The sequence below is a fragment of the Rhinatrema bivittatum genome, chromosome 19 (assembly GCF_901001135.1).
Source record: "Rhinatrema bivittatum chromosome 19, aRhiBiv1.1, whole genome shotgun sequence".
In the NCBI taxonomy this organism is placed as follows: Eukaryota; Metazoa; Chordata; class Amphibia; order Gymnophiona; family Rhinatrematidae; genus Rhinatrema; species Rhinatrema bivittatum.
Window position 1 is genome coordinate 28,611,953 of NC_042633.1, and position 50,553 is coordinate 28,662,505.

Here is a 50,553-nt window from a genome sequence, read left to right on the forward strand (position 1 = left end):
TCACGGGAACAACGGCTACTACCTGGTGATAATACCCTTATTCAATAAACATCCACACGGTTAATGCAACTCCAACATTGCTCTAAGCTTCAGCAGCAATGAGGAAATGTGGAAAAAAGTATTTGCATTCATAAAAAACCAGGGAGTAGCTTGCTTGTTACAGCAGTTACTACCCCAAACAAAATAAGCCTGCTACTTCACTTTCAATGCATATCCAGCATAGCTCTCTGCTTCAACGGCAGGGGAATGAAGAAATGTGGATCTATAATCAGGCAACAACCCAACAAGGACTGAATTTCATAGTGTGGCTAAACAGATAAGCATGGGTGTAGCTTGCTTATTGTAGTGGTTAATACCCCTAACTAATTAAGCTATTTCACTTAGATGCAGTTCCAACACTGCTCTCTACATTAATGGTGGGGGTGGAAGGGAAATAGAATAAAAAAGGTTACTAAGGGCCAAGAGTAACAGAAGTATGAGAGGGAAAAAAAAGTGCAAAAGCTTGCTGGGCAGACTGGATGGACCGTTTGGTCTGCTGCCGTCATTTCTATGTTTAGCCTAGAACCTGTTACGAGGCAGGCTGCAGATTTTTGGATAAGTTGGAGAGGGCAGAGAGTTGAGCCTGGAATACCATTACATAGAGACGGAAAAGTCTTGACCTTATTTAACTTTTCGGGGGTTTCTATCCCTGTTGTGGACATAAGGGCTCTACCTTTATTCCCCTGCTCACATAGAGGGGGGAGTTAGGTTAGCTTTTGAATTTGTCTACATCTTGGCTTGGGTACATGTCAATACTGAGGACTGCAGGTGGCATTCTAACTTATGTAGCAGATTCAGAGAAGTTTTTGTTCTCTTCTTCCATCTGCTGGTAGGGAGGCAAAACCCACTTGTCTGAACTGAGCTGTGGTACTAGAGAAAGGGAAATTAGCAGCTAAGAACCAGGGTAGCCTATTTATTGCAATGTGTGAGAGACTATCTAAAGGCCCTTGCATAAATAGCTAGCTTACTACGACTACAGGCCCTCCTCGTAACTGGAAGCTAGTAGGGTAGTGGTTAGGGGCTCCTTTTACATGCAGAGTGAGACGTACGACCCGAACAGTACGCTCTTGTGAAGATTTGATGTCCTTCGGAGTGAGGATGACACACAAAGATGAGATTTGTACACTATTCTCTCAACCTAGCTTGATGGGTAACACTGTACAGAGCCAGTACATAACAAGAACAAATGTTGGCTGGCTGAAGACCTCACTGCCAGCACTGTAGTCTAGTTGAGATTGGGGGAAACTCCTCTCCCTCCTTGCTGCTCATTCACATAAGGGAGCTTCCCCCCACTTTTCAGCCACCCTGACCAGCTCACTTTAAGTCCCTGCCATAAAAACTGTTCACATGTGCCCCTGCAAGAATCCATTCCATTAGTGTGCAGGGACTAATCATTAGCACTGGCCCTGACCAGGAGCACTAATTCCAGCCCTTATTAAATATAGGGGGTGGGAGTGCTGAGCAGGAACAAATACTGTCTTTAAGAAAAGCTTCCACTCGTCTGCTGTAGGGTTATGGAGGTGGTGTTTTAAACTAAAGCTTCTGCTATTTGTGAAAGAATGTGGTGCTTTGTTTGACTGCAAGCAGAAATGTTAAGGCTCCTCTCCTATCGGCTGGAGCTGCACTATCTTTCCTTTCTAGGGAGGGAGGAGCGATCTGACCCCATTCCTGAACGAGACCAAGTAGAAGTCTGCTGCCTATACATCTTTCTGAATAGAAACACTCATTTTGTACTGCTTTCCTATGTTAAGCCACTGTATTTATACAAAAAAACACAAACAACTTTTACTGTTTTGTAATTATGGAATTTTATTTAGGCTGAGGCTCATACAATTTTATAGTAGCCTCAAGAAGTGAACTGGATGAGTTTAAATCACATGTGCTCTAATAGGCCATATTACATGAGTGAAAACCACAGCAACCCATGATCAATTCCTAACTAAGAAAGAGAAGCAGCTTCTTCTCAGACACCAAGGCAGCTTTGGGTCCTTGTTTCTTCTTTCTTCCTCAAATCTATTCAAGCAGAAACAGATGGAGTTAATATTCAGAATCCTGCACTGCTGTGAAAAGTTCTGCTTTTGTCCCAATTCTCCCTCCCCCTTTCTTTCATGGGGTGATGTATTCATGCAGGAGTCAGGGACTATTACTAGAAAGAGGCTGTGTACCAGCAATCATTTTAGTGGATGAAGACTCGGGCAGAAACTTTAAAGGGGATTCTATGCCATAATAAAATCACCTCCTTTCCATCAAGAGCTGTGTTCAGAGAGGAGGAGTCATGGCCTACATTGGGGCAGAGCTTGGTAGGAGACCATCAACACAGCCCCCTACCCTGGTTGCTCTCAAGGAAGTCAGGACTGAATTGGGAAGGGCCCTCTAAAGCAGAGGTTTCCAAACCTGGCCTGGGGCCGCTGCAGCCAGTCAGGTTTTTAGGCTATTCACAATGAATATACATGAGAGAGAAGTTGCAGCTGCCTTTTCAGTGTGGATAGCCTGAAAACCTGACTAGCTGGGGGTCCTCCAGGTATAGGAACCACTACTCTAAAGCATGAAGGCCCACAGATTAGATATGGGGTGGTCAAGTACCACCAACAGGCCAGGTTTTCAGGATCTCCACCCTGAATATGCATAAGGGCTCCAAATCTTTCATGCATATTCATTGTAGAGATCCTGAAACCCTGGCCTACTTGTGGCACGTGAGGTCTGCAGTTGGCCACCCCTGCAACTGGGAAAGAGTGGGTTCTTGAGACTGACAATTCTGTCAAACAGGGCTAGTGGCCAAGCTACTCTGACTACATTGAGAGCTTGTACAAGAACTTTGCCATGTACACCATGTCCTTTTTGGGAGAGTTTCTGGGAGTGCAAGGACTCATCTTCTGTGGAGATTAAAACAAAAGTCTCTAAATAATCAAAGTTCTCAACTTCCAGTTGAGGCAATGTCATGTCCAGAAGAAAAAGGATTCATCATTTCAATGGCTCAAACAGAGCCCCCCTACGATAATGAACTCCTTTTCAAAACCATGAAAACAGCTCTCCAAAAAGGAAAAGGCTTAATCTCTCAACAGGATATAGGATCCCTCCTAACCCTACAACCATGGAGGAATTTGGTTGAGATGTAGGACTCATCTCCTGAGAGACTAAATAGAATTGTCCCCTCCTTCGCCCAAACAGGTTCTCTGTTCCACACCAGGAAATTTTGTCATGACCTTGCAACAATTTCTGGTCATCCCCCCCCCCCCCCCCAAGTCACACTTCTTAGCCACACGCTCACAGTTGATGGAATGTCTCAATCTTAATGGTTTTCCCCACACTATTTTGTAACGGGGGGATGGGCTATAGTCACCTTGTTGCTGCGTCTGATATACTCCCCAGCTCAGGTTAAAGGTGTTGACTGAAAGCTGTGTCTCTATCTGAACTCGAAACTGGCAAAGGTGAGAAAGAAGTCAATGTTAGAGGAAACAGATAGGGGAGTTTCACTGTAGGGCTAGGTATTGCAGCACTATGCATCATTCTGCTATGTACTGAAGAACACTCCATCATCGTACTCTCTCTTCCATCATATATTACAGTGCTATCTATTGCAACACAAGGCATCATTGTACTATTTACCGTATTTAAGAAAATGACCTGCCCCTCCAGAAAACGTTTAGGGCATGGTCTAATAAACAGACACATAAATCAAGTAGAACAAACTAAAACAATAGAATCATACAGGTTGCCAACAGTACATCCATGCCGCTAAGATCAACATTTCATTATATATTTGCTGCGAGTTATCATAAACAAGAAAAGTGACTTAAATCAGAATCTAACTCGCTGAAGCAAAAGCCTCATTAAATAAAAAGGTTTTAAGTTTATGCATCATAGCAATCTGTAGCATTATAGTACTATGCAAGATGGCACACCAGAGATTATCTGAGATTGATGGCACTACAACAGGAAGCAAATTGGGCAGACCTGAAGGGCCCTATAGTTCTAGTCTCTGTTGCTATAGCACTATAGATTGCAGCCCTGTGCACTTCCTGGTAACATTTCATGACCAAGTTTTTGTCTTGCCCCCTTCACAGTTCCCACAGACAGGCCCAGATTTAGGCACCTGCCTAGCTCACCAACTGTTGAAGGCATCAGCTACCTGTTTTTGGGCCAGGTGCCATGTCAAAGGAGCACTGCTTTCCCGTGCTGTCTCTGGGCATCCACTTCTTAAATCTGGCTCTGCCCACAGAATACCTTTCCAGAGGAACGGGGCCTTGTCCATAAGGCACTGGCTTACCTTCCTCAGAATCAGCTCCCGGGTCTCAGGAGTCTCCAACGCATTTCCCTCGGCAGAGGTGAAAACCAGCCGCAGGGCCTGCCTTTGCACTGTCAATAGAGCACAAAGTCATTCTCCTCTGTCTGCACTCAGTTTATAGGCCTCAATCTTTTTTTGTAACCTCCCATGACTTGAAGCAGTCACATTCCAGCATGGAGCTGCTGCTTTCATGTATCTATTTGTCTTAAGAAAACCTACAGATCAGTTTCAGGGCTCTCGCTTCTAGGGCTCCTTTTCTTATGTCCCAACCTGTTCTATTTTATCTGCTTTCCCCCCCAGTCTTTCAAGTGTGAAATTGCTGCTGGCTGTGTCTTTTGTAAAACGGTGCTGCTTTTGATACTGAATCAAAATTCTGTTGCAGGAGTTTTCATATGAAGCTCTCCATTGCTAGAGCTCTTGAGGTAGCTTGAAACAAACAAAAAAAATCTGGCTAATTACTGGCCCCACCCACCCTACATCCGACAAACCGAAGAAACAGTGGGTGCTCTGGGCAGGTTCCACCCAGACCAGAAAAGTTGTGGCCCTCATTGGTCGCTGTATGAATCCCATTCCCCCCCTTGCTGTTGAAGCAGAGCGCAATGATGGAGTTGCATCAACCGTATGAGCAGGGCTGGCACGTCCATTAGGCGGTCGCCTATGGTGCCGACCCATAGGGGGTGCCACGAGTAAAGCCACTCGTGGCAAAGAGGAGTAGAGATCTGTCTGGCCACGAGCAGCGTGCGCTGCTTGCGGGCCTGAGAAGCATACAGTGGGCGGTGTGAATGAGGTAGGAGTCTGGCACGAGACTGGCGGGGGCAGCACAAGGCAGAAGTCACCTAGGGCACCTACCAGCCTTGCACTGGCCCTGCATATGAAGGGTTATTGGTTAAGGGTAGTGACTGCCACTCAGCAAGTTACCCCCATGCACTCTTCTCTTCATTCCCATCCTCTCGCCTTTAGGGATCCAGTGTTAATCCCATGCCCCTTTGAAATCTTTCACTGTTTTCATCTTCACCACCTCCTCCGGAAGGGCATTCCAGGCATCCACCACCCTCTGTGAAGAAATATTTCCTGACGTTGGTCCTGAGTCGCCCTCCCTGGAGTTTCATTTTGTGACCCCTAGTTCTGATTTCTTTCCAGCGGAAGGGATTTCTTTGCCTTTGAGAATTGGTACCCCTGACTTTGTGAGGAAACAGTTTTGAAAGTTGCCCCATACTTTTAAATATTGTTTCAGAAATCGTTACAGAGTCTGATGAATGTGTCAGCTGTGTAGTATATCAAGCAGAGAGAGAGAGAAGGGTGACATGACTTGGGTTGCCCAAGGTCACAAGGTGCAGCAGCGGGATTTGAACCCTGGCTTCCCCGGCTCACAGCCCACGGCCTAGGAAGGTGGTTATTGTGTTGCTCATGCACAAGAAGCAGAAAGACTCACCAGGTAAGTGAAGGGTGAAGACCTGGACTTCACACAGGCTCAGGTACTCGGACCACCCATGAATGATCACAGCCACGTAGCGCCCTTCTGTCCCACCGCAGGGGAAGAACCTGGTTTCTCCGGCACCCAGTGAGGTGATAAGGTCACACCTGCCGGGGAAGAGGGAGGAGGAGGGAAATAACCATCTTTTTCTAGACGTTAAGGGGGGGGGGCCTCAGCTATCGCCATTTGTAAAAGACATTGCCCTGCCACTCATGACGGTCTCTAAATATATCACTTCCCCTCCCCCTTAGAGACATCAGTACAAATCAGAACCCTCTGAAATTCACAGCCCTTCCTTGTTCATAGACTTCTAAGCATCACAAGCCGCCCTCGTAACTTCTTTAACAGTCACATTTACACGGACTCCTATGCTCATTGCCACCAGTGTTGAGTGTTCTCCTTGACCTCAGGCCCCCTTGCCAACGTTGCACCTCACCTGCTGCGAATGCTGAACCAGGTGTCCCAGATTTGGATTTCTGCCCCGTTTATCCGTTCGCTCACATCGGCTCCCCTGTTGGTGATGGCCACGAAGGACACGGGGTACGTGTCCAGCAGGTCCACTGCCCACCAAGGCTGGTAGCTGTAGCTGGTGGAAGAGCAGTGTCCCTGGAGATAGTTGGATTCAAGGTTCCCATCGATTGCTTTGCTGGCCACGCCAATGCTGTCCAATGTGCTGGCCTGACTGGCTATGCCATGAAGAGCCACGTTGAACCCTGTGGAAACAGTCCATGATAGATGTCTCTGGTTAAAAAAACGAACCAACCCTGAATCTACTCTGGAACAGGATGACGGGTTCTACCTTACTTAAGAATGGATGACTATGGTGTGACAATAACTGGACTGTGGGGCTGGCCTGTTGGCTGAATGGAAGTCAGGTGCACTGCCATGTGGAGGACCTGGTTATAACCACCTCCTTTTAGCTCCCAGCTCATTTGTATCTGGGATCTAATGCCATGAGCCTTCATTCACCAAGCGCCAGGAATTTTCCATCGATAAGCAGGGGCTGAATTAGACATTACATGTGGGTGACGTCATCCAGCGGCACCAAACTGACTTGCTTCTCCAAGCTAGTAGAGCTTTGAATTCTACGGAGCATGTGCGGGAGTTGCCTCGTGAGTCTCCTTTGATATTTCTTTGGTCTGAGCACAGCATGGACATGAACTATCTCCTATATTTTTTCTGAAAAAATCCTTAACTTCTCAATTCAATATTTTTACTTCAGTTTTCTTGTTAGTATGTTGCCTTGCTGCCTCTACAGCCCCACAACATAGCAATGACAGCAGCTAAAGACCAAATGGTCCATCTAATCTGCCCAGCAATTTGCTTATGATAGTAACTGCTGCTCCATGCATGTTACCCCCATGCCTTCTGTTAAGGGTAGTAACTGCCATTCTGCAGGTCACCCCATGCCTTCCGTTAAGGGTAGTAACTGCCGCTCCATGCAGATTACCCCCATGCAGAAATGTTATACCATCCCTTTCTTTATGCCTTTAAGGATTTGCAATGTTTGTCCCATGCCCTTTTAGATTCATTAACTGTTCTAGTCTTCCTCTTCTGGGAGGTATTCACCACCCTCTACGTGAAAAAATTTCCTGATACTGGCTCTGAGTCGCCCTCCCTGGAGTTTCACATCATGACTATTGTTTCCTTTCCAGCAGAACAGGTTTGAAGTTTGTGCATTGTTGCTACCTGTCGGGTATCTGAAGGTCTGTATCATATTTCCCCTGTGCTTCTTCTGCAGGCTCTACATATTTAGGTCCTTTAGCCTCTCCTCGTAGGTCTTCTGAAACAGACCCTCCCACCATTTTGATTGCCTTCCTCTGGACTGTTTTCCATCCTGTCTCTAACCTTTTTGAGATACGGTCTCCAGAACTGAACACAGTTCTCCAGGTGAGGCCTCAAGGACCTGTACAAGGGTATCAGCACTTTCCTATTTCCTATGCAGCCCAGCATCTTTCTAGCTTCAGCTAGAACAGTGTCACATTGCTTCAAGGCCTTCAGATAGCCAGACACAATCTCAAGGTCCCTATCCTGCTCTGTGTTACTGGTCTTAGTGCCTACCTTATTTATTTATTTAATTTCTTTTCCTATACCGATGCTCAAGACTAGGTCTTATCGTACCGGTTTACAATGTAACTGAGGGGAAACCAATTATCAAGGTAGAAAGTAAAGTTACATTAACCTTGCTGCATTGTTTCAATACCTTCAGAAAGTTTCAATACCTTCAGAAAGTTTCAATACCTTCAGAAATACCTTCAGAAATAACCTTGCTGCATTGTTTCAATACCTTCAGAAAGTCATACACTATCACCCCATCCTCCCAATCTGTGCACATCAGTCTTTCATCCCCCGTCACATACAGCTCTTTTGGATTTCCGCACTCCAGGTGCATGGCTCTCAGCTCTGTACTTCTTGGCATTGAATCACTGCTGCCAAATCTTCCAGTTTTCTTAAATAGCTTTTCATTCTCTCCACTGTTGCAGATCTTAATATCATCCACAAAAAGGCAAACGTTTCCTTCTAACTCCTCCGCAATATCACTCACGAAGATAGTGAACAGAGCTGGTCCCAACACCGATCCTTGCGGCCCTCCGCTTAGCACCATTCTCTCAGAGCAGTTTCTATTTACCATTACACATTGTTTCCTGTTAGTACATAGGAACATAAGAAATTGCCATGCTGGGTCAGACCAAGGGTCCATCAAGCCCAGCATCCTGTTTCCAACAGAGGCCAAACCAGGCCACAAGAACCTGGCAATTACCCAAAAACACTAAGAAGATCCCATGCTACTGATGCAATTAATAGCAGTGGCTATTCCCTAAGTAAACTTGATTAATAGCCGTTAATGGACTTCTCCTCTAAGAGCTTATCCAAACCTTTTTTGAACCTAGCTACACTAACCACATCCTCTGGCAACAAATTCCAGAGCTTTATTGTGCGTTGAGTGAAAAAGAACTTTCTCCGATTGGTCTTAAAATGTGTTACTTGCTAACTTCATGGAATGCCCCCTAGTCCTTATATTATTCAAAAGTGTAAATAACAGATTCACATCTACTCGTTCAAGACCTCTCATGATCTTAAAGACCTCTATCATATCCCCCCTCAGCCGTCTCTTCTCCAAGCTGAACAGCCCTAACCTCTAGTCTTTCCTCATAGGGGAGCTGTTCCATTCCCCTTATCATTTTGGTTGCCCTTCTCTATACCTTCTCCATCGCAATTATATCTTTTTTGAGATACGACGACCAGAATTGTACACAGTATTCCAGGTGTGGTCTCACCATGGAGCGATTAGAGGCATTATGACATTTTCCTTTTTATTAACCATTCCCTTCCTAATAATTCCTAACATTCTGCTTGCTTTTTTGACTGCTGCAGCACACTGAGCCAACGATTTTAAAGTATTATCCACCATGACACCTAGATCTTTCCTGGGTGGTAGTTCCTAATATGAAACCTAACATTGTGTAACTACAGCAAGGGTTATTTTTCCCACTCCACCTCCTTGGTACCCACTCCCAAGCTTCTCATTTTGTTCATGAGCCGCCTATCAAAAGCTTTGCTGAAATCTAAGTAAATCATATCGAGCACTCTTCTTTATTCCAGTTCTGTCACCCAATCAATAAAGTCAATTGGATTTGTCTGGCAAGACCTTCCCCTGGCGAATCCATGCTGCTTCAGATCAGCAACCCACCAGCCTGTAAAAAAAATTCACTATCCTTTCCTTCAGCAGAGTCTCCATTACTTTTCCCACCACCGAGGTGAGGCTAACCGGCCTGTAGTTTCCTGCCTCATCTCTGCTCCTACTCTTGTGAAGCGGGACCACCACCGCTCTTCTCCAGTCACTTGGCACCACTCCTGTTTCCAGGGATCTATTGAACAGGTAATGCAGCAACCCCTTCAGCACATCTCTGTGCTCCCTCAGTATCCTGGGATGAACCTCAGGATACCTTTCATGTTTCCTAACGCTTCCTATACATTCTGTTCTGTAAACAGGGTTGCATCTACTTCACTCTCATCCACAGTCTTGTCAATAAGCACTGGTCCTGCTCCAGGGTCTTCTTTAGTGAACATTGGAGTGTTTAATACTTCCACCATTTCTTCCCCTCTTCACACAATTTCATGGTACCATTTTGGGCCTCTTCTTTCTCTGATATAATCTGAAAAATGTTTGTCACCTCTCTTTACCTCTTTGGCCATCCTTTTTTCCAACCTGACCTTTTTGCTTTCCTGCTTTCTTTCTTAGTCTCCCTCAATTTCACCAGATAGTCTTCCCTCTGTTCCTCTTTTTGGGATCCTTTAGACATCTTGAATGCTGTGCTATTTGCAGCTATTTTTTCAGCCACCTCCTTTGAGAAAGGAAGCACTTTTCAGTGCTACCAAAAAAAAGAGCATAATGAAGAAGCGTGGTCTTCTCTTCCATGTCCAGTCGGAAGAAGAAAGCAACTACGGTGAGTGGTTTCGAAAGTTGTATCTGTGGGAAGATTATTTCCCTCAACAACGGCCACAAATTGTGCTATTGATGCCTCGGCCCAGAGCACAACCAGAAGAACTGTTCTGCCTGTGGATAGATGTTCCAGGGCGTTTCACATCAAGGAACTGAATGAATCTCCCCAGTGTCGCAGTAGGTCCTCATCCTACAGTCCAAACTCATCTGCCTCACAAAAAAAAAAAAAAAAAAAAAAAAAAAAAAGGAGTTGAGCAGGAGCTCCTCAAAACTCACCTGTCTGCTCAGGCCAAAGCTGCAGGGTCGAGTTCCATTAGTCTCCCTGCATCAAAGATAAAGTGGCATCAATCACTGGAGCCATCCCAGTCTGCATCGAAAAAGCATGAACATTGTTAGCATGGTGCACCAGCAAATTCGACGTGGCCTTCATTGGCGTCTGTGCCAATTGCATTAAAAGATGTACAGTGCATCAACTCGCCCGATGCAACTTCAACTTCCACTGATGCTATTGACACATGGTGCAAAGTGCTTGCATCAGGATGCACTGAAGCACTCAATGCATGGAACTCCACTGCATTCAACTCGCAATGTACCGATGCACTCAATGATTTGGTACACACAATGCTCTGATGCACTGGAAGCCTGCAGTCTCCATACATGACCCTACGATACATGATTTAAGGACCCATGGTGCAGCTCCGATGTAACCAACACATTATCGTCGACCTGTACTGGATTCCTCAATGTGTGTCTCTACCTGTTGAAGCATACCAAACCATGCAAAGTATCCAAACACTCTGCATCCACCTTTAACTTCTATTTATCAAGCTGCTTTACTAACAGCTCTATTCAGCCCATCCTAGATCTGCAGAAGAGGTCAGGTTACCCCTTCTGCTGCCCATAACCAGGGTGCTCATGCCACCTAGACTAGTAGCAGAAAGACTTTGCCTGGAGATTACAGAACCAGTGACCTCTATAGTACCACTCACTTCTAACAGGCCACTTGTCCTCATGTAGAAAACTATCCTGGTCTCAAGAGGATGTCTCACCAGCCATGCCAGCCAGAAGACACATCTGTCACTTGACCACATTGTGAGGAGAAGAAACATTCCAGCCTCTCCTTTCTCTCATTGCTATGGCAATACCTCAAACCAGAGTCTTGATATCACCTGATGGGGTAAACTCATCAGAATCCTTGCTCAGGGGTTCTTAGTTGTCCATTGCAATGGATTCTAGCAGATCAGCGGTGTTAGACCAGACTGCTCCTCTTCCCGATTCACCCTCTTCATCACTGGAATTCTGGGTAAGCAACTCATTACCTTTAGGCTCAGATGGAAACCCTACTGGCATACCCTCTGACCCTCCACTCCTGGATATGGAAGAGGGCATCTGCCATCTACTCCAATCAGTATGTGCATCTTTTTATACCATTTCTCAAACCTCATCCACTTCTACTGGAACTAGATGTATGGCATGGCTTCAGGCAAGTAGCAGTCATGAGAACGTCCATGAAACATGAGCCTTTGTGCCCAACTGAGGAAGAAAGCATTTGAGCTGGTCTGTGATCACTTGGCAGACGATTTCGTTTTTTGCCCTGCTGTGCACCATCAACAAGAAAAATGTGCACAGCTGCACCACCCGGATTGCAGCTGTCAGGACTCAAGAGCCAGCCAAGGAGCCCCCAGTGCTTCCAAACTGCTTTGCATCGAAGGTGTGCAAAAATAACCAGCCGCACCAGGTGCTGCTTTCCATGCTGGCTTTGATTAATTTTGTATCTTATGTTTTGTTTGTTTTTAAAGTCATCGGACAAGCTTTGTGTCTACATCACTGACTGGACCTGGAGCTGGGACCTTCTCAGAAGCTCTGCTTTCTTCCTGGCGCTTAGGGCTTAATCAAAGTATCAAAAGCTTGGGTGTTTTGCTCCGTCCGCATCTTAGACTTCAAGCACACATTAAGGCAGGAGTCCGAGCCGGCTTCTACAAGCTGAGAGTTCTTTCTGGTTTAAAACTGTTACATGCCTCTGAGTTCCACACTGTTGTACAGCCTCTGTTTTTCCCCTTGTTGACTATTGCGCTGGACTTTTAGGTAGCCCTGATTCTTCTATTCAGCCAATTAGATTGCTTTTGAATGCAGCCGCATGCCTTATCTCTGGTCATAAGCGTTCTGAACATGTCACACCGCTCCTTGTACAGTTCGACTGGCTACCTCTGCGACAATGCATCGAATACAAAAATCGAGCTATTTTCAAACTCCATTTGCCATCCTGGTCATGGTGCAGTGCTTTGTTGAAACTGTGTTGACCCTCACGTCCGTCAAGGTCATCTCAACGCGGCCTCCTCGATGTTCCGTCTTTAAGTGCTCGCCTGTCCCTCAAAGGGAAGCTGCAGGTCCAGTTTTGGCATTCCTTCCCTATGGAACTCAGATTGGTTTTAAGCAATCGCACATTCAGAAGCTTGCTAAAAACCTTCCTGTTTAAAAAAAAAAAAAAAGCTTACTTCTGATTGGAGTTAGTTTTGAGCTTCCTTGTCACAGGTTCCTGCAGCACGCTATTTTTATTTTGTTATCATCTAGTGTGTTTTGATTTTATAAATGTTTTTTTTCTGTACGTCGCCTAGGCTTTTCCTGTGTTGCGTGACTAATACATTTTTAATAATGTAAATAGGAGGGGGTCCCAGGCCTTCGAGCAGGAGTGGAGCTGCCGAGCCAGCCGCCAACGGGGGGGGGAACTCGATCAAGATGTTTTCTACCCACCTGGGTCTGAGGTCAGAAAGAGGGGGCGCACTGTAGCCAGGGTATGAGGAGTGCCGTTTGGATGTGGAGAAGGAATCTCTGTGGACTGGAGCCAGCAGAAGCAGAATAGCGACAGGTGGGTCTAAGGCCGGACAGAGTGAAAGCAGAGGGGTCACGGAGCATCGAAGCCAGCAGGGTTGAGAGAGTGGAAAGACTCACCAGGTAAGGGCAGGGTGAAGACTTGGACTTCACACAGGGTCAGGTACTCAGTGCGTCCTGGAATGATCACAGCCACGAATCGCCCTTTTATCCCACCACAGGGAAAGAACCTGGTCTCCCCAGCAGCCATGGTGGTGATATGGGCACACCTGGAGGACAAGAGGGAAGGAAGTGGATGAGGGAGAGCAACAGAGAAGGGAAATAATGGTAGAAAGTACTACTGGGCCAGAACAAAGGTCCATCAAGGTCAGTATCCTTTTTCCAATAATGGCCATGCCAGGTCACAAGAACCTGGCAGGATCTAAGGGGTAGAACGATTCCAAGCTGCTTATCCCAAGACTAATCTGTGGATTTCTGTAAATCCACCTTAATGATTAAAGGACTTTTCCTCCAGGATCTTACCCAAACTATTTCTAAATGCAGCTACACTAGCAGCTTTCACTATATCCTCTGGCAATGAATTCAAGAACTTAATTATGCGTTGAGAAAAAAAAGATTTCTCTTATTAGTTTTAAATGTATCACCCACTAACTTCATTGTGTGTCCCCTGGCATTTGTACTTTTCGAAAGAGTAAACAACTGATTAACATTTACTCGTTCCATTCCACTCATGATTTTATAGACCTCTATCCTATCTCCCCTCAGCCGTCTCTTCTCCAAGCTGCAGAGTCCTAGCCTCTTTAGCCTTTCCTCATAGGGGAATCGTTCCATCCCCTTTATCATTTTGCTTGCCCTTCTTTGTCCCTTTTCTAATTCTGCTGTATCGTTTTTGAGAGGCAGTGACCACAATTACAGAATTGCAAGTAATTGGCCATTATCCTCCTTGGCATGACCATCTCTGAAAAAGTTGCTGCTCCTCCCTCATTTATAGTCTTGTACAAATCAGAACCCACAGCCACAGACTACTGTGAAAGCCCCAACCCCTTCCTAAAACTTCCAGTCCTTCCAGTCACAGAATTCTCTCAACTCCCTGGTAAAAGACCTGTAACAGTCACAGGTGCATTGACTCGTATGCCATAACCAACTCGCCATCGGTGCTAAGTGTTCTCATTGACTTCAGGCCCCCCTGCATCTCACCTGCTCCGAAGGCTAAACCAGGCGCCCCAAACTTCGATTTCTGCCCCGTTTATCCTTTCGCTCACATCGTCTCCCCTGTTGGTGATGGCCACGAAGGACACGGGGTACATGTCCAGTAGGTCCACTGCCCACCAAGGCTCATAGTTGCTGTCAGTGTGCGAGCACTGTCCCAGTAAATAGTTGGATTCAAGGCTCCCATCAATCGCTTTGCTGGCCACACCAGCAGCCTCAAACGTGCTGGACTGGTTGGCTTTGCCACCAAGAGCCAAGTTGGTGCCTGTGGAGACATTCCATAGGATGAGCCTCCCGTTAAAAGAATCAGACTTTTTTGTTAACTATTTTGAGATAGAGTACTTGCTCCCCCAATTGAAGCCTCATTTATTATATCTAGTTTAATGAGGTATGGAAAGTACAACTTATGGTTCCTCGCTTTGTATAATTATACCTCTGGTTATGAGTCGGCTTTGGAACAGGGTAGCTGGTGCTAATTTGGTGAGGAATGGCTGGGTGTGGTCTGACAATACTGAGAATGGTGGTCACCCGTGCCAGTGGAAGGGACAGACAAGATGGGCACTAGGCTGGGAGGCACCAGCATGCCATGCCCTAGCCAATCAGGGGTAGGGGGTCTGATGATGCTGACGGCCAACTGGCTGGCCCCTTAATGATGAGGTGGCGCATAGAAGCTGAGGTGCCTCTTCCCCTCCGCCTGCATCATGGGAGGGTGACCACCCCCTTGCACCTGTTTGGCCCTGTGATCACTCAGCACCATAAGGGAATGGCTGACCATGGTGTCAAAATACCATGGGGCCAAACCTGGGGTTGTCTTCTGCTGCCCGGTCAGCCTGGACTGGGGGTGATGCAGAGGTATAGCATTCACAGCCCCTAGGAGGGGGAAGAGAAAGTCCCAGTTAAGGTGGAGCAGTGACACCTAGGGGGCAGATGTAGACACCATGATTGCATTAGGAGCCATGGCCCATGCCTCCCTCCCAGTGCTATAGAAAGAAAAAAAAAAAACAAACTCTTAATGGTGAGAAAAAAAGTAATGCAATGAAAATATGAATGATTTCTCCCTTAATGGACTATGGAAAACAATTAAGCTTATTATTTCAGCAACCATCATCTAGCACAGGGTCCCAGATATTAACCTGGTACCCCTTAAGAGCTGAAAAGCTTCTTTGTGTGGTGGGTATAATCAGCGGTTGCTTTTTAAATTATATGGACATAGTCTCAAATAAACTGGTAAAGAACTGAATTCAATGTTGGTAGCAATGAAACTTCTCTGCAATGATTGCCGCTGGTTTGCAGGTCCCTTTCAGGTCTTCCTTATGCTTGCTTGTTAAATCACCTGTATTGATGCCATGTTGAAAGGTCCCTTTCAGGTCTTCCTTTTCATATTGGGTAATAAATCGCCTGTGTTCATACAGTATATGAAGGTCCCTTTCAGATACTCCTCCTTATGCACGCTGTAGAATCGCCCGACGCTGTGGTGTTTCAGAGTAATCTCCTTCTTCAGGGGTCCAGCCAGCATGGTTTGTGAGAAGGAATTCATGAGTGTGCCATATCGATGGTTTTGCAGCATTACCACCCTCGGCTTATCCCGGGTTTGCATGTGTGATCACCCCCGTCAGACGCTGTCAAAGCTTCTGCAATGACAGAAAGCAAACCTACAACGGCGCTGATCACACACGCAAACCCAGGATAAGCCGCGGGTGGCATCAATACGGGTGATTTAACTAGCAAGCATAAGGAAGACCTGAAAGGGACCTGCAACCCTGGGCATTCATTGCAGAGAAGTTTCCTTGCTACCAACATTGAGTTAAGGTCTTTACCAGTTTGAGACTTTATGTCCATATAATTTAAAAAGCAACCGATGATTATACCCACAGCACAAAGAAGCTTTTCAGCTCTTAAGTGGTACCAGGTTAATATCTGGGACCCTGTGCTAGATTATGGTTGCTGAAATAAGCTTAATTGTTTTCAATAGTCCATTAAGGGAGAAATCAATTCATATTTTCCCCTCCCACTGCTGTCACAGTGGGAGGGATGGGGATATGAAATAAAATCCCAGGGTGGTTGCAAATATAGGCTCTGAGCTTTAATCCCCCCAAGGAGCAGAAGGAAACTACTAGGTGAAAAAAAAAATATAAATTATATCTAGGGCCAGGGCACCGACCATGGCTGGAAATAGCTAACTGCTCCCCTCAGTGCACGCTCTACACAGATTTGTCCTCACCTTCCACCATGGGAGCAGCATCCGATTCTGGCAGGCCTAGAAAACAAAGAACCCAATTACGAGCTCGGCAAAAGGCCGGGAGGGAGCCCTGCTGCCCAGCCTGTCTCCTCTGCACCGCGCGCACACCTGCGAGAGCCATCACGCACAGCCATTCCAATCCCTCACTCTTCTCTCCCCCATCAAAGCCCACCTAGCCTCCCGCCCCCCGCTCTGCCCAGCCAGCTCTCAGCACACCAGGCCCTACCTCTCCACAGCACCAGCAGCAGGAGTGCGGCGCAGCCACTGCTGGGAAACGGCTTCAGTCGGTAAAATGCTCTCTCCGGAAAGACCTGTGTAAAAAAAAAAACCACCATATAAATAAATGGAGGTCTTGGGAACGGCAGCCTCTCCCTCCATGTGTTTCATGTACTTTGTGACTGCAGAGAAAGATCCGGCTGCGGTCTGCCCCATGCCAAGGGGCCCGCAGAACACAGCCCACACTTTCTGCTTCGCTGCCGCAAAGGTCCGTAGCATTGCTTTCGTCAGCGCTGGCAGGACCCCGCGAGCCGTTCTGACAGCCTAGCAGCTTCTGGCCTGCCCGTCCTCTGTTGAAGCACACACCTCTTCCATTTCGGAGCTGGAGGCCCTCTCCTCTTCCAGGATCCTGGGGGTGCTTGGTCTCCGGAAAGATGTGACCTGTCCCCTGTACAGCTGTCTGCGCTGAGAGATCCCTGGCGGAGTTACCGCTTTGCATGGGCTGAATGTCACCAACTTTGGATAAATAAACATAGTTTGCTTAGATTCCCTTCCTTTACACACCTTTTGTTCTCTCTTTGGACATTTGAGTTTTTGGCCCCAGCTACCTCTGGGGATCCAGCTCAGCTCCTACTAAGCTAATGTGCTATGAGCCTTCACTAATAGCTATCCTGAGGATTTTCCCCGGTTTAACCCTGGACTCAGGCAACTGCCTAGGGTGCCAGATTTTGAAGACACCAACTATCCGGGCCAAAAGGATACTGCTTCTGCTTGCTTTAGTGGCACGGGCCAGCACAGCTTCAAAGGGGCAGCAGCGTGGCATTCTGTCTAAAAATCCAGCCCATCTAGACCAATCGTCAGAGCGACAGTCCTCTCCCTCCAAACCCCGAGTTTGGCCAACAGATGTAGCTATTATGCTGACTGGGCCTCCCCTGCCTCCACTTAGGAGGGCTGTGAGTGCTGGCTCTGTAGCAGAGGCAGGGCCCAAAAATGAGACCCACATCTCCAATATGGCTGCACCAGGCCTTTGGATCAGCCCTGTGCCTGTATTTGTGAGGGCCACCTTATCCTGCCACTGCCCATTCTGTCCCTCTTCTCTGGCAGCATGCGCATGTCTGGGGGTGCAGGAAGCGTGCACTCCTGCTGCCTCTGCCGGCGGGGCCGGCAGATCTCTTAGGCAAGCTGGGCAATCACCTAGAGGGCCAAACTCCTGTCAGCATGAGGCACAGAAGGCTGCTGGGCCAGATCTAGTACTGCCAAAAAGGGAGCATTTGGCTGGAGCCACTGCCACCAGTAGGAGGGAGCACAGTGCTGCCAATAGGTAAGCTAGGGAAGGGGGGGTGCATGATCCACATTTGCCTGGGGCACCAAATACTCTTGCACTGGCCCTGTCTGCTGTACATGTACAGTGATGAGAGTGTGTGCAGGGGGAATCACACTGTTGACCAGGAAAACAACCCACAGGTGCAATGTCAGAGCTACACATGGGTCACTATAAGCTCCAACAGTGGTTCCCAGAAAAGTCACCAGTACCTGATGCTCAGCTCCAGCCCACCCCCTGAGCTCTGCACTGAGCACCGCTGTGACGCTGTTCCCAGGATCCAATCCCTGCAGAGCTTCCCTGGTCCCTTGGAAACTCAAAATAGCAATTTAGCCATATTTATCTTACAAGTCCCCAGGTGGGATTTGAACCTTCACCACCTGGCTAGAAGGCAGATGCCTTCCCCACTGAGCCAGCAACTCACGTTCCAACCACTGGCTTCAGAAGTCCTTCTCAAAGTCCATAATTCAAAGTCCAGCCCCACTGGGCCTAACTGCCACCTCCCTCCATACCTCTGGGAGCTCAACACTTCCCCAGAGATACAGCCACCCACCAGCAGTTCTCCAGGCAAAGTGTCCTTGTTGTATGTCCAAACAACAGAAGTCCCCACACTCACCTTCCTTGTGATAGTGGTTGCAGTCCTTCACACCATGGGGATATCCAGTGTCCAAGTTTCCACAAGCAGCCAGACAGCCCATTCCTTCCTCCTCAGTCCCCAGCAGGAGACTGAGACTACTCTCCTAGGGAGTCCTTTTTATCCTGTGGCTAACTCCGCCTCTTCCGCCAGCTGATTGGCTCCTTTAGCCACACCCTCAACTTCCCACACCTGTGGTTCCTCTGGTCTTATAACATCCGGGGAAAGGAACCAAGGGACGTCTCTTGCCTTGTGTTGCTATATTTTCCTTCCCCCCATTCCCTTGAAGCATTGGTTCCTGGGTCTTTATCTGATGGTTCTGGTCTAGCATAGTGACCCCGTCACATCCGCACAGCAACAAGACACCCCAGCGGTGGCTCTTGAGCTGGTAATTCTGGGTGCCTCGCATCCCGGAGTGTGGTGCCTGCACCCAGCACCTTCCCCAGCTTCTCCCTCTTGGAGTCCTTTGTCTTAGCAGCAGGCTGAGCGTGACGCAGAGAGTGTGCACTGAGCACTGGATGGGGACTCACGGTGAGAGCTGGGAGCAGCAGGAGCCACGTGCGGCAACCAAGGAAACGAAATGAAGCAGCTGCCCGCAGCACTCCTGCAGGGCCATCGGAACGGGGTCATGTGTGTCGTCGCCCCCCTCTCTTCCTTGTTTTACAAGTTGGAAGAGGGACTGCTGGAGCTGTCCGTGCTTCCCTAGCTTGGCTTTTGGCCCTATGAGTCTTCGCCGTGTCCAGCCTGCCTGCTCTGTGGCACTTGCTATGCCATGGGCATGAAGAGTTTGGGAGACACTGGCGCCTAGACTGCCGCCCCCGTGCCAATCGCCTTCTCTTCCCTTTCCCTCCACCCCCTGGCATCACCTGCCCTCTCCCTCACCCCCTGCCATCATCTTCCCTCTTCCCCATCTGAAGTCATCGCCTTCCCCACCCCACCCCACGTCCTTGAAGAGCAGAAGTCTGGCACCAGGCTTAATACCCAGTGCTGCTGCTTCCACCTTGGCCAGCTTCCCTCTGCAAGCTGAAGTGCCCGGGGCCAGCAGGTCTCACAAGCTGACAAAGCCCCGGGTGATTTCCATTGCCAGGAGCCGCTGCTGCCACCCCCTGCAGGCTCAGAGGGAAAGGCAAAGGTAAGACTGAGGCCGTGGCACGCCAGCCTTTCAGCCACGGCAGACCGGTGGGCCGCAGCACCAAACGCTGCCGTAGAGAACACACAACACCACATTAAGGATGCAAATGCGTCAACCCTTAGAGAAAAGGGACCCCCGTCCAGATGCAAAGTCAGTCATGCACCTTACCCTGCAAACAGCCCAAAGTTGCTACCTGGGTTCTAGAGAACTGAAGGCAAACCATCAACCGAAATACGCCGGACAGAAGGGAGCAACAGTCTAGGAAAAAAAGGACTGCTGAAAGATCCTCAGCATTGCAGGCCAAGGAACAGAAAGAGGGAGAGGGGGATGCCAGCTGGCAGAGGGATGGAAGGCAGCCAAAGAAGGGGCAAGAAGAGAGAGGGGGCTGCTGCTACTAGGCAGAGTGGTGGAGGAGGGGGACTCCAGCTGCTGGGCGACTCCCACTGGTGGGCAGAGTGGTGGAGGAGGAGGACAAGGGGGTGGGGGAGGGTGAAAGGGGGATGCAAGACAAGGAAGAGCTAGGGTAAGTGATGGGGATACAGGACAAGAAGTGTGGGGAGAAAGAGGGGGGCTCAGGCACAGAATGGATTGGGGGGATGCAGGGCTAGGAGTGGGGAGAAAGAAGATTCAGGGGAAGGGAAGAGAAAGGGACTGCTGGGCAAGGGGTGGGAGAAGATCAAGAGGGGGCGGCTGGGTAGGATGGAAAAGGGGGTGCTTTACACAGGTGGACCTTTACTGCTAAAGGAGAAAGCAGAAACAGGTAAGTGAAAGGGGGGGGGGGGTGCAGATAAAGCTGGCCCCAGCTCTGTGTGATCAGTGTCAGAGAGCCAATGCTGCCATCCGAGCCTGGTGCTGACCCCGAGGTACCAGCAGCAGCAGGGGGGAGGAGCCTGCTGAAAGCTCCGCCCCCTCCTCCCGCAGGAGTCGTTACTATGAAGCCAGTGGAAGGGGCGGAGCCAGCACAAGGCCTGTTAGGGTGAGGGCTATCAGACCACCTGCTGAATTAGGTCGGCGGCATCAACTCTATCAGAGGTGAGGGTGGGATCATGGGGAAAGGGAAGGATCTGACTAGGGTGGGGGTTCTGATGAAAGGGACTGGGGGAGGCACTTGGGATGGGAGAGATGGAGGACTGCGGCCTCCATTTTCTATTTCTGGTCCCCCCCCCCCCCCCCAGTATTCTTGCCTTCCCAGTTCCCACATTCCCCCCCACCCCCCGATCCTCTTCCTCTTCCCCATCCCTGAGATCTATATTTCCTCTCCTCTCCCACCTTAATAGTGGAATCCCCACTCGAATTAAATATATACAGACAAAAACGAAGTTCGGAAGACTTATTTTGATCACATTATTTAATATTCAAATGTATGACAATGTACTGCAGAATTTCAGAAACATGGCCATACTATCATACGTGCTTTTTAACTTGCCGCAGAAACTACACAGAACACGGCAATGACTGCTTGTGGCCAGTAGGTGGCGCTGCTCTGTTACCGCCGCTTGCAACAGCCATACAATAGCGCTGCAGTGACCCATTTCTGGGCGGCAGGTGGCGCTGCTCTGTTACCGCCGCTTGCAACAGTAATAGCGCTGCAGTGATTCGTTTCTGGCCGGCAGGTGGCGCTGCTTTGTTACCTCCGCTTGCAACAGCCATAGTTAGCGCTGCAGTGACCCGTTTCTGGCCGGCAGGTGGCGCTGCGGCTACCCTGTCCTTTTGTCGCTCCCCCTCCCCCCAATGCCATTTCAATCAGGACCCCAGATCCAGGATTGTCCTCTGCTGCCTGAGTCAGAAAATGCGACTAGGAGTAGAAAGGCTGAGCCGGTGTACCCCCGACTGCGTCCGAGACTAGTAAGGTCCTGCGGGCCAGGGGCGGGAGGCGGTAAGGCGCGAGGGCAGAGGGTTGGGCAGTACAGGGGCAGCCGCGTGTCGAGGGGTGGGGGAGGGTCCTGCTGCGGGGGCGGGGCCGGGTTAGGCGGAAGACAGCCGGCAGGGACACGTGGGAGCGGTGAGGTTGGTTTCGTTCCCGTTTGTGCGTGACTTTTGTCTTTCTCTTGCGGGCGAGCTGAACCTGTCCTGGGTTTGCCTCGTGGCACGCATGGCGTTGTAGTGCCGGGTTTCCCCCGGTGACTCTGTTAAGGGCAGCGGAACTACCAGTCCCTGCACGCCCTGCGGTAAAGCCAGGTCTGGTTCAGCGTGTTGGGGTTGACCGGCGGCGGAGGGAGAGAGCCCTGTTAGTTATGTGATCGCAGTCTGGGGCAAGGGTGGCTCCCCCCTGTTGTTTTGGAAAGGGAGGAGGAGTGGTCTGCGACTGGTAGCTTGGAGGGGGGCAGTGGTTTGTGTGTGGCAGGGAATGATCTATGCCTGGTAATCTGAAAGTGGAAGGAGGAGTGGCTTATGGCTGCTGGTCTGGACGGGGGAATGACAGGAGAAGTGATAGTAGTGGCTCGCGCCTGGTGATCTGGCGCTGGACTGTGATCAGCAGCTCCGAGTTACAGTTCACATACTTCCTGTTCTACGCTGCCTCTTTTCCTTCTCTTTTGGTCTTTTCAGGATCTTGGTCCCTCTCCTGCCTAGGTTGGCAGAGACGACTTCTGCGTTTGCTGCTGGCTCTTGGTTTGATTTTCTTTCTTGTCTTCATCTTTCAGTTAAAGTTGTGTGGTAAACTGTTATTGCGCTTGCATGCATGGAAATGAAAGTCAAGGAACACAACAATATAAAATAGTATTCTTTTTTATTGGACTAATTTAATACATTTCTCAACTAGCTGACATTCTCTTATTTTGTTATCTTTGGCTCATTCTGTTTGCACCTTTTGGAAGGGAGTAATATCTCCCAAAAATAATCAAGATCTGTATTAAATTAGTCCAGTATAAAGGTTTCTCTCTTTATCCTTTTTGCTTCTTGACTCTTATTCCTGTGCATGTTTGACTGAAGTCCTTGGGATGTAGCTGCAGACCCTTTTTTGCTCCTGATTTTCTTGCCTGCTCAATAAAGGAAAAATAGAGGAAAGCTTACCAAGGTCAGCAGACTGCTTTGGTTTCACGTAGACTTACACATTCTCTTGCTGTTCACCACATTCCTTGATTAGAAAGAATGTTATCGTCACATCTTGCTACCAATTCTTGAGTTTTTCCAAAAGCAGGGACACTGGTCTGAGCCTTGGGCAGGGATCCAGGTGACTCAGGTTCAAATCCTGCCTCTGATGCTCCCTGGGTGCCTGGGCAAGTCACTGTAATTTCCCAATGTCTCGGGCATCCACTTAGTTTGTAAGCTCTCTGGGGCGGGGACTCATACCTGGATGTAATTTGTTGGACTTTGCCCTGGTTTAGCGGGCTATTAAAATGCCTTTGTAATGATGATTTTTGCCACATGCAAATTATTTGTTCAGAGAAACATTTTTCCTACTGCTGCCCTCATCAGGATTGTTGCGGTTTGTTCAGTTCAAGAGAATTTGGCCCTGTGCTAACGCACAAAGTGATAAAAGAAAAGAATTGCAAAGTACAGATGCGAAATAAGGCAATTCCTGGTCCGAATCCCCTCGGGCCAGATTACGGTTCTTGCCTGCTATGGATGCTGGTTCTCCTCTTTTCCCAGGGCCTTATACGGTGCTTTTCCTGTTCGTTCCTTTGTGGGAAGTCTTGGATTTTTCCCTGTCACTTCTGTATTTTGCTCAGTACAGGGGCAATGTATTTCTGTGTCTGTTGCTTCTTGGGGTTTCCAGTTCAGTTTTTGCATCCGATTTGTGGTTCTTTTTACTCTCTGCTCAGTGAGGGTCGCTCGGCGTCCTGTGCATGTGACCGAGGCGAGCAGTTTTGCTAGTTGTGTAGGTTAGGGTCGCAGTCCGGCTTATTCTGATGTTTCAGTCCTGGGAGTTAGTGCTGCTGTTCAGCTTTGCTGCATATGTGCTAAATGTGTTTCTTTTTACAGGGTTTTGTTACGTCACAGAGGGGTAGATTTTATAAATGTACGCGCGGGCGTACTTTTGTTCGTGCGCCAGGTGCGAACAAAAGTACGCTGGATTTTATAAGATACGCGCGTATCTTATAAAATCCGGGGTCGGCGCGCGCAAGGTGGGGTGCACATTTGTGCAGCCTGTGAGCGCCGAGCCCAGCGCGCGCTGCCTGTTCCCTCCCGCCTCCCCTCACCTTCCCCGGCCCTATCTAACCCCCCCCCCCCCCACACACACACACACACAGCTTTGTTGGCAGATTTACGCCTGCGGGCTGCTGGCGCGCCATCACCCGACCCGGGGGCTGGTCCGGAGGCCTTGACCACGCCCCAGGCCCGCCCCCAAAACGCTGCATCACTCACGTCACGCCCCCCGACACGCCCCTCCATGCAAGCCCTGGGACTTACGCGCGTCCCGGGGCTTGCGCACGCCGCCGAGCCTATGCAAAATAGGCTCGGCGCGCACAGGGGGGGGTTGGGGTAGGTTTTCAGGGGGGTACGCGTGTACCCCTTTGAAAATCTACCCCAGAGTGCTTGATTACCGGAGAACATTTGTGTTGCTGTTCCTGAGTAGGGAGTCATAAAAGGAAATCCCCCTAGCTGTGCCTGAAGCCTTCCCACGTTTCCCTGGGGAGCGTGAAGATCAGAAGCCTGTGGCACGTTTACCTTTGATTCTTCATGGATTCCCCTGGTTTGCACGTTCACCACATTTTCTTCTCTGTTCTCTGCAGGCGAGTAAAGTTGGAGCACTCCCCCCAGGTCCTCGCGATGCTGACCCTCTACCTCTCCCCCCACCCAGACAACTTCCACAACCTCCGAGTGCTGATTGCGGCAGAGTATGGCGAGACGAGACCCCGCCTGGTGGAAGTCTCCGCCGCGGCCGGTGACGCCCTGAGGCGCTTCCCCATGCTGCCGGCGCTGGAGTCGGGGGGCGGGCTCTCCATTTTGGGCCCTGCAGCGGTGTCATTCGCACTGGCCCCCGACCGGCTGAAGGGCTCTGGCCCTGCTGAGGCTGCGCTGATCCAGCAGTGGGTGAACTTCGCCGAGAACGAGATAGTCCCGTCCGCCTGCGGCTGGACCTTCTCTGTGCTGGGGCTTGCACAGCTGGGCAAGCAGGTGAGGGGGAAAGGGACACAAGGGTTGAATGGTGAAATCTTGGCATTGGCTGGGTGCTGTCGGCCTGGGTTTGCTGTGCTGATTCTGCTGGATCGTTCCTTTCCCTTTCCAGGTGATAGAGCGGGCTAGGCAGGAGCTGAAGCAGGCACTCAAAGTACTGGATGCACACCTGAGACTCCGCACTTTTCTGGTTGGCGAACACCTTTCGCTGGCTGACATCACGGTTGTGGTCTCCCTCCTGCTGCCATACAGACACGTGAGTTCTGCTGCTGCTGTTGGGCTCTGTGTTATGGGTTCTTTCGGGATCTGCTAGTGTTTGTATTTGCCCTGTGGTCGGTATTACTGAACTGGCTAAGAAAAATGACAAGACTCACTATGTCTTCTGTGAAATAATGAAAAGCTATATTTTTTGGTATAATGTACATACAAAATGGGTGCTTATGAGAACACTGAGACAAATTACAAAACAAAATATATACAGTATATGAGCACAATAAGCAAAAGTAATGATCTTAATCCCCCAACTAGTAAGGAATTTCTATATATATATATATGCAAAGACCTAGCAGAAGCTTTTTCATTTTCCTGGTAAAAAGGGTGTCTCTGAGCACCCCCAGACACTGAATCAGCAAGCAAGTTCTCAGCTGGAGACAGCACTGGAGACCCCTAACCTCGGTTCTTGGCAGGGAATCTGGCTAGAGTTGGAGGTGCTGGGGATTTTATGCCTCGTGGGATAGGACATGCATTGTTGGGATTTCTTTGGGTAACTTTTCTTGATATAGTGTTATCCTACTGATAAGGAAGCTTTACTGCATATGTTTGGGATCACTTATAAATGATAAAATTCTTTTGTTTTGTGCATATTCCCTATTTCTCATGTGTTACTATGTGACTACTATCTAAAATATTCTTTAATCCACATATCTTGAATAATATCTGCATTAGTGTAAATGAAAGCAATCCTATAATAATTCAGATAGAAACACTACAGGTCCTTTTATAAAGATTTACTGGTAAATACTGTATGCAATTCTGTCATATATATTTCTTAGTAAAAGGTTTTACTGAAACTGCTCTGGGTATATGCAGGTGTCTCAGCGCAGCACTAGTGAAGCTTGGTCACAACCTTTTAACTCTCTAGCTCTTGGCTTGCTCTAAACAAGTGGTGGTCTTATTCTTCTGATTAAGTCAGATTTCCATTTTGTGCCCAGCATCTGACTGTGACCTTGGAGCTTGGGAAAAGGGAGGCCAGTGTAGGCAGTAAAACGTGCCAAGCAGCTTCTAGCAGGGGGCGCGGCCGGCCTGCTACAGCCCACAAGCCTGTGTGTTATCTTTTCCTATGCAGTACCTGCCTGGTGCACAGCAGTGGAGTCTAATGAAGGCCAGAGGAGATTGCAAAGCACAAAGCATTTCTCAGTGACACAAACTGCATCCAAACAAATCATTACTATGATAGAATTTTTCTCTCAAAAAAGACAGAAAATTATACATTCCCTGTACCTCCCCGGATCAGTCCAGACTCCTGGGTTTTGCCTCCCCTCCAGCAGATGGAGACAGAGAGAGTTTTATTTACACTGCCACATAACACGAGGTGCCACCTGCAGTCCCTCTGTATTTCTCTGTCTCCAGCAGATGGAAGGTGGTGCCAATCCTGCAGTCTGAGTCCTGGTGAGACCATACCCTCTGGTTTGTGAGGCGGACGGAGCAGGGGGTCAGGGACCCTTTGCTCACGCCTTCATCATCGGACAGGGCTGAAAACCAGGGGTCCGGGTTCCAGTACCTAGCGTCTTTGGATTTGACTGAAGCGTACTTATACATTGGAATCCGGCCCGATCTTCAAAGATATCTGCAATTCATGATTCTGGAAGAACATTTTCAATTTTGGGCCCTGCCCATCAGTCTGGCGGCTGCGCCCAGGGCCTTCACCAAGGTAATGATCATGGTGGTTGCAGCTCTCCGGAGGGATGGGGTCCTGGTCCGTGCCTGTCTGGACGACTGGCTGATTCAGGTGAAGTCGGAAATCCTTTGTCGGAAGGCAGTGGCCTTAATCCTTTGGTGCCTGAGATCGTTGGATTGGATAGTCAATCTGTCCAAGAGTCATCTTTTCCCTTCCCAGATTTTGGAATTCCTGGGGGCCCATTTCAGTACAAGGGTGGGGAAAGTATTCCTCACCGAAGAGCGGATTTCCAAGTTGCAAGCTTAAGTTCGTGGTTTGAAGTGAATGCTGAGCAATTTCAGCTACCTCTCCCACTTACGGAGTTTGCGCGGCCCAGTCTCTCATGGTGGCTCCTTCTGGACAAGTTAAGTCTAAGTGTAGAATTGGACATCCCTGTCGGGACGATCATCACCGCCAATGCCGGTCTCTCTGGGTGGGGAGTGGTGCGCCAGAACCAGTCTGTGCAAGGGCAGTGGTCGGTGGAGGAAGCCTTGCGGTTCATCAGTCGTCTAGAGATGAGAGCCGTGCGCTTGGGTCTGCAGGTGTTTCTACCCCTGGTGAGGGGGAGGCCAGTGAGAGTCTTGTTGGACAACGCGACAATGGTGGCTTATATCAACAAACGGGGGCACCAAAAGTCGAGCAGTGGCTGAAGAAACCCAGGGTTTAATCAGTTGGGCAGAACAACATTTTATTTTATTTATTTAAATTCTTTTAATATACCGATGCTCAAGACCAAGTCTTATCGTACCGGTTTACAATGGAACAAGGGGAAACCAATTAACAACTATATAGAAGGTAAAGTTATATTAAACAAGGAGCAAAAGAAAGGAAAGATTTCAAACAAATGTAACTGGAGAGTACTAAAGTAGTCAACGAAAAACAATTAAGTAGCGAGACATATAAAGGTTAACATAAGGTTGCTGAGTTCGGTTGGAGATTTATCATAGGCAATTATTAGCATAATAATTGTGGAAGGAGGAAACAGGGGGAGGTAAACGGGGGTGGAGGCAGGGACAGGAGCGAGGAGGTGGGGGAGGAGATAGGGAAAGGGTGGGAAGGTGAGAGTCAATATTGGTAGATAGAGGCTCCTTCAGCGGTAAGCTTGTGCGAACAGCCAGGTTTTCAGTTTCTTTCTGAAGGAGCGATGGCATTGTTCCTGGCGTATATCTGGAGCAGTTAGCATCCTCACTCATAGCGGCACGGTCATCGTGCGAGCGGATTTTCTGAGCCGGTGGGAGCTGTCGGAGGAATCAATGTGCCTCATCAGGCACAGGTGGGGCATGCTGTGCATGGATTTAATGGCGACCTTCTGCAATGCCAAGGCCCCTCATTTCTTCAGCCGGTGAAGAGAGAGGAGCAGAAGGAGTAGATGCCTTGGCCAACGGACATCCTTGTGTATGTATTCGTGGGCAAGATCTTGCGACGCAGAGAGGCCTATCCAGTTGACGTGAATCTCATTGCGCCAGAGTGGCTGATGCGTCCGTGGTTTGCGGACTTAGTCAATAGCAATGGACGGTCTGTTACGGCTAGCTCATCTGCTGAACCTTCTGCGTCAAGGCCATGTTTTTTTAGATCGGGCAGATCGCTTTCGTCTGGCGGCTTGGCTTTTGAGAGGGAGCGATTTGAGGAATAAGGGTTTTTTTGGAAGGGATCATCGCTACCCTCTTGCAGTCTAAGAAGACTTCCACATCCCTGGTGTATGTGAGTATGGAGAGTTTTTGAGGCCTGGTGTGTAGGGCAGAGGGTGGATCCTATGTGAGCCTCGGTGGTGTATATTTTGGCCTTTCTACAGGAGGCTTTGGTCAAAGGTTTATCCTTTAATTCTTTCAGGGTTCAGTTGGCAGCTTTGGGCTGTCTTCGAGGTAAGGTTCAAGGAGTATCTCTGGAGGCATGTCCGGACGTCATGCGTTTTCGGGGAGTGAAACATTTGTGTCCTCCAGTTCGGAAGCCTTGTCCTTCCTGGAGCCTTAACATAGTCCTTAAGAGCATGTGTGCAACTCCGTTCTAACCTCTGACACGAGGTACTATGAAGGATCTCACTTTGAAGGTGGTTTTCTTGGTGGCTATTTGTTCAGCTCGCTGAATCTCCGAGCTTCAGATGTTATGTAGGGAGCTCTTTTTGAGGATTTCGGATGAGGGAGTGTCCTTGAGAACAGTTCCTTCCTTTCTGCTGAAGGTGGTGTCGTCATTCCACTTACGTCAGTCAGTGGAGCTCCCGTCCTTCCCAAGTTTGGATCCTACGGCGCCTCAGGCTACAGAGTTAAGATGGTTAGATCTAAAGCCTGCTTTGTTGCATGCTTTACATCTAACTTCCACTTGTCAAATCATCTCTGACAAGTGGAAGTGGATCATCTCTGACAAGCTTCCACTTGTCAGATCATCTCTTTGTGCTGTGGAGTGGTGCCAAAACGGGTCATAAGGCATCAAGAGCCACAGTTGGCAGTGGTTGAAAGTGGCTGTTAGCTCTGCGTACGTCAGTCAGGGTCGCCCTGTTCTGCAGGGGCTCGGGCGTATTCTGCCCGTTCTCAGGCGGCCTCCTGGGCCAAGTGACAGCAAGTTTCACCGCAGGAGACCTGTAGAGCGGCTGTTTGGAAATCGTTGCCCACTTTAACCAGGCATTATTGTCTGGATGTCTAGGCCCCAGAGGCCATGGGTTTTGGGGAACGTGTACTTCGAGCGGGACACTCACAGTCCCACCCGGTTTAGGGAAGCTTTGGTACATCCCAGGAGTCTGGACTGATCTGGGTCCGTACGGGGAAAGGAAAATTGGTTCTTACCTGCTAATGTAAGTTTCTGTAGAACCACAGATCAGTCCAGAGTCCCGTCTAGTTGAGGAAGGGAATAATTGAGTGGACGCCGCAATCTGTTTTATTATGATTACTCTGAAGAATGGCACAAGTTTTTTGTTAGTCCTGCACAGGGTTTTGTTTGGGCACGGTTCTCCGTTCCAGGGTTCCTCTTCTCACTGCTCGTTCAGGGGAGGTTAGTTATTCAAGGTGTTGGGTTTTGTTTGTTTTGTTTCTGGCTTGGGTACGGATCAATACTGAGGGAGACTGCAGGTGGCACCTCGTGTTAAGTGGCAGTGTCAGCGAAAACTTTGTCGCCATCTGCTGGCAGGGAGGCCAAACCCAGGAGTCTGGACTGTTCTGTGGTACTACAGGAACAAAAATTAGCAGGTGAGAACCCATTTCTCTCTAATACTCTGTCCGGTGAGGAATTTGTTTTCCACGCTGACTCTCTCCCTCCATGCAGGTCCTGGATGCCCGCTGCAGAGACCCCTTCGCCAACGTGACCCGCTGGTTCCTTACCTGCACCCACCAGCCCGAGTTCCAGAAGGTGCTAGGGGAAGTAGCGCTGTGCGAGAAACCGGCCCCCGGGGAGCCCTCCAGAAAAAGCAAAGGTGAGTATGGGGGAGAGAGACGGGGAGCAGAGGGCCGCAGCCTGCAGTGCCTCGGGCTCAAGGCGACAGAGGGGAACCGCCTCTCTCTTTTTCAGAAGAGCGGTCCCTGGCTTCCGAGTCCTCCGCGGCACCCACCGGCGAGGATGGCAAGCCGAAGAGTGCGGCGCAGCTCAAGAAGGAAGCCAAGAAGAAGGAAAAACTGGAGAAGTTTCAGCAGAAGCAGGACAAGCTGAAGGAGCAGCAGACCGAGGTGAGCTCCCCTCTCCCTCGTCCACCCTTTTCGGTTGCTCTCCTATGTCATCGCCCAGTGATCAGGGGTGTGATGGCATCCGCTTTGCGGAGCACACGACTGGAGCGCGGTACCCGCCCGGATCTGCCCACGCAGAGGGAGGGGGGAAGATTGGCTTCACGCTGAGCTGTCGTCTGTCTCTACACCACCTCTCTCTCTCTCTCTCCGATAACTTCAGAAAAAGCCGAAAGCAGATAAGGAGAAGAAAGACCTTGAGGTGATCACGTACAACCTGCCAACTTCCCCGGGGGAGAAGAAAGGTCAGTGCCCGTCCCACCTGCTCTCCCAAGAGGACTCGTCTGCCCACCCGAGAAGGGGGGCTTAGAGATCAGAAGGCCTGCACCGAAGGGCTGAGTGCTCCTGCGGCACACCCACTAATCCCCCCGCTTCTCTTCCCCAGATGTCACCCGCCCCATGCCGGACTCTTACAGCCCCCAGTTCGTAGAGGCTGCCTGGTACCCCTGGTGGGAGAAGCAGGGCTTCTTCAAGCCGGAGTATGGGGTAAGTGGAAGGGGCCAGGCAGGTGAAGGAAGGCTGCTGCTCTGGCCTCAGGAGCCGGATCTCCGGGGGGGACGGGACTCCCAGCTGCTGATGTCACGGGGTGGGGAGAGGTTTGAGTGTGAGAGATGGGTGGAGGAGGGACACCGGAGGAGTGATGCTTGTGGTGGGGGAGGGCGGATGAGGACCAAGCTAAGAGGTGTCCGTCTCTCCTCCCCTCCTTGTGTCCTGCAGCTGTTCAGCCTGAAGGAGCCGAATCCCCGGGGGATCTTTATGATCTGTATCCCGCCCCCCAACGTGACGGGGTCCCTGCACCTGGGCCACGCCCTTACCAATGCCATCCAGGATTCCCTGACGCGATGGTGAGACCGGGAGTCGGGAGGGGGAGGAAGGCATAAGGGACTTTGTGCGTAGCTTGGGGGGGTAGGAGGGACTGGGGGGGGGGGGGATAGTTTTTGGTGTTTTTTTTTAAGCAGAGTTTGGGTGGGGTGCGCGCGTGCTAACATTTTGGCGAGGGCGCTGGCTGTCTCTTAACATTTTTTTTTTTTTTTGTGGCTCAGGCACCGGATGCATGGTAAAACCACCCTGTGGAACCCGGGCTGCGACCACGCGGGGATTGCCACGCAGGTCGTGGTGGAGAAGAAGCTGTGGCGGGAGCAGGGCAGGACCCGCCACGACCTGGGGCGGGAGAGCTTCATCCGGGAGGTGTGGAAGTGGAAGAACGAGTAAGTGCCGCTCGGCCCCTCTGCCGGGCGCGTTGGAGGGATGCTTGGCTCGTTTGCACAGTCCCTGCCGACTCGACGGATCCCCCCCCCCAAGGTCTTTCTCTGTGCAGTGGGAGCCGTGTCTCTTTGTCTCAGGTGTGGGATTTTTTTACCGCTCAGCTGATCTCCCCGTCTAACACTTCTAGGAAAGGAGATCGGATTTACCACCAGCTAAGGAAACTGGGCTCCTCTCTGGACTGGGACCGCGCCCGCTTCACCATGGATCCTGTGAGTAATGGCTGCTTTGGGACTCCCTTTTGGGTGCTGCTGGTCGCTCAGCTGGCGCGCTCCATTACCTGATCCCCTCGGATAAATGCAGCGAACGTGCCCAGGGACCCGGGGGAAGCACATCGGTCAGTGCCTGCTAGTGCATCTGTCAGTGACTCCTCTCTCTTTTTTTTTTTTTTTGGGTCTCTCCCCGTCCCTGCAGATGCTGTCCTACGCCGTGCAGGAGGCTTTCGTGCGGCTACACCAGGAAGGCGTCATCTACCGCAGCAAGCGCCTCGTTAACTGGTCCTGCACCCTGAACTCTGCCATCTCCGACATCGAGGTGGGCTGGGGAAACAGAGGGACTGATAGGACCTGCCCACGCCAGCCCTTGGGGTGTTGGAGGACAAGGGGGGGCCCTGTCAGTCCCAGCAGGCATCTTGTAGAAGGGGTTCCGGGACCTTCCGTGAGGGGGGGGTGACTCCTGTCCTGGCTTCCTCTCTCTTTCCAGGTGGATAAGAAGGAGCTGCTGGGACGAACCCTGCTTCCCGTGCCCGGGTACAGGGAGAAGGTGGAGTTTGGGGTCTTGGTCTCTTTTGCCTACAAAATCCGAGGATCCGGTGAGTCCCACTGCCCACACTTGGCATCCGAAAACTAGGCGCTTTCCTTCAAAATTGGCAGATCAGCTTGTTCTGATGCACCCAGTCGCAAGAATCCTTCCAAAATTCAGCTGCACAGCCTGGGGTTTTGGTTGCCGTTCTCAAGACAAGTGACCCTCGCGAGCCTGCAGCGCAGCCCACGAGCGTGTTGGGGGACGCAGGCGCCGTCACACGTCAGGTGTGGGCGGAGGTTTTGCCACCTGCCGGGTCAGGCCAGGTCGCTGAACTAGATGAAGCTGCAGGGGGTTCCAACTTCCGGAAACCAGGGGGAAGGCACCCCCAGAGTTAAGGGCAGTGCAGAGCCCGTTCCAAGCTTGCGAGGACGGCAGTCAGGAAGGTGCTGCCCCCCCCTGCCTCGTGGTGCAGGGGATGGCTGGCAGAGCTCGGCCCGCCCAAGCCTGCTGCAGTGACTGGCCTGGTGGGAAGGGGAGGAGAAAGTCAGTCAGGCTGGGGGCAGCAGAGAGGATGACTTTTGGGGAAAATCACCCCGAACGGGGAGGGGGACTCTCACGCAGCTTCCCCTGGCCTGCAGGTGACCTCCTTCCAGCGGGGTGAAAGTGATGGCGCCATCGAGGGGACGTGGAGCGATGCTGCCATCTGCTGGCTCTAGTTTGCATTACAGCCTCCTGGGGGGAGGGGCGGGCGGCGGTTGATTCAAAACCTGAAAGCAGATTTTTTTTGCTTGATTAGAAACCTAAGGCTGCTTCAAAAACGGGGGCAGCGCTGAGCTTTAAATTTGCATCCCTCTGATGGCTAAACAAATTGATCTTGGCTTGATCCTCCTGCCCGCCTCTGGCTACGCCGAAGAAAGGAGGAAGGCGGTTATAAGCGTGGGCCTGGTAACCCGCCAGGCTGGGTGTCTGCCCGTGCGCTGTCTTTGAATCGGGGTAGAAGTAAGTCAGGGAAGCAGTCTGAAGACCCCCCCTCCCCCGAATAGGCGTAACCACATGGTGGCAGCATCGCGCCCCGCTGGGTTTGGGGCCGAGCCCTCCTGCCCAGTTTAACCTAAGCCGTTCAGAAAGTGCGAGGTCTCCTTTGGCTTGCTGGCTCCTGGCATCGTTTTGTCCTCTGCTTTGCCGAGATGGGCCCGCAGTGGCCAGGAAGGGTGTGCCATTCCCGATTTTAGGCTATTTATTTTCCTCCCCCCAGACGAGGAGGTGGTTGTGGCCACGACGCGCGTGGAGACCATGCTGGGAGATACGGCAGTGGCTGTGCACCCTCAGGACCCTCGATACCAAGTAAGATCTCCACACCCAGCCCACCCCGTTCCACCTTGTCCCCTCGTGTGCAGACCCGTCTGGGGAAGGGCTCTTTCAGTTCCTTTGCAAAGACCATGTCAACTCTCCTTCTGTGCCTTAATCTGCAGCATCTGAAAGGGAAGAGCGCGCTTCACCCGTTCTGCGGCAGGGACCTGCCCGTGGTCTTTGATGAGTTTGTGGACATGAGCTTCGGCACAGGTAAGAGCTGGCAAGAGGGGGGCGCAGAAGCGTGGCGTCTGTCCCACGCGCTGCGGGTGGCGCGCCGTCTCATGGGACTCCGGGAAGCCCCCCCCCAGGCCTCACTTGCCCTCCTCTTGTGCACAGGAGCCGTGAAGATCACTCCGGCCCACGACCAGAATGACTACGAGGTGGGGATGAGACATGGGCTGCAGTTTGTCAACATAATGGATGACAACGGGTTGCTGATCAACGTGCCGCTGCCGTACCTGGTAGGTGTGAGGGTAGGGACCGGACGAAAGGGCTTTAATGCTGTAGCGTACGTGAAATGCCCGCGTTCGCACTGAGGCGTGTTAATGGGGGTTACAGAACGGCATATTCAGGTGGGCCGCATCAGGGGCAGGAGGGAGGAGCGGGCCTGACTGTCTCGAACCTAAACGTTGGCAGGGGGGGGGAGGGGATGTGGGGTGGTTTTTACTTTCCTGCTCTCCAGGAGGAGTAGAGCAGAGACGTTTCAGGGGCGGTGAAACCGGTTAGGCGCAGTTCTTGGGAGTCTGCCTTCAAAGGCTCTCGCTCCCTACCTCTGGGGGAGCTAGGTGCCCAAATTGGGTCCTTTGAAAGGTGGACTGAGGCGGAGCCCAAAAACTGGGGGGGCTGTGGGGGTAAAGCTAGGGCTCGCAGGGGGCGGGAGAACTTTGGGGCCTAGCCCTAGGCACCAAAATCCAGACAAATGAATTTCAGGCCTGAGTTTAGGTGGCTTTTCAGGCAAAGTGGTGTGTGGACTTCTTGGCCCTTGACTCCTAAAGGCTCCAACGCCCTTTAGCCAATGCCACATGAAATGTGCTGGACTAACGTGCATGTAGCATGCTTGGTAAATGGGGCCTGACCCTCTCTCCTGCAGGGCATGAAGAGGTTCGAGGCCCGGAAGGTGGTGCTGGAGGCTCTGAAGCAGAGGGGGCTCTTCAGGGAGGTGAAAGATAATCCCATGGTGGTACCCGTGTGTAGGTGAGAGCAGGGGCCAGCCCATGGTGCTGCTTGTGAGTGCGTGTGTGTACCGGTGACATGGGGGGACCATCCCGTTTGCGTGCTTGTGAGAGTGTGCACGGGGGAAAGAAGGGGGAGCTACTTTCTGGCCTTGCATAAGTGTGTGGAGGCGAGAGCAGGGCAGCCATCCCACAGCGCTGCCTGGGAGGGGAGGGAAGAGGGGCCATCAGCCGCGGAGTCCCCTAATGTGCCGCTCAGTCCTCATCCCCCCCACTGAGGAGGTAGCGGTGTCTGTTTTCTGAAGCGCTGCGCTGCAAAGCTTTCTCGGATGCACTTTGGCTGAAAGGCACAATGCGCGTCTCGCTGTAACCCCCGTCCCTTGCTGCTGCAGTCGCTCGAAGGACATCGTGGAGCCGCTGATGAAGCCGCAGTGGTACGTCCGCTGCCAGGAGATGGCAGCTCAGGCAATGGAGGCAGTGCGCGGAGGCCAGCTCCGCATCATCCCCGACTTCCACATCAAGACCTGGAACAGCTGGATGGAGAATATCAGGTGAGGGGGGAGGAGAGGGGCTCTCGTGGTCTCTCTCTCTCCTCTGGCTTCCTGTCTCAAGCTGTGTTTCCTTTTTTCCCTCCGGCAGAGACTGGTGCATTTCCCGGCAGCTGTGGTGGGGACATCGCATCCCTGCGTACTTCGTCACCATAGACGATCCCTCTGTCCCGCCAGGCGAGGTGAGACCCTGCTTTGCGTTCCCCTCTCCCGGGGGTGGTGGTGGATCATCCTTAAATGTCTCACTGAGGGCACTTTACTCTCTGCCAGGACACGGACGGGCGGTACTGGGTGAGTGGCCGCAGCGAGGAGGAAGCTAAGCAGAGGGCAGCTGAGACGTTCAACGTGGCCCCAGAGAAGATCTCCCTCCGACAAGGTGCGCACAGAAATGTGGGCTCGATCCAGGCGCTGTTCGCTGTGATTTCCCCTCCCCCCGAACGCTCCTGCCACTGCCGGTTGGGAAAACGCTCATCAAGCCTTCCCCTTGCAGCCTGCCGAGATCAGAGCAAGCCTCGCTTGTTTGATTTTAATCCGCTTTATTGAGCTGTAAGAGGCAGCGAGAAGGGAAGAAAAAGGAGGGGTGATAAGGAAAGGACCAGGGACTCCCACTGGTCACTGTCTGCTCCTCGGCAGAGCTCCGCTGAGGGAGGGAGCCCTAAGCTCTCCCTGTCACTTCAGCAGGTAAGAACCAAGTTTCCTATTCTTTTTCCCCCCAAAGGTGACGATATTCGCCCTAACTTTTAGGCTGATTAAAAAGCTGTTCCAGAGCTGCAGTTGCAGCGTTTCAAGGCCTCCAGCCATTAGGGGCCAGAGTGAATGCTGTGCTTCAAGTCCGTCCGCCCCAGTGATGGCGCTCGCCCTCCGGTCCTGCCCACTGTTCCGGGTTCAGACCGTGCACGCTGGCCCGGGGCGGGGGGCTAAGCCGCCTCCTCACCTCTCGAGCAGCCCAAAGTGCCTGCTGTCTGCTTCCACGAATGCACCTGAAGCCCTTCCCGGCCCCGGGGGGGGGGGGAGAATCTGCTTCATGTCGCCTTGTCCTGGCTGCCGATCACCCAAGCCTGGAAAAGTAACCAGTTATTCCTCATCATGAGCCTGGCTAAATTTCTGGGTCCCTACCCATCTAGGATCTCCGAAGAATGGCGAGAGCGCCCGGAAATAGAGTGAAAAGCCCGGCCCTTCTCTCACACAAATCTAAAAGGGCCCTTACCACCCCCGCCCCGTGTTCTGCAGGGAGCCAGGGTCGAGCTTTTAAAGCTGGGAGGTGCCCGAGTCCTCCACTAATTGCAGCGTAAAACGCCCATTTCCGTGCAGGCACTTCCAGTCATCTATTTTGGAAAACAGCAAGGCAGAGATCCCAGAGACAAAAGCATCTTTCATGTAGACCAGGGCGCAGTCTCTTCCAGAGATGCAAGTTAAACCCCAGAGAATTGCGTGGCCAGCTCGGCTGCGCCCGGAAACAGAAGCAGGCATCTCTTCTGGCTTCGCTCTCGGCTTGTATATGTCATTTCCCTCTCTTTGGATCCTGCAGAGCAGCAATGAAGTTCAAAGCGCCAGCTGTGGAGTTCTTCCTGAAAGAAAATGTGGTTTTCATGGGACAAGGACTTGGAAGAACCCGTGCTGAGCTTTCAGGCCATCTCTCTCGTTTCCCGCCGAGTAATTCCCGTGGCTTTTTTTTCTTCCCCCCCCCCCCCCCCCCCTCCCCAGATGAGGATGTCCTGGATACGTGGTTCTCCTCCGGGCTCTTTCCTTTCTCCATCTTCGGCTGGCCCAACGAGGTGAGGGGCAAAAAGGCAGCGGCGCTATGGGGCTATACGGGAGCTGCTGAGGAGGGGGAGGGAACGGAGCGTGGAGGGAGTAAGCGGGGGCCCCCATATCGCCTGTCTTGGTTAATTTTGTTCTTTGGGTTGCAGACGGAGGACCTGCAGGTGTTCTACCCCGGGACACTGCTGGAGACGGGACACGATATTCTTTTTTTCTGGGTCGCTCGCATGGTGATGCTGGGCCTGAAGCTCACGGGGAAGGTGCCCTTCAGCGAGGTGAGGGGGGTTTCTCCCGCACAGGGGAGGTAGGGGACCTTGGGGGGTCTGGCCGGGGTCATCGGCAAGAGCACGGATCACTAAGGGGGGGGGGGGGGGTGTGGGGCTGTGTGCGTGACTTCATTTCCCTTTGGGGGGGGATATAGGTAAACCTTCCCTGCTGTGGCAGCACCAGAACCCGCTGCCTTCTCTCGCTGGCTTTCGTTTTTCATTTTTTTGTCTGAAGCTGCCTTTCTTGTCCTCCCAGGTGTACCTGCACGCGGTCGTCCGAGACGCTCATGGGCGCAAGATGAGCAAATCTCTGGGCAATGTCATCGACCCTCTGGACGTGATCAAAGGCATCTCGCTGGAGGTAATCCCGCGCCGCGTGTGTGCGCGCCTTATCCTTCATATTTAAGGTGAGAGGGTGCGAACGTGCGAGAGAGGCAGAGTATCCTTTACACAAAGCGGGATGCTCCGAGGCACGTGGGACACAGGACTGCGGCGTTCCTCCTGACGGACCGTTTCTCTCTCATTTCTCCCCTTTCAGGGTCTTCACGCTCAACTTCTTGACAGTAACCTGGACCCTGTTGAGATTGAGCGAGCGAAGGAGGGACAGGTAAGCCCCCACACCCCCCATGAGCTTTCCGCTTGGCGTAGACTCTGTCATGGGCTTTTCGCCACCTCTGCCTAAGGCTCGCACCTTTTCAAGCTTCTTTTTGTGTGGCCAGTCCCCATGATGGGGACTCGGCTGACATCTATTTTTTTTTTTTTTTTTCTTGTCACGGCGTCCCCCATCCCCGTCTGGTTCTTCCTCGTCAAGCCTCCGTGTTTTCAGATGTTGCTGGTGGGCGTCTGTGTTTGGCCAGGAGCTGCGGTGCTGATGGGAGGTCATAACGTCTGTCCCCGGTTTTGTCTCTTTCCTCCCCCCCTCTCGCCACCCAACAGAGATCGGATTACCCGTCGGGGATCCCGGAGTGTGGCACGGATGCTTTACGCTTCGCGCTTTGTGCGTACACCTGCCAAGGTTAGTCCTCTCTTCTAATCCCCCTACCTGCAATTTAGTACAAATTACTTTCAATCGGGTGCTTTTTGGTAAGATGACATCTCTTATGGCATAAGACGTCTCCTACCCAATCGAGCACCTAATGATGCTGCTATCTACATAAGAGCAGTACTGCCTTCTAGTACTTGGAACGCCCTGCCTCAGAGGCCTGGAAACAAGTGCTAGAAGGCAGTACTGCCCTCATGTACGCAGCAGCATCGCCATTTGCTCATAGGTTTAGGAGACGGTCTTATGCCATAAGAGATGAGGGAGCACTTGTGATTCTTAAAAATGAACTTTCTGGACATGCAGGGAGCGGCGTCCGCCTGACTGTTCTGCTCCCCTTTTTCCCCCCACCACAGGCCGTGACATCAACATGGACGTGAACCGAATCCTGGGCTACCGGCACTTCTGCAACAAGCTGTGGAACGCCACCAAGTTTGCCCTGCGAGGGCTGGGGGAGAGCTTCCGGCCAGCGGAGGCAGCCGAGGTAACGGACGTAGGTTCCAGGGCCCTGAACTTCTCGCTCCACCTTCCGTGGCGGTGGTGGAACAGAGCGCGGTTTTTCTTGGAACAATTTTGAAAGCTCTGCCATAAGGTGGCGGGCAGGTCCAGTACGGGCCGCGTTTATACCCAAGCAGTCGTGCCAGGAGATTCGTACGCTCCTTTTGCAGCCTCTGGGCTAGTCACATTCCTGGATTGGTCTTTCTCCCTTTTTGGAAGCTTCCAGAGCCTGCACCCCAGAGGTGGCTGCACGTCTTGTTCTGTTTTTGTGGAAGGTGGTGCATTGTCCTAACTCTGCGCTTCCACCTCTCTCTCTCTCTCGCCCTCAGCCCAGTGGACAGGAGAGCCTGGTGGATCGCTGGGTGCTGAGCCGGCTGTGCCATGCGGTGGACCTCTGCCATGCCGGCTTCCAGAGTTACGACTTCCCTGGCATCACCACAGCCATCTACAACTTCTGGCTGTACGAACTGTGTGATGTGTACCTGGTGAGTGCCAGCTGGAGTTCTCCCTGGCTGTCGGAGTTGATCTTTCCCCTTCTAAACCGTTTTTTCTCTCTCTCCTCACAGGAGTGCCTGAAGCCTGTCTTTGCCAGCGAGGACCAGGCCGCAATCAGTGTTGCCAGGAGCACACTCTACACCTGTCTGGACGTTGGGCTTTGCCTCCTGGCTCCGTTCATGCCTTTCCTGACGGAGGAGCTGTACCAGCGGCTGCCCCGGAGGCTCCCAGGGGACCCCCCCAGCATCTGCGTCACCTCCTACCCGGAGCGCGATCAGGTGAGAGTTGGTGCGCCAGGGTCCTGTGACCCTGTCCTGCCCTGCTGTGGTCCGCTTCACTTACTGCTTCAGAATCGCTTTTATTCCTTCATGGTTGCAGTTTTTAAAAACGGGACAGAAAGCTTAGGCTAGGTTCTCTGAAGTGACCGCCCGGGGTCTGTTGACGTCAGACACTTATTTCCTGGTGAGTGATGGGATGCCCTGAGAAGAGCGAACATACAACATCCTGAGCTTTCTATTCTGTTGTCACTCTGCAGTAGCTGAGCAGGTCTGAGCCAAGAAGTGCATTGGACAAGTAAAGGCGCCAAATGGCCCACTCTTTTGACCCTGTGGCTCTCTTGCAGTACCGCTGGAGAGACGAGGAACTCGACAGGAAAATGGAGTTTGCTCTGAGCATTGTCCGCTGTATCCGTTCCCTGCGGGCAGATTATAACCTGACCAAGACTAAAACAGACTGTGAGTGTGTGTTGCCTGATGGTGCACGGTCACAACCGCACTGCCAACGTCTTACTTTCCGCTCTCGCCGCCTCTTTCTGTGGCGTTGCTCGAGGATGGGATCTGCCTTTTCTTAACCCACCTTCTCTCCCTGCCGCAGGTTACTTGACGTGTTTGGACAGCGACACCGTGGCCGCAGCGTCCCAGCACGCCAGCTACATCCAGGTTCTCTCTTCCTCCCGGAGTGTACATGTGCTGCAGCCTGAGGAGGTCCCGCCTGTAGGGTGCGCTGTGGTCATTGCCTCTGATAGATGCACTGTCCACCTTGCCCTGAAGGTAAGCACCCCCTTCCACCCCCAGACTGCAGGTTGTACCCCATCTACCATCTGCTGGAAGATACGATAGAAATGGGCACTATATAATAGGAGATAGTGACTTGTTCAAGGTCACAAGGCACGTCAGTGGAAGGAACAGGATTTGAACCTGGTTCTCAGCCCGTTGCTCTAACCACGAGGCCAGCCTCTCCCCCTCCAACTTCATATCGCAGTCCCCAGAAAGTCCTTTTCTACGGAAAAAGCCTGTTGCCTCAGTCACATATTTAGTTTGGAAGCTCTTTGGGGCAGGGACTTGCCGTACAGTTGTACAGTGCTGCATACATCAGTAGTGCTCTAAAAAATGAGCTTAAAAATATAATAATGTGGTTCTCAGAGAAAATGAGAATAGGCTTCTTTAGTAAGGTGATGGGTTTACTGGAATCACTGGCCAGCCAAGATGGGAACCAGCACGGCTGGGATGGATAGGGAGGGCACGGCTGGAGGAGTGAGGTATAGAAACGGAAACCTGATGGAAGAACAAAGGCCGACTCGTGCAAAGCAAGGGAATGTCTGCCAGCGTGACATGGCAGGGTTTTGGGGGCGTTCTTGGCTATAATCAGGCACGGGAGGGGGAGGGAGATTTTAGGGCTCCAAGCACGGGCCGTGGGCTGTCCTGGCTACACACTCCAGCTAAGGAGGAGCGATACCATGCAGGCGGTCAGTGTTGTACACTAACAGCTGGGAGATCTCCTTAGCTAGAGCAGAGCAGATGGCAACAACTGGGCAAACTGTGAATGGCTCAATTGTTCCTCCTCTGCCGTCGTCTACTAGGTTACGTAACCCTGTGCCCCACACTCTTATCGTCTTGCCAGCATTTCCCTAACATAGTACAGGCTCTCTATCGCCCACTACAGGCGCATGCCCTGCCTCCAGGGACCAGGCAGCAGTGCCAGGGCCCAGTTTCTGTGATCAGAACAGCAGCGTGTGAATTGGCTGTTTGGCTGCTCTGTAAAATGCATTCTGTCCCCCACCCCACAAGGAAACTTTCCTGCTCCAAGCACATTCTAAAATCTTTAACCTTTTTTTTTTTCTCCCCCCTCTGGTTGCTTCTTGAGAGTCTTAATTTTCAGTTTAGAAGTGAATAAAAGAACTTCTGTTGGCTACTTCCCTCTGCCCTCCACCTTGATCCACGTAAGGCCACAGCCCCCCTCCCTATTAGAAGATCTGACTGCTGAAAAGGATAAACAAATTCCCTGTACGTACCCAGATCAGGCCAGACTCCCCTCCAGCAGGTGGAGACAGAGTTTTACTGACTCTGTGACTTTAGCCGAGGTGCCCCCTGCAGTCCCTCAGTATTTCTCTGTCTCCAGCAGGTGGAGGTGCAAAGCCTGCAGTCTGAGTCCTTCACAGTAAAAGAAAAAAGAAGTTAGGCTGCCGGATTTAGGAGTGCTGACCTCCCTGGGGGTTGCTGACTCGGTTCTACGAGAGGTGGACCAAGATCACGTCAGACCAGTGGGTCTCAAGCGTGAATAAAGCAAGGTTACTCTTTAGAATTTGCTCGGCTGCTAAGAGAGATCGGCTTATGGTCTCCCCGTGTACTTACAAAGAAAAGAAGCTGGCAGTGTGAGAGACGGTTTGGCGCCATTCCTCCTGTCCCCCTGGAGGAGCAGGGGGACAGGAGGAATGGCGCCTGCCAAGTAGGAGGGCGTGTTCCATCCAATCCTCAATTTAGAAAAGGTAGTTTCTCCATGTGCACACTGGCATATCTGGCAAGCCGGACCTTGTAGATTACTATGCTATGGGTTGAAGTTTTTTTGTATGGAATGCTGTATTGAAGTTATTCACTAATTTTTTTTTTCCTGTTATGTGCCATGTAAAAGTTCTAAATAAAGAGTTAAAAAAAAAAAAAAAAAAGGGGGGAAATCTGGCTGTGAAGGTTCCTCTGTTCCAAATGGATACCCTGCATTCGGGGATTGCCTTAGTGCACAAGGGGGGATTACCTAGTGTCTCTAGATTTGACCGCGCACTTACACGTAGGAATCCGGCCCAATCATCAAAGATATCTGCAATTCATGATTCTGGAAGAACATTTTCAATTTTGCGCCCTGTCCTTCGGTCTGGTGACGGTGCCCAGGACCTTCACCAAGGTAATGATCATGGTGGCTGCAACTCTCCAGAGGAATGGGGTCCTGGACCACCCCTATCTAGACAACTGGCTGATTTGGGCGAAGTCTGAAATCCTTTGTCAGAAGGCAGTGGACTTAGGCCTCTGGCACCTGAGATCGTTGAGGTAGATAGTCAATCTGTCCAAGAGTCATATTTTCCCTTCCCAGATTTTGGAATTTCTGGGGGCGTGTTTCCATACAAGGGTGGGGAAAGTATTCCTCACCGAAAGAGCAGATTTCCAAGTTGCAAGCTCAAGTTCGCGGTTTGTTGAAGAAGCGAGTGCCAAAGGTCTGGGATTACTTGCAAGTTCTCGGGTCTATGGTTCCATGGGTGTTTGCTCATATGAGGCTTATACAGTCTGCTTTACTATCCCGCTGGGACTCGTTGTTGGAGCAATTTCAGCTACCTCTCCCACTTAGAATTTGCTCCGTCCAGTCTCTCATGGTGGCTCCTTCCGGACAAGTTAAGCCAAGGTGTGGACTTGGACATCCCGGTCTGGACGATCATCACTACCGATGCCAGTCTCCGGGTGAGGAGCAGTGTGTCAAAGCCAGTTTGTGCAAGGGCAGTGGTCGGCGGAGGAAGACTCGTGTCCATCAGTCGTCTAGAGACTAGAGCCGTGCGCTTGGCTCTGCAGGCGTTTCTACCCCTGGTAAGGGGGGAGGCCGGTGAGAGTCTTGTCGGTCAATGTGACGACGGTAGCTTACATCAAGTGACAGGGGGGCACCAAAAGTCAATCAATGGCTGAAGAAGCCCGGGGTTTAATCGGTTGGGCAGAACAATATCTGGAGCAGTTAGCAACCTCCCATATAGCGGGCACGGTCAACGTGCAAGCGGAATTTCTGAGCCGGCAGCAGCTGGACCCTGGAGAGTGGGATCTGTCAGAGGAAGCGATGTGCCTCATCAGTCACAAGTGGGGCATGCCATGCATGGATTTAATGGCGACCTTCTGCAATGCCAAGGCCCCAAATTTCTTAGCGAGAGAGGAGCAGAGGGGGGGTAGATACCTTATTTCTGCCTTGGCCGACGGACATTCTTGTGTATGTGTTCCCACCTTGGACGTTAGTGGGCAAGATCTTGCGACACATAGAGGTCCACCCAGGTGACATGATTCTCGTTGCGCCAGAATGGCCAAGGTGTCTGTGGTTTGCGGACTTAGTCAACCTAGCGGTGGACGGTCCGTTACAGCTAGCTCATCTGCCGAACCTTCTGCGTCATTTAAATCGGACAGATCGCTTTTGTCTAGCGGTCTGACTTTTGAGAGGGAGCGATTGAGGAATAAGGGGTATTCGGAAGGGGTCATCGCTCCCCTCTTGCAGACTAGGAAGACTTCCACATCCTGACGTATGTGAGTATGGAGAATGTTTTTGAGGCCTGGTGTATGGGGCAGAGGATGGATCCTATGTCAGCTTATTTTGGCCTTTCTGGAGGAGGGTTTGGTCAAAAGTTTATCCTTTAATTCTCTCGGGGTTCAAGTGGCGGCTTGGAGATGTCTGAGGTAAGGTTCGAGGAGTATCTCTGGCAGCATACCTGGACGTGGTGCGTTTTCTATGAGGGGTGAAGCATTTGCGTCCTCAGGTTCGGAAGCCTTAATGTAGTCCTTAAGAGCATGTGTGCACCTCCGTTCGAACCTTTGAAACGAGCTACTATGGACAGATCTCACTTTGAAAGTTGTTTTCCTGATGGTTCGGCTTGTTGAATCTCGGAGCTTCAGGCCTTATCATGTAGGGAGCCCTTTTTTGGGAATTTCGGATGCAGAAGTGTCCTTGAACGGTTCTGTCCTTTTCTGCTGAAGGTGGTGTCGTCATTCCACTGAAGTCAGTCAGTGGAGCTCCCGTCCTTCCCAAGTTTGGATCCTACGGCGCCTCAGGCTGTAGAGTTAAGATGGTTAGATGTAAAGCATGCTTTGTTGCAGTACCTGAAGGTCACGAACAGCTTCCGCTTGTCAGATCAACTCTTTGTGCTGTGGAGTGGTGCCAAAACGGGTCATAAGGCATCAAGAGCCACAGTTGCGCAGTGGTTGAAAAAGGCTATTAGCTCTGCGTACGGCGATCAGGGTCGCCCTGTTCCGGAGGGGCTACGGGGTGCATTCTACCCGTTCTCAGGTGGCCTCCTGGGCTGAGTGTCGGCAGGTTTTGCCGCAGGAGACCTGTAGAGCGGCTACTTGGAAATCATTGCACACTTTTACCAGGCATTACCGTTTGGATGTCCAGGCCCCAGAGGCCATAGGCTTTAGTGAAAGTGTGCTTCGAGTGGGACTCTCGCAGTCCCACCCCATTTAAGGAAGCTTTGGTACATCCCAGGGAAAGGAAAATTTGGTTCTTAACCTGCTAATTTTCGTTCCTGTAGATTTTACTCCAGATACTTCCTGATTCCAAAGAAAACAGGATGACTCCGTCCCATCCTAGACCTCTGAGCTTTGAACAGATTTCTCAAAAAAGAAAAGTTCAAGATGGTTTCCCTGGGCACCTTAATCCCACTTTTACAAGAAGGGGACTGGCAATGCTCCCTTGACCTGAAGGGATACCTACACCCATATTGAGATCTTCCAAAGTCACTGGAACTATTTCTGATTTGTGGTGGGGAAAACAGCACTTCCAGTATCGGGTGTTGCAGATCGGGCTAGCGTAAGCTCCATGGGTCTTCACAAAATGCCTGGCCGTAGTGGCGGCACACCTCCGCAGATATTTTTTTTGGGGGGGGGGGAATATGTTTTCCCTTGTCTAGACGATTGGTTGGTCAAGAGCACATCTCAGGCAGGAGCAGTTAGTTCCATGCACTTGACCATCCGGGTGTTACTAGGATTTGCCATCAACTACTCAAAGTCCCATTTCAGCCCGTAACTTCAACTGGACTTCATAGGAACCCTGTTAGACACAGCTCAGGCCAAGGCCTTCCTGCCTCGTCAAAAGGCCAACACTATGACCATTGCGGTAGAGGTTCAGTAGAGCCAGCAGGTGTCAGCATGGCACATGTTGAGGTGGTTAGGCCATATGATCACAGCCGTCTATGTCACTCCCTTGGCACGATTACACATGTGCAAGGCCCAGTGGACCTTGAGGTCACAGTGGCACCAGGTCACACAGAACCTCCAGGATCACATCCGGGACTTTGTCCTGGTGGCAGGAACTTTCAAATTTGGAACAGGAAGGTCTCTTTCCAAAGTTCTCCTGCCTAAATTGTCCTAACCATGGATGCGTCCACCCTGGGCTGGGGAGCTCATATAGATGGCTCAGAACCCAGTGTCTCTGGTCTAGTCTGCCCTGCCCAGGAAAGCTGTTGCCAAATCAATTTCCTGGAGCTCTGGGCAGTTACATGCCTATGGGCTTTTAGAGATCAGTTGTCACACAAAGTTGTCCTGATCCAAACAGACAACCAGGTGGCGATGTGATATGTCGGCAAGTGGGGAGGTGCAGGCTCATACCTCCAGTGTCAGGAAGCAGTACAGATCTGGTTCATGGGCCATATACCTGGCCAGGATGGAGAATGTGTTAGTGGACAGACTGTCGTGCCTTCAGACACCACAGGTGGTCCCTGGACCTGGCGGTTGCAAATTGGATATTCTGCCTCTGGGGAGCTCGGACGTGATCTCTTCGCATCCCCTTGCAACAGAATGCTGCCTCAGTTCTGTTTCCTGTACAGGACAGACCTCAAACCAGCCCAGGACGCACTTTCCTGACATTGGGGCAAAGGTCTTCTGTATGCATATCCTCTGATTTCCTTAGTGGTGAAGACTCTTTTAAGCTTCACAAGGACGATGAACCTTGTAGCCCCTTATTGGCCAAGACTGGTCTGGTTTTCACTCCTACTGGAGTTGTCTGTCTGGAGACTTCACCAGATCTTATCACACAAGATTGAGGCAGGTTGAGACATCCCAACCTTCAGGCCCTGTCGCTCACAGCCTGGATGTTGAGAGGTTAGTTCTGCAACCGCTCGATCTTTCAGAAGGTGTCTTGGGTCCTAGTGGCTTCTAGAAAGCCTTCCACTAGAAAGTCCTATGGACTGAAGTGGAGGAGGTTTTCAGTGTGGTGAGAGCAGAAGGCCCTAGATCTTTTCTCCTGCCCCACACAAAAACTGATTACCTTGTACACCTATCGGAAGCTTGCTTAAAAACCAACTCCGTTAGAGTTCATCTGAGTGCAATTGGCACATATCACCATGGTGTAGATGATATGCCCATCTCTGTACAGCCTATAGTTGTATGTTTCATGCAGGGCCTGCTTCAATTGAAACCTCTTCTAAGGCCTCCCTCTGTGTCTTAGGAACTCAATGTGGTGTTAGCTCAATTGATGAGCACTCCTTGTGAGCCGCTGCGCACCTGTGAAGTACCTGACCTGGAAGGTCATATATTTGGTGGCAGATACTTCAGTACGCAGGGTCAACGAGCTCCATGCCTTAATGACTTACCCACCTTACACTGGGTTTTATCATGACAGGGTGGTCTCTAGTATGCACCCTAAGTTCCTGCCTAAGGTGGTGACGGACTTCCATCTTAACCAGTCCATCGTCCTGCTAACATTCTTTCCCAGGCCCCATTTGCACCAAGGCAAACGAGCCCTGCAGTCTGGACTGCAAGCGAGCCTTAGCCTTCTATCTGGAGCGGACAGAAGCCCATAGGCAGTCCACCCAACTTTTTGTTTCTTTTGATAGGAATAGGTTGGGCATTGCTGTTGGTGAGCAAACTATCCAATTGGCTAGGAGATTGCATCTCCTTCTGTTATGCCCAGGTAGGACTGCATCTTGAGAACCATGTCAAGGCTCATTCTTTCTGAGCCATGACAGTGTCTGTGGCTCACTTGTGAGCAGTTCTAGCAGAGATCTGCAAGGCTGCGGCATGGAGTTCTCTCCACACATTCACATCTCACTGTCTGGATACGAATGGCTGATGGCCAAACCTACTGACACAATCTGTCCTTCAGAATCTTGTTTGAGGTGTAGAACTCAATTCTCTCCCACCTAGGGCCTGTTGTATGGGTTCAGGCTGCCTCCCCCTCTGTTACCAAAAGCACCATTGTTGTTGTGCCCGTTGGCACCTGGTTTGGGTGTCTCTTGGTCCCCTTTTATGTTGGAGAGCAGCCTGTAGGTACGGATTCACCCATGTGTGAGGGTAACTATCCTGCTTGTCCTTGGAGAAAGCAGAATTGCTTACTTGTAACGTGTGTTTACAGAGAACAGCAGGATGTTAGACCTCACGAAACCCGTCCGCCACCCCGCGGAGTTGGGTTTCTCCTATTTTTATATCTAATTCCAAGTTATAAGGCTGAAGAGGTACCCCACGTGGACGCATAGTATAGGCCATGCTGGGTATACTCAGTGTGGCAAGTCAAAGGTCTAGAAACTTTGACGTAAGGTTTTTTTTTGTTTTTTTTTCCCGTTTTGAGCTTCAGCTGATGTTGCCCATGCGTGAGGCCTGGCCTCCTGCTGCCTCCGAAAACCCCTGTTACAGGTAAGCAACTCTGCTTTCCCTTCCTGTGACGTTTCTTTACTGGGGCGATCAGAGGTGGGGGAGTGGCTGACCGCATGATTCTGGTGGTTTACGTAGGTGCTGCAGTGGCCGATCCATGTATTCTGAGCAGAGGAGGATTGCGCTCCTTTTTTGCCTTAACTCCTCCCCCCTTTTCTCGTTTGCTGCCAGGGGCTGATTGACGCGGAGAAAGAATTGACCAAGCTGAGCAGCAAGAGAAGTGAGCTGCAGAGACAGATCGAGAGGCTCCGGGAGAGGATGGAGGGTGCCGACTACAAGAGCAAGGTCCCAGCCAACGTCCAGGAGATGGAGACGGAGAAGGTGACGTGAAGGGAACAGCTTGACGGGGCCTGATCCCCCCCCCCCTGGGTGTGCATCATGGCCGCGGATGGGGGTGATCTTCTTGTGTTCTGCACTCTTCAATGTCTGTCTTTGTGCGTTTTATTCTTGCAGCTGAAGCAGAGCGAGACGGAGCTGCGGAAGGTGCTGGAAGCCATCGAGAACTTTAGCAAGATGATATGATCTTGTCTTTCCATGGCTGTTTGCTCTGTCCTAGATCCTCAAAAGGGGAGAGGCGGCCGGCGGTCTGGATTACCGTAGTAGTGGAGACGATCGTCACCTCGGCGACGACAGCAGCGGGAGGGGATGCTGTTAATGTTACAATGGCCGCGTCAACTCTGCGCACAGTTCAAAAACCGTTTTTGGTTCACGCAATAAAGAAATCCTTGCAAAGACAGAGCATGGTGTGTGTGTGTGTATGACGTTACTAGTGGGAGAGAAGCCGCACCCTAAATCTGAACTCTTTATCTGGATTCGTAGCACCCACCTTGTCTAAAGTTTGTGTCTTGGGTTGAACATCTCGGCCCAAGCCGCAGTCTGTCGTCCATGGAACGATGGCGCCTTCCTGTAGCCATTGCTTGCATTTCAAAGAGGAGAGGCAGCCGCGCGCACTAACCAGAGCTCCACCTGCTGAAGGCGCCTGAGACGGGGCAGGAGGGGAAGAGCAGGGGCAATAACTCGATCCAGGAATGGGTGAGAGGTGGGCAGCAGGGGCAAAGCTGGAGCAATAAAGAAACTGCCGAGGAAGGAGAGAGGAGGATCGCAGCCATAAATGGGCAGAAGGAGACGGTTTAAAGCAGGTCAGAAGCTGGAATAGCCCGAGGAGGAGAAACCTGGCCGAGGCACAGAAGCTGAGAGCTGCTTTCCTGCGTCCCTGGCTGCTGGCAGCCGTGCCTGTTGGTACCTGCCTCTCGCTGGCTTGTGGCTCTTGCAGCTGGTTTCTGAGCTCCTGGAGAGGGGCCTCCGGCTCCCTTCGTAGGTGGAGGTCCTGTATCAGTCACACTCTGCCTGTGCACTGGCCAGGCCGAGGTGCCCGGCAAGGCTTTTGCAGTCCGCTTCTACCGCTGAGGGGGTGGTGGGCCATGATCGGGAACACGGATGGGATATTAACGCTCGGTACCTGCCCCAGGTGAAGGAGAGGATTAAAAAAAAAAAAAAAAAAAAATGGCAGCGGGCCAATAATGGTCAGGAACTGCCCCAGCACCTGGGCTGCCCGTAATGTGTCCATCCCTGTCCTGCAGCTGTATGCTGAGGTTCGGATTAACTGCCCCTGCTCTTACCTCTTACTCTCTCCTTCCCTTTTGTCTGAGGAGCACCAGCTCATGAACTTTAGGTGGGGGCCTCGCTCACTCTGGATCCTTGTGGCTCTGAGCGACCCTGGCGCCCTCCGCAATGCAGATCCGCCAGTAACAAGCAGCTGAATGTGTCCTGGCACCAGTCCTGGGGGGGGGGGAACCCTCTCTGGTCAGGCAGACAGAGGCACCTCCCCCCCTCATTCTGTGCCAGGATCTTGCGCACAGAGGCTGAAAGGGTTAATTCTGGAGGGGGGGGGGGGAGACTTCAGCGCCCTGCATGGGTCCCTGGGCGGTACCCCAAGTGGTTGGTGCTGCTGACTTGGTCCAGGCAGAGAGTGGGTCATGGCTGGGTGCTGCCCTATCCAAAATCCCCCCCTCTTACCAGCTTGTCCCGAGCAGGGCGCTCCTAGATGTCAAGGCCTGGGAAGGGGGATGAGCACTTGCAGCCTCTCCTTAGTGCCATTGCCCGGGCTTTACCCCCGCACTCTTCCGTGGCTGAGGATCCTCTGGCCCTTCCATGCACCCTCCAGCCATGTTTCCTAAGGCTGCTCCTGCGTCTGCCCTCTTGTTGCGGACCTCCACCGTGACTGGGCAGGCATC

At 51.3% G+C, this 50,553-nt stretch overlaps 2 protein-coding genes across 6 annotated transcripts; one reads left to right on the plus strand and one right to left on the minus strand.

Annotated features, from left to right (window-relative positions):
* Nucleotides 1–1,846: 1,846 nt before the first annotated feature.
* On the minus strand, nucleotides 1,847–17,269 carry LOC115080311. The gene is made up of 10 exons (XM_029584462.1): nucleotides 17,102–17,269; nucleotides 16,746–16,830; nucleotides 16,502–16,537; nucleotides 14,269–14,545; nucleotides 13,192–13,340; nucleotides 6,235–6,511; nucleotides 5,757–5,905; nucleotides 4,307–4,395; nucleotides 3,380–3,458; nucleotides 1,847–2,052 (listed from the first exon to the last, which is right to left on the minus strand). The coding sequence occupies exons 1-10, from the start codon at nucleotides 17,267–17,269 to the stop codon at nucleotides 2,003–2,005; spliced, it is 1,359 nt and encodes a 452-aa protein (XP_029440322.1). The 3' UTR covers nucleotides 1,847–2,002.
* A 3,508-nt stretch (nucleotides 17,270–20,777) lies between these two features.
* On the plus strand, nucleotides 20,778–49,057 carry VARS (valyl-tRNA synthetase). Of its 5 annotated transcripts, none has more exons than XM_029584875.1 (31): nucleotides 20,778–20,854; nucleotides 24,499–24,883; nucleotides 24,996–25,139; nucleotides 30,072–30,219; nucleotides 30,315–30,469; nucleotides 30,687–30,768; nucleotides 30,909–31,009; nucleotides 31,241–31,368; nucleotides 31,567–31,731; nucleotides 31,917–31,998; nucleotides 32,201–32,320; nucleotides 32,489–32,597; nucleotides 33,786–33,874; nucleotides 34,003–34,093; nucleotides 34,220–34,344; nucleotides 34,974–35,077; nucleotides 35,448–35,606; nucleotides 35,695–35,785; nucleotides 35,874–35,979; nucleotides 37,308–37,378; nucleotides 37,514–37,639; nucleotides 37,887–37,991; nucleotides 38,169–38,237; nucleotides 38,567–38,645; nucleotides 39,026–39,153; nucleotides 39,497–39,652; nucleotides 39,734–39,940; nucleotides 40,285–40,396; nucleotides 40,536–40,711; nucleotides 48,491–48,640; nucleotides 48,773–49,057. In XM_029584875.1, the coding sequence occupies exons 2-31, from the start codon at nucleotides 24,536–24,538 to the stop codon at nucleotides 48,839–48,841; spliced, it is 3,795 nt and encodes a 1,264-aa protein (XP_029440735.1). In that variant the 5' UTR covers nucleotides 20,778–20,854; nucleotides 24,499–24,535; the 3' UTR covers nucleotides 48,842–49,057. The 5 variants fall into 5 exon arrangements, with proteins under 5 accessions (XP_029440735.1, XP_029440734.1, XP_029440736.1 ...); XM_029584874.1 differs by lacking the exon at nucleotides 20,778–20,854 and adding an exon at nucleotides 21,776–21,829; XM_029584876.1 differs by lacking the exon at nucleotides 20,778–20,854 and adding an exon at nucleotides 21,805–21,848.
* The last annotated feature ends 1,496 nt before the right edge of the window (nucleotides 49,058–50,553 follow it).

Bases quoted from the DNA above. Each gene is read 5' to 3' on its own strand.
- LOC115080311 (XM_029584462.1), bottom strand. From the start codon at position 17,269: ATGTTTATTTATCCAAAGTTGGTGACATTCAGCCCATGCAAAGCGGTA. The intron at 13,341-14,268 runs GTGAGATGCAGG...CTTGTCCTCCAG, and splicing joins TGGTTTAGCCTTCGGAGCAG to GTGTGCCCATATCACCACCA. The intron at 3,459-4,306 runs GTAAGCCAGTGC...CACCTTTGCCAG, and splicing joins GGGAGCTGATTCTGAGGAAG to TTTCGAGTTCAGATAGAGAC.
- VARS (XM_029584875.1), top strand. From the start codon at position 24,536: ATGCTGACCCTCTACCTCTCCCCCCACCCAGACAACTTCCACAACCTC. The intron at 31,732-31,916 runs GTAAGTGCCGCT...TAACACTTCTAG, and splicing joins GTGTGGAAGTGGAAGAACGA to GAAAGGAGATCGGATTTACC. The intron at 39,154-39,496 runs GTAACGGACGTA...TCTCGCCCTCAG, and splicing joins GGCCAGCGGAGGCAGCCGAG to CCCAGTGGACAGGAGAGCCT.